The 72089-nt window shown below is 41.0% G+C and overlaps 2 protein-coding genes across 2 annotated transcripts; both read right to left on the reverse strand.

Annotated features, from left to right (window-relative positions):
- Positions 1-32730: 32730 nt before the first annotated feature.
- Positions 32731-39078, reverse strand: LOC133799798 (uncharacterized). Its single transcript, XM_062237792.1, has 10 exons — positions 39071-39078; positions 38179-38322; positions 37841-38054; positions 37643-37759; positions 37117-37209; positions 36858-37040; positions 35293-35481; positions 35032-35051; positions 33123-33510; positions 32731-32991 (listed from the first exon to the last, which is right to left on the reverse strand). Exons 1-10 carry the CDS (start codon positions 39076-39078, stop codon positions 32731-32733), a joined length of 1617 nt encoding a protein of 538 aa, XP_062093776.1.
- Positions 39079-39100: 22 nt separating this feature from the next.
- LOC133799799 (meiotic nuclear division protein 1 homolog) lies at positions 39101-48882 on the reverse strand. The gene is made up of 6 exons (XM_062237794.1): positions 48721-48882; positions 48560-48574; positions 39707-39745; positions 39532-39639; positions 39367-39429; positions 39101-39279 (listed from the first exon to the last, which is right to left on the reverse strand). The coding sequence occupies exons 1-6, from the start codon at positions 48880-48882 to the stop codon at positions 39196-39198; spliced, it is 471 nt and encodes a 156-aa protein (XP_062093778.1). The 3' UTR covers positions 39101-39195.
- Between the last annotated feature and the right edge of the window lie 23207 nt (positions 48883-72089).

Here is a 72089-nt window from a genome sequence, read left to right on the forward strand (position 1 = left end):
TATAGAGATCGGGCAAGCCTAGTGCCTAAGGCCTAAATGCTCACATGAGGATAGGCCACATTGCGCAAAATGACCTTTGTGGAAGCCAAAAGAAAACAAACCCAAGGTAGTCGCAAGAGGCGCCGGGTCAAATGATGGAACCTTCGATCCCTATAATATTGGCTACATCCTAGACATGCCCATCTCTTGCAAATGCACCACGCCTCGCGAAGCTGCCCACAGACCAAATGGCCTCGCGCGGGTACCATCTCACACAGGCACAACCACGGCCTCGCGCCCCACACAGCTGCGGCCCCTGCCTCGCCCAATCACCATCTCGCGCGCCTAGGGGCCTCGCGTGGGTGACGTCTCGCACAGGCGCTCCAACAGGCTTAGCACCTCGCGCCTCATGCAGCCACGACCCCTGCCTCGCCCAGGTACCGCCATGCGCACCTGCCACGACAAGGGCCTCGTGGCCTCGCCTCTCGCATCAGCCATGCTAAGGGCCTAGTGGCCTCGCCTCGCGCACCTGCCACGATAAGGGCCTCGTGGACTTGCCTAACGCATCTGCCACGACATGGGCCTCGTGGCCTCGCCTCACGCACCTGCCATGACAAGGGCCTCGTGGACTTACCTCACGCACATGCCACGACAAGGGCCTCATGGCCTCGCCTCGTGCACAAGTCATGCTAAGGGACTAGTGACCTTGCCTCGTGCACCAGCCACACCAAGAGCCTCGTGGCCTCGCCTCACGCACCAGCCATGCTAAGGGCCTGGTGGCCTCGCCTCGCACACCAGTCACGCCAAGAGCCTTGAGGCTTCACCTCTCGCACCAGTCGCATCCTTAAGGGCCTCGCAAGACATAGCCTCCACTAAACACCCTCGGCCACATACCAAGGGCCTCGCGATGTGGGGACTGCAAAGTGATGGTCTCGCAAGATGAGATCCTAATCTCATTCATAGGCGTCATGTCTCTTCACACACGCAGTAGGCCACGTTGAAGAGGCCTTACCTCTCTTCCTGAGGTAAGTGCCACCAACGGGGCACCACTCCCCCTACGAGTCACATGTGATGAGGAGTCAAGGTTCCCTCGGACATGCAGTCGAGGAAGGTCAGAAGAGGCCTCACAATGATTTGACATGAAGTCAAGAGAGATACGAAATGGGCCAATAGACCAAGAAGAGTTAGAGTACGGATACAGTGTCCATGCCAAATGGGTAGTGGCAGCACAAGAATAGTACATGGTCAGGACTCCCTCTGCACGCTTATGAAGTCAGTACCCGACAAGTGGTTGAGGCATAATATGGTACCAAGACAAGAGCACTTTTGCAGGCCCTTGACACGTACTAGAGCAGACCACTACTCTTCCAACACCACTACCACTTGTACTGTTATCCTGACAGTGTACTCATGTACTATTTTGTCCTGAGGGACCACTATGTACAAAGGAGCCATTAGAGCTCCAATATAAATAGATGATCACCCCTCCAGAAAAGGGGTTGGAAAATTCATTGTATGCAGAGGCTATTAACCAATATACATTTTTTACTCCATTATTGATCTGTGTTTATCCTTCCATAAGTCCATTCTAAGTTCTTATCTAAACATCGCCACACTTACCTTTGAGTTTTCTGATCTAATTTCGTTGACGAGATTTCACCGTCAACAGAATCCTAGTGCATGAGCCACACGACTCATGCGCTGCCTGAAGAATCGGTGATGATACCCACGCGTTGGTGAATGCACAAGCATGAGCCTCCTTTTTACGACCGTTTTTCTGTCTGTTGCCTTTTTCGGTGTTTCTGATTCAGCGCTGCATTTGTTTCTACCATCACTTTCTTGTTTTGTGATTGTTGAGGTTTGTTTGTCATCCTTTGTTGTGGTTCTTCCCTTTTTGTGCTCATTGTCCTTGTGTCATTATTTCAGCATCGTGGCAGAAAATAAATCTTCTACTGTGACGGATGTGGTGCCGATAATGTCTAAAATCATGTACCATATACTCAATGGTTCAAACTATTTGGATTGGAGCAAGACTATTCATATTTATCTATGGAGTATTGACAAAGATGATCACCTAACTACTGATCCTCCAAAAGCAGATTCGAAGGAGAAAGTTGATCTCCCATGGCTTAGGCAAGATGCTCACTTATTCCTTCAGATTTGAAATTCTATTGATAATGTGATAATTGGCTTGATCAATCACTGTGATTTTGTTAAAGAACTAATGGGTTATTTGCAATTTTTGTTCTCTGGAAAAGGAAATATCTCCCGTATGTATGAGGTGTGAAAAGCATTTTATCTTGTGAAAAAACAAGATCAATCCCTCATAAACTATTTCATGGAGTTCGAAAAACATATGGGAAACTTAATACGTTTTTTCCCTTTATTCCTTATGTGAAGTAGATGGTTATCATGAGCTTTCTAGCGGGGCTTTCCCCTGAATTTTATTATGCTAAAGCACAAGTTATTTCTAGGTCCGATATCTCATCTTTGCAAGATGTCTTTAGTCGTGTTCTCTACACTGAAATTACTCCATTTGTTCCACTTACTAGAGCTTTGGTAAGTCGCAATAATAGTAATGCACCTAGGAGATCTTCTATGTAAAGTGGACACAAAGGGGGATATTCACGAGGATTTGACCATTGAACATCGGATTCAGGGGGCATTTTTTGCAACTATTGTAAAAAGCCTGATCACACCAAATCAGAGTGTAGAAAGTTGCAGTTTAAAAATCTAGAAAGTCTGTTCGCTAATGTTGCAAGCACTAGTGATGCATCTGAAAAATCGATCATTATTTCTGCTGATGTATTTGCCAAGTTCTCACGATACCAGGAATCACTTAAGTCATCATCTCTTTCTATCGCTACTATTTCTGATTCAGGTAAAACTAATGCATGCGTTCTTTCCACATCTTCAAAATGGGTCATTGATTCTGGTGCCACATATCACATGATAGGTAATTCTAGACTCTTTTCTACTCTTTAGTCTCATAGTTCCACTTCTACTGTTACCTTAGTTGATGGGTCACCATCTTCTGTTCTTAGATCTGGTACTATTACTCCTACACCTCTGCTCACTTTGTCATTAGTCTCACACTTACCTAATTTATCATTTAATTTGCTTTCTGTTAGTCAACTCACTCGTAATCTTAATTGCTGCTTCTCATTCTTTCCTGATCATTGTTAATTTAAGGATCTTATGATGAAGAAGATTATTGGTAAAGGACATGAATCTGGCAGCTTGTATGTTCTTGATCCATTTCCACCAAGTCCTATTGCTTGTTTGAGTGTCACTTCCGCTTGTGAGGATCATTGTCGGTTGGGCCATCCATCCCTTCCTTTGCTCAAGAAACTTTGTCCCCAATATAGTAAGCTGTCTTAATTTTATTGTGAGTCGTGTCAGTTTTCCAAACATCATCGTCTTAGTTCGAGTCCTCGAGTCAATAAACGTGCTAATGTTCCTTTTGAATTAGTTCATTATGATGTTTGGGGCCCTTCACCTATTTTGTCTAAACCTGGATTCAAGTATGTTGTTACTTTTGTAGATGATTATTCTCGTATAACTTGATTATATTTAATGAAAAAAAATTCTGAGTTGTTTTCTATATTTTGTGCTGAGATTAAAAATCAATTTAATGTTTCTGTTCGTACTTTGCGAAGTGATATCACCAAAGAATATACATCTGCTTTATTTCACTTGTATATGGTTCAATATGGCATACTTAGTGAAACTTCTTGTGTTGATACTGCATCCTAAAATGGTGTAGCAGAATGTAAAAACAGACATCTTCTTGAGACTGCACGTGCCCTGTTGTTTCAAATGCATGTTCCAAAACCTTTAGGCTGAAGCAGTTTCTACAACATGTTTTCTCATTATTCGCATGCCATCTTCCATTCTTAATAGCGAGATTCCTGATAAAGCACTTTTTCCCGAAAAGTCATTATTTCCAATTGATCCGAGGATATTGGTAGTACATGTTTTGTACGGGATGTTCATCCACATGTCACTAAGTTAGATCCCAAATCATTGAAGTGTGCTTTTCTTGGTTATTCTCATTTCCAGAAAGGTTACAGATGTTATTATCCTAGTCTTAATAAATATCTTGTCTCAATTGATGTTACCTTCATGGAAGATACACCATACTTTTGGTCCTTACCTGTTATTCCTAGTCATGGGAGGATGATGAGTTTTTGGTCTATTCTATCACATCCGCTGCACCTATCCTAGAACTAGCTCCTGCAATACCTCTTATCATTCAATTCTACTCCAGACATCCACCTCCTGATTCATATCCTATACCTGCTCCTTCATCATCTGATCCAGACCCGAAAGATGATATTGCTATTGCATTGCGCAAATATAAACGCCAATGTACTTATCCCATTTCTTCTTTTGTGTCGTATAATGACTTGTCTTCTTCTTACTTTTCTTTTATTGCTTCCCTTGATTCTATATCTATCCCTCAGACTGTTCGTGAAGCCATCTCTCATCCTAGTTGACACAATGTAATGATAGAAGAGATGAATGCTTTAGATGATAATGATACTTGGGACTTGGTAGATTTACCCTCTAGGAAACAGGCTATAGGATGCAAAAGGGTGTTCGCAGTTGAGGTCAATCTGGATGGATCAGTGGTTCAATCGAAGGCTCTTCTTGTCACTAAAGGCTATCTCAAACCTATTGTGTGGACTATTTAGATAATTTTTCTCCTGTTGCAAAATTGTCATTTGTTCAATTATTTATTTCGATGGCAACTACTCATAATTGACTTTTGCATCAACTTGAGATTAACAATTCTTTTCTTCATGTTGATCTTCAGAAGGAATTATCTATGGAGCAACCTCTTGGTTTTGTTGCTCAGGGGGAGTATGGATGGGTTTGTCATCATCAAAAATCTTTATATGGTTTGAAATAGAGCCTCATGCTTGGTTTGGAAAATTTAATCAAGTTGTTGAGAAATTTGGTATGATGAAAAATAAGTCTGACCATTTAATGTTCTACAAATAATCAGAGGCCAGTATTATTATATTAGTTGTGTATCTGGATAACATTGTTATTACTAGAGGTGATGATACATGAATCTAATCTCTCATGTCTTTCATTCATACTCAGTTTCACACGAAGGATTTGGGGGTACTGAAGTATTTCTTGGGTGTTGAAGTTACGAGAAATAAAAAATGTATCTTTCTATCTCAGAGACAATGTCGTTGATTTGTTAACTAAGATAGGAAAACTGGGAGCAAAGCCTTGTAGTACTCCAATGACTCCAAACATGCACCTTACAAGAGATGGGGAACTATTTGAGGATCCTGAAAGATATCAAAGATTGGTTGGGAAGTTGAAATACCTTATTGTGACTTGTCCATATATTGCATATTCAGTTAGTGGTGTGAATCAGTTTATGTTATCTCAAACAGTTCATCATTAGGCAACGCTAGAAAAAATTTGGTGTTACTTGAAAGGAGCAACTGGATGTGGTATTATGTATACAAATCACGGGCACACTCATATTGATTTTTTTTCAGATGCAGATTGGGCAGGTTCCAAAATGGATTGAAGATCCACTTCTGGTTATTGTGTCTTTGTTGGAGGGAATTCGGTCTCATGGAAGAGTAAGAAGCAAAACCTTGTGTCATGATCCAGTGCAGAGTCAGAATATCGAGCTATGGCACAGTCAATGTGTGAGATAATGTGGATATATCAGCTCTTGACTGAAGTAGGACATAAAACTCGAGTACCAGCTAAATTGTTGTGTGATTATCAAGCTGCTCTTCACATTGCATCTAATACTATATTTCATAAGCGAACTAAACACATTTAAATTGATTGTCATTTTGTTCGCAGAAAAATTCAGCAAGGTTTAATTACCACAGGATATGAGAAGACTGTAGAACAACTAGGGGACATCTTCACAAAAGCTTTAAATGGGGTCCATGTTGATTATTTTTGTAACAAGCTGGGCATGATTAACATATATGCTCCAACTTGAGGGAGAATGTTAGATAAATATTAGTTGTATAATTAGTTATATATTAGGACTAATTAGTTTCTTTTATTCTGATAGTTTCCTAGAATAACTTCCCAACTTTGTGTATTAATACATGTTATTTTCTCAAGGAAATATACAAGAATACAATTCTCTCCACCATTGTTTACAGTCAAAAACCACACCACCTCTAGTTTCAATGGATAATCAATAATCTTACAACCATTGAAGAAGCAATAAATATACCAGAAGATGTTAGGATTATTAATCACTCAAGAAAAATGCATAAATATCAATATCTCAATACATAATCCCATATCCTAATCATGTTTCTAAAAGTTGTTCAATATAAAATCCTAAATCACATTTCTATAGATCCTTTGCTAAATCAATGAAGAAGATGAACATGAGAGTGGAAGCACTAACCTGAGGCCATTGTTGGAGATTGCACAGAGGGTTTATATCTTCCTATATAATATGTATCTCTATGAGAGAAGAGTCTTTCTTTTCTTCTCTATTAATGGGATTGCATAAAGAATACAATGATACATATATATAGGGGACCACAACCCTAATTTATAATTAGTGATTTCAAATTTTCCCGAGTATAAAATTAAAAATCCACTTTCTTGTGTCCACACATTAAATCCATGACACTTTGATATCCTATGATACTTATAACATAATTGGTCACTTTATTTTGTATTACACTTTATAATAGCATTATACATTATACATATGTGCCCATAAAATAGGATTTAATCCAACAATCTCTCACTTGGGCATCATATGTTTCCTTATAAATATATAACCTTATGAACTCAAAATTTTCTATCATATAAAGGTATTCTTTAAAATTATTGCCCAACAACCATATCCATATAGGATCAAAGCGGTCTTTGTCATATTAATCATGACTAAACCCATCAATGGTCATATATACAAATACAGTCAAATGACATAGATCAATCATGGATGCATAGCATGGAAATTCCATGCAATGTGAACCAAACAAGTCTATTTCCAACTGGTCCTCCTTAAATTTTAGTGAGGTCAAAATCAAACATAACAACAAAATAGAGTTAATGAACTGAAGAAAATTCATTTCTGATCAAAAAATAATCAAATACATAAATGTCTGAAATAAAAATAAAGCAAATAAAACGCAAACTCCCACTAAATCATGATGTCCTCAAACAATACAACACCCATATGAGCAATGTGCTCATGGAAGACCTTGGGTGGTAATCCCTTTCTGAGTGGATCCGCTATCATGGATTGTGTCCCAATGTGCTTTATGGATATTTGTCCACTCTATACTCTTTCTTTCACAACTAGGAACATTATGTCAATATGCTTTGATTCGGATGAGCTAATGTTGTTGTTGGAATACAATACTATTGAATTATTGTCACAAAATAACATGAGTGGTCTTTCTACAATCTCCAAAATGTGCAGCCCAGTGACAAAGTTTCGCAGCCATATTCTGTGATTCGATCACTCATAGCATGCTACAAATTCTGATGCCATAGTGGAAGAAGCCACAAGCGTCTGTTTGTCACTTTTCCAAGACATAGCTCCTCAAGCTAACAGGTAAATATAGCCTGATGTAGACTTTTTGCTATCCTGGACCCCAACGAAATCAGAATTAGAATACCCTACAACCTCCAAACAATTTGATTTCTTTAGTTGGTACTGTAACGTCCCAAATTTGCTAATAAGGCTTAGTGCCTTTATTATGTCGAGAGGGAAATAATTGATTTAAGTATGTTTTTATGTGGATTAAATGATTATGTGAGTAGAAATGCATGTTTAGGTGAATTAAATATGCATGTCGGCCCATTTTTGTTAATAGGGGCATATTTGTAATTTTGGCCCGTTGAGGGTATAAATGTGAATACAGTCGACCTAAGCGACATTACAGCAAATTCCACAAAATAACCCTACCCGTGATAGCTAGGTAGGCCAAAAATGTACGCATCGCCCCATGCCCTCCAAATCATGCTTGACCGACCTTTTTCTTACCCTTACCCGCACCACCGAGCACCCGTGAGCCAAGGCCCAACAAGAAAACTTTACAACAGAGCATACAATAATTTATCTCAATAAATACATACTTAATTAAAGACATCAAACAATTACAAGTTTCTATTTGAATACAACAATACATTAGTATAACAACACAATAGCACAATGGCATAACAGAATAACAATACAGCAGCCGAACAACAACCTTCGTCGATCTGGTTGCGCTATCAGACACTAAGTTTGTGGTCTTAATCGAGTGGGTGTGTACAGCACCGTTACAGGGTCTTGCCCTGGCATCTTGCATTCAGCATGCTTAACGCCGATCTCGACCCTTTGCCACTTCCGGCTCTTGCCGCTCCCAGCTCTTACCGCTCCCGGCTCTTGTTCTCTCGACTCTTGTCGATCGGGTCACAATCACATGTATGACATAATAACTATAAACAATACACACCACATAGCTCTACGCTTGTGGTCAAAGCCTAGGGTGCAGGTGTAGAGTCCAAGAACTTTACTTAGCTAGTTAATAGTAGTTGTATTTTTATGACTGTGGATAATGGTTCAGACCGGGATTTATTTGGACACTCATAGTAACACTTGTAGATTTTCTAAGTTGAACCTATAGTTTAAGAATATTAATTTTAACCTAAGGTTTGATTAATATGACTGATATTGAGGGTGATATTTATTATATTATAAGGTTTATATAATACCCAATAAGATAATAGCACATGTCATGTGTATGTTTAATAATGATTAAGTATTTTTGAGGAATAAGTTTATTAAGTTTGAAATTTTAATATCCTAGGGTTAGTTAGCAGCTTTGAAAACGTTAGAGGGATTAGTCAAGGCTGTTTACTCAATTCAAATTAAGCTAAAAACATGTAATTTCGTGTTTAAATATTCAACGTATGCCGATATATCGCAGCTATAGGGGGCGATATGTCGCAACACGAGGATACGAAAAACATGAAACGTTGCACGATTGCCTCGGGCATACTGGCCCAGGCGATATATCGCCTCCTTCAAGGCATTTTGAAACATTTTGAAAATGTTCTCCATTCAAATTTTCAACCTCTTGATAAGTCCAGCATCTTTCTGAACGAGTCTTCAGCCTCTGCTGAACGATAATTCAAATGTTTTTCACATAAAAAGACATTATTTTTATTCAAGTTAAATGAAGATCTTTTAATTCCTAAACTCTATAAATAGGACCTAGTACCCAGCCATTTATTCATTCTTCAAGCTAAGTTCAGAGGCTGCAAGTTGCTAGGTTACTGTGAGAGTGTAAACACTTAGGTTGGGGATCATAAGCTTGATCACTATAAGCTTACCAAACACTTGGGGAAGTAAGGTTTATTAACATTTCAGTTCAAGGTTTAGATTGGTCATATAAGTCTTCAAGGTATCTCCAAACTCTAGTTCAATTGGTATTATTTTCTTTAATTTCTCATAGTCTTCTACTCAGCATTCTAACCTTACTCATTATTCTTGATTAGGAAATCTAAGAACTTGCACATAAGTTTTTGGTAAGTATATTCTCAATGGTATAGTTCTTCCATTCTTTTCATCCCTTTTCTTCAATATACTCACCCTGTTATAAATGGTTTTTAGGAGTGTTCCAAAGTCCCAACTCTGTCCACATATCCTGGAAATTTTGGTAAGGAAAATAGGATAGGATTTATGTGTTATATGATTTTATATGTTATCTTATGATTTTATGTTATGTAATATGCTATGTTAAGTATGTTTGTAGACTTGGGCATATGACCTATACAACTAACAAGCCCCAAATAGATTATGGGCATATGACTTGCTTAGCTAGCAAGCCCCACTAATTTAATGGGCATATGACTTGTTTAGTTTATGGGACCCCAAGTAATAATGGCCATTATAGTATGTATGTGACATAAGTGTTATGATATGTTTTATGTTTCTTTATGAAATTTATGTATATGGTCTATGTGTTAGATTTTCTTTGCTGGGCATTAGGCTCACTCCTTTTATGTTTATATGTGCAGGAAAATAGCTTTAGTGGCGGGAAAGGTTCTTGGAAGCTTGGGGAAGGTGTATTGAGGCGGAATGGATTCAAAGAGCCGAGAGTTTCGATTCGAGGATGAAGTCTTTACTTATGGTTTTATGTGTATTTTTCCGCACTTATTTATGTAATCTCTTTTAATTACAATTATGTTATGTTTTCCTTTTAAAACAATGGGATCCCATATCCTACTTTAAATTTTTTGTAAGTTTAACATTTATTTTTACAAGTTTTTAATAAAGTTATGATCATTTCACGTGTAAGTTTTATTAAGGATTAGTGTCGATGTATAGTTTTTGTTAATGGTCCAAAGTCTAGAGTAGTTGGGTCATTACAACGGGGCAAAGGGGTGCTTGGTGCGAGACCCATGCCGCAAGGCTTTTTGTGCGTTGGCACGAGACAAAGCTCTTGGACCCTTGGCATGAGAGGCTTGTGGGCGAGGGGTGAGACCCTTCTTGGCATGAGGCGCCTCCTTGCATGGGGCTCCTCCTGGCAAGCGCCTCTCCATGCGCGAGGTTTCTTAGGCGCGAGGCATCTCCTGGCACGAGATGCTTGTGAGTGAGGAGCATGGCGGAGCGTGGTGAGGCATGAGTCCCTTCTAGGTGTGAGGTGCCTCCTTGCGTGGGGCTCCTCCAAGCGTGAGCCCCTCCATGCGCGAGGCATCTCGTGGTGCAAGATGCTTGTGGGCCTGGTATGGTATGGCGCGAGACGCTTCTAGGTGCGAGGTGCCTCATTGCGTGGGGCTCCTCCTGGCGCGAGCCCTTCCTTGTGTAAAGCTCCCTAGGCACGAGGCATCTCCTGGCGGGAGACCCTTCCAGGTGTGAGGCCCTCCTGGCAGCACATGAGGCCCTCCTGGCCGAGATGTTAGCACGTGGGGCTCCTTGGATGAATATGAGGCTGGATGGTCTCGTTGGGCACGCGAGTCTCGCGAAGTTCCAACATGGTGGCACTTGGGCATAGGGTGACTTAGTCTCTAGAAGGGCAGAGACCTACGAGGCTTTTAGAGTTTTGGCCAGAACGTGATCTCGTGAGACCTATTGGCTAGACCCGTTAACACGACTAAGTGACCCTTAACCATGTGTTCCATGTAGGGACTAGAGATTTTGTTTTGGTGGATTTTTGGCATCCACACATATCAACCCATACGATCAACAAAAGAGACTGGTACGAGGACCAGTCGCCATTATTTGATCACGTTCGATCCTTGTTTTTGAGGAACCTATCGACCCATACAATCAAAAAAGACACTAGTCTAAAGACCAGTCGCCATAATCAGATCATAATCGAATCTAGTCCTTGACGGACCAATGGATAATTTGATCTAAGACTTGTTACAGGCTCGATTAGCCCGTCTAGCCCTGGTTGGTCCAACTTAGACACTTCTGTCTACAATCATTATAACAAGTACATGAGAGATTAAGTAGATCGTGATCGTCACATGCTGGACAATCTGCATCTGTGAATAGGTTTCATTACTACTGAGTATGAAACCATCATCCGATTACCAATGAGGGACAAGCATTTACTGCTTGCATCATTGGATAAAAATGAAAGTATTATGTGCCTAAATTCTCGAAGCATGGCATGGTAAAGTAGTGAGTGACCAAGGCTTTTTAACCCGTGATCACTTGGGGGCATATAGTATATACCGATAAGGGTATACACGAGCAATGAGGGCGTGAGCTTAAGTACTAAGCATGCTAAAGTTTTTCTAGGACATTTGTTCAACATATGTTTCGAAAGTGCAAAAAACAAAAACAAAAAAGGCATTGGTGAGGAGACTCCTAGCCATGTCCCTTATAGGGTGGTCGACCAATCCATCAACCCTATAGGTTGGTCTGCCTATCACCCATGGGGTGGTCGACCTGACCTTTTTTTTCATGGTACTTGGTGAAGTATCATACTACTCACATTACCATGGCTGTTAGCATGAAAAAAAAACAAGAGTAAGGTTAGTATGGCACGTGAAATACATGAGTTCAGAGTATACTGATACCTAAACCAATGAGGGTTGTGAGTTGATATAGTTAGTAAGCACTGGAAATAAAATTATTCAATCCATACACTGGGTACTCATAACAAAATAGCATAAAGGCATAAAATTTCATATGTAAAAACTATCAAGTACAAGGTTGCCCACCAATGGCATGAAAGGAAAGATAGAATAAAGGACCAAAAGAAGACTATCTAGGGCGAAGAGTTCATTAGAAAGAACACCCTGAGCCTTGGTAGCTTCACGAGCCAGACACTTCCTAAGCTCCTTCACTCACGTCTTCTCGGGAAGGAAATCCAAGTTCAAATCTTTGTTGGACTTCAAAACAAAGTAGAAGCAAGATAGAGTTGTCTCTGAATACTCCTCTCGAGCCTTGTCCCGGGCAGCCTTGACCTCTTGCTCCTTCTCGACAAGAGCATCCTTCTGAAATTGGTCCATGTCAGCAATTAACTTCTCTTTCACAGCTTCAGACTGTTGCAGCTAATCGACAAGTTTCCCCTCCATCTGGGTTATCCTGAGAGTCAACTCGGTCACTTCCTGCTGTTTAAGCTCCACGGTACTAGGAGAGTACTAATTTCTTCATCTTGCAAAGCTATAGCCGCATCCCTAGAGCCAAGAACGCGCCTAAGGTCTAGTACCTCATGGCGGACAACTTCAAGCTTAGAACAAAGCTCCCTACCATGGATCAGATAGGCCAGTAGCTGGGGGCATGTCTATTACTAAGGAGAAAAAATGAAGAAATCAGGGGAAGAAATCTTTATAGAGGGTTGGCCCAGTGAGACTAAGCTCAGGCCGACCATCATAGGACTCCCCTAGATTTGGAAAAATTGATCGAAGTCTTAAAGGGGGGGTTGGCCTAGTGGAACTAAGCATGGGCCAACTACCCTAAGTCCCTAAGCTTGCAAAATGTGAAATAAGAAGCATAGGCGGTTGACCTACCACCTTAGGCTGACCACCCTAGGGATGCAAACCTCAAAAAAAAGCCAGAGGACTAAGGTTCAAGTCTCCAATAAATTATACAGTACAAGGAAGACCTTAAAGAGAGATAAAAAAAATTTTAGGGTCCCAGGTGGTCGGCCTATCCTTGGCCCAACCACCCTAGACCCTGGATCCCTGGAAATTTCCCAAGGAGTGTAGTGGTCAGCCCATTATGTAAACCCTAAGGTGCTCGACCCATGATAAGGTATGTGAGCCTAAAAGGCGCATAAAGCAAGGGAAATGCAAGGGAAGTCCTAGAGGTGGTCGGCCCATGATGGAAACCCTAGGGGTGGTAGGCCTATGAAGGAATTTACATCCCAGGAAATCGGCCAGCTAAGAAAACCCTAGGGGTAGTCAGCCTAAACCTTAATCCTTTATCCCTGGAAATCGCACAGGCTAAGGAAAACCTAGGATGGTCAGCCTATCAGTGAATTTTAAAACCTGGAAATCGCCTAAGGCTAGTTGGGGAACCCTAGAAATCGCCCAACTCTAATTTCCTAAGCTTGGGCCAATGATTCTAAAGGGTGGTCAGCCTATAGGGATCTAAACCCTAAGCATCACACAAAAAGGGGCAAAGAACCAACAACTTTTTGATTAAAGAACAGTCTTTGATTCAAGCAAGTCAATTATTTTGGATGAAAATAAAAAAAAAAAAACAAAGAGATTCAGATAGATTCATCAAAAAAGTAGAAATTGGGAAAGAATACTTACCATAGAGGAGATACACAGAATTGATGAAGAATTGGAGAATTCCACAGCTTAGAACTTCCTGAAGGAGGCGCATGGGTCAAGAGTCAGATGAGTGAGGCTCTACTAATAACCTCTCAAGCTAACCATATTTTTAGGAATTCAAAATCCTTGAAAAATATTTGGTATGGTTAAAAATTCAAATTCCTTGAAATATATTTTATATTTTTAGGAATTCTAATTCCTTGAAAAATATCTTATACTTTTAGGAATTCAAATTCCTTGAAAAATATTTTGTATTTTTAGGAGTTAATATCCTTTAAAAAAATATTATATTTTTAGGACTTCAAAACTCCTTGAAAAATATATTATATTTTCAGGACTTCAAATTTCCTTGAAAAATATACTAGATTTTTGGGAAATTATTTTTCCTTGATAAATCTAATTATTTTTAGGAATTACCAATTATCCTTGAAAAATTATTGTTTAGCAAATTATCGTAGTTGATAAAAGTACTACATAATCTCCCGAGGGACTTTGATGTTAAAGTACTGCTATGATATGTTTCTCGAGCCAAGATCAAGTTTACCGTAATGTTGAACACGTTACTATAAACTTGGGCGAAAATGTTATGCCTCAAAAATCCAGAGATGACGTTGCGCATAAGAAAGGGACACGTGGCATCATAAATCAGGGAAAAATGACAAAGTATTGAAAAAAGACCGATGAGTAAAAAAGATAGGTCTAGGACCTATAGAAAGTCAACCAGGCCTAAACACCCTAGGGGTGGTCGACCCGGCATTGGCTCCCTAAGGGTGGTCGGCCTGACCCCAACCCCTAGGGGTGGTCGGCCAAAGCATGCCCAAGAACCCCTAGGGGTGGTCGACCCACCCTATCCTCCATAGGGTGGTCGGCCTACACTCCCAAAGACACTTCACTGGGTAAAAACTCACACTCGTTCAAACTGAGATCAACAGTCCTAGCACCTAGAAGATCAACAGGCCTAGCACCCAAATGATCACAAGCCTAGCACCCAAAGGAGCAAAGGGCCTAGCATCCAAGCTCTAAAGGGTCGTCGAGCCTAGCACCTAAGTCTTGTAGACCAATCAAGACTTAGTGTTTTCTCAAAGGTCTCAATCGTGCATTATCAACCATGATTCAAAGAAAACAACAGGAAGGACCTAATCATGGGAAGGTGGACACGTATCTCCACTCCCAATGATCGTGTACGAAACCACGATCCCACTCTTACTGATCATGTAACAGCCCCTGGGTACTATAAATTTAGGACCCAAGGCTTCGTTTAAAAGGAGCTCTTTTTCTGGACTTTTTGGGTGAACTTGTGACGAGTGAAATTCGAGTTTATCTTTGTAATTTTTTATCGAGCGATTCAATACTAAATACTAAGTGGATTAGGTTATTATTGTTTAGAAGACCATGGCTGAACCACTATAAACTCCTTTGTGTTTATTTAAGATATTTGTACTCTCTCATATATTAGATTCATTTTGTTCAAAATGTGTCGTATATTGTACATACAACTGTTGGCCAATTTCACAGGTCAACATATTAACATAATCATTTAATCCACATAATAACATACTTAAATCAATTATTTCCCTCCCGACATGCTAATCAAGGCACTAAGCCTTATTAGCAAATTTGGGACATTACAACTATCCCCTCACCAAAATTTCTTCCTCGAACTTTATTCAAACATCTCGGGATACCGATTTCGCAAACCTTACTATAACCCCAGAATCAGGTCCTTTACTTTTCTACTACTTGCAACACCTTCATAAGAAGGATATTATGAAACTGTATGTCTTTATCTTTTTTACTTAGAGTTCCACTAGCTTTTCCTTGCACGATAAATTCCCTTGAAATTCCAGGACCTCCTTGCCCGATCAGGGGTAGTACTCACACTTCTTCCCTTAACATTGGCACCAGTAACATCTCATGAGCCTCTACCCATGCGGGGGTAAGGCTAAACTGTAGGCTCCAGGCCTAGCCCTTTTCAGGATCTTTCAGATCTATCCAAATCTAAGGTCAAACTTCCTTCTTAGTCCATAATATTTGGAGAAGCACAAAGTCTCCAATCCTAGAACCCTACGCTCCCATACTCAAATTTGCGAAATTTCATAATCTTCAGTAAAGTAAAAACTCCTCCCTAACAATCCCTAATAATTTTTACTGGTCCTTCAAACCCACTCTGAACCAAAATACTTCCTATTCATGGTTTCATTTTTCATGGAAAAAGTATTTCTTGTTCCCAATCTCATAATATCTTACGCAGAGCCACTCTAGTCATCTATCGACATCTATAATCGTAACAATCCATTCAAGGGATTGTATTTACCTCAAGGTCTCAAAATTCACATATTCGAAGTAGAACACTCAAGGTCTGAGTTATTCCTTTAGGTTATCCATTGTCTAAAGGTAACCATTAATTCCTAATCCAAACCTTATACTCATCACCCTCTATGACCCTTTTCCCCAACCTGGGAACCTAAGGGTCCCGATCTAACACTGTAGACTTTGGTTTCTAGTGGGGACATACGGTCTCCTTTCATACACACTCCCTCTTTTGATGTGTCACTCACACTAATCAGAGTGTGTTAATCCAATAGGTCAAGTCATAAATTTTCACATCCACTCACCTCATCTACAATCTGAGGTGATCCATCTTTTGGGTCCATAATTGTATCGACCCAAATTTCCTAATAAGGCTTAGGGCCTTGATTAGGTGGCTAGGATGGAAAATCGTGGAGTTATATGATTATGTGATATTTATGTGTATCATTATGTGATTATGTGAGTTATATTATAATATGACTTGATATGCATGTATTAAATATGCATGTGAGCCCATTTCTAATTAATTGGGCAAGTATTCATATTTTGGCCCATTTTGGGTATATTTGGCAAATATGTGGTATGTGTGTGGTGCTTCATGATTATTTGGTTTTGCTTGGGTTTCACAGCTCGAGATGATCCTAGGAGGCAAGCTTGTGGAATAGTCACAATGGGATTTATACTTGACTCGGAGTGAGTCAAGGGGTATTTAGCACATTATCAAGATATTGGGTAATGGGAATAAATATTTGATGATAAATTGGGAGTTAGTGAGATCAGGGGGAAATTTTGGGAATTTTTACTATTTTATCCTGGGCGGCGTTTTTGGGACCCCGAGCATTAGGATTTGCTTGAGGTTACTTAAGCTTGAAGTAACCTATTAGAATTATAAAAGAACGATCAGAATGTTCTCTCTCCCTCCTATTCCCTTTTCGACACCTGATCACATTTTCAAAGGAAACTCGAGTTTTAGGACTTCGATTCAAGCAAGGATTGAGGCGTAGCAATTCTAGGGAAGATTAGAAGATTATTAGCTGGAGAATTTAGTTTGGAAATGACTCAATCGGAGGTAATCCGAGTTTTAAGTTTTCGAGTTTTTAAGCTTCGATTGGATTTTATGTTTTAACGGGATTTTGGATGAGTTGAAGCTTGAGTTTTATTGGTGTTGGATAATTAGGATGTTTGGGAACTTTGATTTTGGGGTTTGGAGATGTTTGGATAGGTTTTCGGAAGGTTTTTAAATGGAGAAAACAGGTTTTCAGCTAGGTTTGTGGTTGAGCTGCGACCCTGTTCTTGGGAGCCGCGGCCCAGGCTTGACGAAGAAGCTGAAGTTGCCTGATGGGCAGTTAGGGCCGCGACGCAAGGTGGCATGGCGCGGCACTAAGCGTAAGAAGAAATGGGTTCAGCCTCTATTTGGTGGCAGGCCGCGGCGCAAGGTTGGCAGAGGGTCGCGACGCTTAAGGGAAGTTTTGCCCAAATTTGGTTTTTAGTTGTTGGAACTTATCTCTAAGGGCCTGGGATCGATCCTACTACCCATTTGAGTAGGATTCAATGTCCTAGAGGCTTGGGTTGGGTCTAGAAGTATTCATTTACTCATTTTTATGAGGTTTTATATCATGATTGTGACTAGGTTATCGCTAGGGGCATGGAATCAGAATCGTGCTTCAGGATTTTTTATTGGTAACGTGTGCTTGGACCAAAGGTAAGAAAACTGCACCCAGTATGTGACATGCATGGTTATTGACGAGGCATGTTGAGTGCTCTATATATGGACATTGATTGCATTGAAAATACATAGGAACACATGTGATTAGGACATGACATGAATATTGAATATGGAATTGATCAGAGCTTAAGTCTCTGTAAATGTGCATGATCATAATTATGCTAGTGATTGTTGATTAAGCATGTTGAATGCCCTGTATTTGGATATTTGACATATGATATATGCCTTCTTACATGGCTTACTTGTGAATGGTACCGACTTATTGGTGAGCAATGGTAATGGTGTCAGTATTGATTGTGAAGTCACTTATTAGTCAAGTTCGGCACTGGTAGTATGGTATTGGCTTATGAGTCAAGAATGGTATTAGCGTGTTTAATGCAAGCCGAAAAGATTAGATCTAAACGACATAAGCATTAACTACATAAGCATGAAATGCTTGACCGACCCCAATTTTGATGAAAACAATAGTGCTTGTCTAGTCTAATGGCTTGTTACATAGAGCCAGGGCCAAAAGGCTCAGGTGACTGTAATGTCACATGGCTTAGGGTGGGAAGCCCAAGTTCATGACTTATTAGTTACTTATTTGGTTCAAGTCCGTGACTTATTAGTTACTTATCTGGTTCAAGTTCGTGACTTATTAGTTACTTATCCGGTTCAAGTTCCTGACTTATTAGTTACTTATTTGGTTCAAGTTCGTGACTTATCAGTTACTTATCTAGTTCAAGTTCGTGACTTATTAGTTATTCTATTGGTAATGTGATACATGTTGTGATGAGAATGTGATACTCTATTGGTAATGTGATACTCTATAGGGTTGGTTATGACTAACTTTGATATGATCTTGGATATATATTGGTTAACCAAGTATGGGGCAATGATAGATTAAAAGTAAAGGATGGTAACTCTTGGGCTTAAGAGTGAGAAACTTTTGTAATAGTTGGCACCATGCATATGAGATATGTATTTAGATCTAGAGATTTAGTGCAAGAGGATGCGTAGAACTCTTAGCTAGTGTAGTGGATACCACTTAAGTTGTGCTAGTGAAACCAACACAGACTGGATTAGTCTGTGAGTTTCTGGATGTATCTCCAAGGGATTTGTCAGTATTACCTTTACATAGAGAGATAGAATGGTTATTAGGTTGGTCCCATGATCAGAACTAGGTCTAGGGTACTGTATTTTATGATTTCAGTAGAATTGTAAGAACTAAAGGCTCATTTATTGAGTAAGATGGTATTCTACAAAGTGTATCTTTGATATGGTTATTACCAGCTGAATATCAGAGAGAAGGATATGCAAAAGATTGCTTTTATATCAGATAGAGGCACTTGGAGTGCTGAGTTGTGTTTTGGAGAATTTGATTAATGTTGAGTTATTTTGATGGATTAGATGAACAGCGTATTCAAAGATTATCTGAATTGGATTTGTGATAGTCTTAATCGATGGTATTGTGGTATATTCTCTGTTGGAGATTTTCCGGGGTCAAGGAACGCCTTAGAGGTCAGGAGTTTCTTTTGACAGCCAAGATATTACATGTTGACGATGAGAACTCGTCAACTAAGTTAGGTTAGAAAAATTGTAAAGTAGAGATTATCAAGAGAAAAGCTTTAGAAATCTAAGTATAAACTCCAAGAACAATGGTGAAATCATTTTGTATTCACTATGGTGCACTGCTATAGTAATTTTTCCAACCCCCTTCCACGTGGAATTGGGGTTCATTATATAGTGGGCTCTAATGGCCCTAGATATACTGTGGTCCAGGGGACCAGGCAGTACATAAGTACACTGTCAGGAGAGTGGTTTCAGAGGTAGTGGTCTTGCAACCAATACAGGGATAGGTGCTGGGAGGATGTCTCCACTACTTGACCGTACGAATGTCAGAGGAATGGCTCCAGGCGTAGTAGCGTTGGTGGTCCTGATGCATGGTCAGAGACGTGCAGTGAGTGCCTCCACTAGCGGTACTACCTTGTACCATCACGACCTATCTAGTACAGATGTTCTGAGTTACGCCCCTAAGCTCTTCACCCTTACATAACTAGTTTCCGTACGCGTGCCTTGTCTCTAAAGGTGGCTCTCGTGTAGTCATGAGCGAGATAAGGGCGTGGGAGTCGGGCCCCGCTGATGGCACCCTCCTTATAAAATAGAGAGGGGCTTCATAAGCGGGGCCTATGCTTATGCCCTTAAGGCGCGCCTTGCGAGACGACGTGTGAGTCCTAGGCACGGCCAAGACATGGCCTCGTAGATCATAAGGGCGCCTTGTGAGATGGGGCCATGTACCTGGACCTGGTGGCGGTGTGACCTTGCGGGGCCTGACGGCACCAAGAGGGGGCCAGATGCTAGCCCTCGCGAGACGCCTCCAACGAGGCGCGGTGGTTGGCACGAGGCCCTCGCGAGGTGAAGCACTTAGTTGTTATGCCCTTCGCGAGGCGCTCCTACGAGCCGTGGGCGAGGCGCTCCTGCGAGCCGTGGGCGAGGCATTACCTACGAGCTGTGGGTGAGGTGCTACATGCGGGCCACCTCCAGCGAGGCCAGTGTTGGGCACTACGCGAGGCGCTCCTGCGAGCCGTGGGCGAGTTGCCACATGCGGGCCACCTCCAACAAGGCGAGTGTTGGGCACCATGCGAGGCGCTTTTGCAAGCCATGGGCGAGGCACCACATGCGGGCCACCTCCAGCGAGGCGAGTGCTGGGCACCACGCGAGGCTCTCCTGCGAGTCGTGGGCGAGGCGCTGCATGCGAGCCGCTTCAAGCGAGGCCATGGTGGTCCAAGGGCGTTGCGGCTCAATCACTTAATTAGGCGCTTATGGGACCTCGACACTTGTTTTGGGTCTTCTCCAAGCATGATATTTTGAGCATCCACACTTGCCCCCCAGTCTAGGAGAGGACCTTTAAGTGCTCTTGTAGACTATTCTCCTTGATTCTTATAAATAGGCCCTCATGCAAGGGTTATTATTTTCACCTTACTTCATTGGCTTAGTGGTTTTGAGAATACTTCCTCTTTCAAGAGGTAAGGGGTTCAATCCCCCACATCCTCATTTTTGCCATAGTTTTCTTCATTTTATTTTTTCATTTCATTTCATTTTTTTTTTTACAGATGAGATAATTTCTGGTATGTCTATTTGGAGGCTAACACATCCTTTTTGTTTATTTCTGCAGACACGTGCTTTGGACCACTTAGCTCTTTTTTGACCCTACCGGCGCGTTTGGCCCTCCACCTCCTATAGACCACGACTGCACTCTATTTTTCCTGCTTGAGGTATATTTTCTTTTTCCCTCATATTCATTGGGTCCAAACTAGCGTTACCACGGATGGGGTATTTTGGCCTAAGCTTGCCGTGAGTTAGCTCAGTTGCATGCCCCCCTGTTTTTACCAAGTAGTGGATCATTTAGGGCGCTTGCACCTAGAGGTTTTAAGCCCATTCCTTTGTGTTTTGTAGCAATTCTCTCATTTACACGTGAGCCCCTTTTTGCTTTCGGGACGAGGCCTCATGGCTAGTGACAGTCCATTCGACACACCTCCGGGGGTTGTGTTTATTGACCTGTCCTCAAACTCAGAGTCCCCTGAGGAAAACCCTTTCTAGGAGTATGTCTCCTTAAGGCAGGCCCGTATCCACCATCTTGAGCACATGGCTGAACATAGGCGTAAAATTTGGGTGGTGGAGAGTGAAATCGACTCGGCGCTGAGAGGAGACAGGGCACCTTTCTCCCCTGTCCTTAGTGACCATGTAGCGAGCCTTAGGGTGACCCTTTTAGAGTTGCAGAGGGAGTTGGAGTTTATGGAGGGACTACTTCCGCCTGAGCCCTCCAGCCCATCCTCACCTGATGATTGTCATGGAGCCGCTCCCGCTTCTCCTCAGCCCTTAGTCTCGATTTTCCCTAGCTTAGCGCTTCCGCAGTCGGTCCCCCGATGGAAGACTCTTGCTAGGAAGAAAAAATGGAGGGTCAAATGTTCCGTCTCTTTCTCACCATTTTCTTTTAGTTTTGCCGATACCGAGGGCACGACGACAGGTAGCTTCCAATGAACCGGACGATGCTCCTTTACTGGCATCTGAACTGGTGTCGCATGTGTCCGAAAACAAACTGAGGGAAATTGTGAATCACTATCGCGTTCCTCCGGAGTACGCTTTATACACTCCTTTGGAGACATGCCGGGCTGATTGCCCTAGGACCGGCTTTGTGGCCCTTAGTGAGCACATCCTGAAAGCGGGTGGTACCATCCCGTTACACCCGTTCTTTGTTGCAGTCCTCAACTACTTTGACCTGGCACCGCTTCAGCTGGCACCCAATGGCTGGCTGCCTTTGAGCTGCCTTTTCGTTGCGTTTATGAAACTGGTGAAGCGCGCTCCTACAACGCTAGAGGTGCATTTCCTCTAGAACCTCATGCCCACTCCCAAGTCAAAGGGCTTCTATTATTTATAGAAAGCCAACAGCGAGGCCTCTTTGATAGAGGGCTCGGTGTCCAACCCGGGGTCCTGGAAGCAAGACTTTTTCTTCATGCAAGGCCCCCTATCTGTCCGCGAGCACTTCCGAGCCACTCCCAGTAAGTACCCTAAGCATCACTTTCTCTCTTTTACTTTTTTGCAACTTATTGTTTCATGACTTACATTCATATCGACCATGGCGTGTATTATGCAGAGCAATTTGCCGAACCCACAGTCGTCGGGCAGGAAGCGAGAGACATGAAGAAGTTCCTCAACGCTGACCCCGCTATTCACCGTGAAAAATCTGAACCTCCATAAAATGTCCCCTGTCTCGGACCCCAATTAGCTATGGACCATCTCTGGGTCCAAGATGATGAAGGGAGTATCGGCCGAGCCTTGCCCAGACAACAATGAGGCTGAGGAAGAGCCGGAGGAAGCCCCCCTTGAACGCGGGGGACCTCACCAGCTATCTTCATCTCCTGGGGGTGCCCTCCATGTGCCTCTTATGATCCGGACATAGCCCCTCATTCTCAAGACCAGCAGGTCATTCTGGGGTGTTTTGTTTGCCCCGACCCTGAGGACTATGATGCTTTCACTCAAGCTCCCCTCGACCCTGGTCCATCGGGGCCTTACTTCGCCGATCTTCCAGAACCCCCCTCTGATCCACCGGAGCCTGACTTTTCCACTTTTTCTGCGCCCCCTCCCATCTCAGTGAGTGGGTCGTCTGTCCTTATCTAGCCAGGTGGCCCTGGCCTAGATGGCGCTCCCTGGGTGAATCATATGTCGACCACCTACGGGTGGCGGTTCACCCAACTCGCCTCGGACCTCCCTGAACCTGACTGGAACAGTCTTGGGAGTTGTGCTCTGTCAAACCTTGGGGAAACCTTAAGGCGCACCACTGCTTGGGTTAGTTCATGCATCTTGTGTCGGTCCTATTATATATAGATGTACATACATTTTTTTTTTGTTACTTATTATTTCTGTTGTTAACTTTCTTGTGCAGGCCCATATTGTGGCTCAGCGGTTTGCCGACTCGGCTAACATTCTCTCCGCGACAATTGCTGAGAGGGACAGTCTCACGGCCCGGGTCGGGGAGCTCGAGAAGGAGCTTGAGAACACCCAGAATGAACTAAAAAGGGTTCGGACCAAACTTGTTGCCTTGTTAGAAAGGAAGCTGAAGGTGGTTGCCAATGCCACGAAGCAACAGGGCCAAGTTACCAGCCTGGAGAGCGAACTCCAGGGGACCAAGGATATTGCGGCAGTGTCGCAGGAGAGAGTTACTTATTTAGAGGCCGAAGTCGAGGCTACCAGGGCCGAACTCCAGGCTACTAGGGCCGAATTCGAGGCTACCAGGGCCGAACTCCAGGCTGCTAGAGCCGATGTCGCCACGTCGCAGGGGAGAATTGTTTCCTTGGAGGCAGAGAAGACTGCCATTGAGTACAGGTCCATAGACCGCCCCCTTTACGGCGTGTGGAGGCAGGATCCCAATTTTGATTTTTCTTCTTTCAGTGAGAACGCTGTTGCTCGAGCGGCCGTGTGGAGAGCCCGTGGCAGGAAGCCCCGAAGCTGTTATTTCATAACTTTTGTCAGCTAGCCCGCTATGGGTGTATGCTCTTTTTTGAGCCTTTGTAATATCATTTTCATTACTATTTTTCTTTTGTAAATCTTGTCATGTCCTCAAGACTCCCTTTTCTAATGTATATATACATGTGTGGTTATTTATCTCTTATTCCACTGCATTTGAGGCCCTTTTGAGCTTGTATGATGGGGTTTGGCGGGTTCCCCCTCTTTTATTTACCAGGCTGGAGGTCCTTCGGAGCCCATGTGAAAGGGTTCAATGGGACCTCTTTTGGTGCCTCTTGATTACTTTCATAAGGATATTTTGACTCCTTGGGTCCTAGCTATCCTTTTATATATTCTTGCACGCGCTTATTATTTTTTGCGAGAAGCGTCCTTCTCGTCGTTATTCATAGTACTATTTTTGCAAGGGTCTCTTTTAGGACCCTTTTTGGCTAGATGGCTTGGTGGCCACTCTAGACTTATTATTGTTGTTACTATACTCTTTTTTTTTTTAAGTGCCTTTGGCCTCCTTGATGTTCACAAGGGTAGCTAATCCTTGCGAACCCAATGGATGCCTTGTGAGGTCCTCTCCCTGTTTTCTATATATAAGGACTTCGCTTAAGGACCTGATATAAGGGGTCCTTCTGGGATCCCCCGTTAAAGGGTCCTTTTTAGGGTCATGGTCCCTTTTGGGTCCTCCTGATGGAGGGTCTTTCTTAGGATCCTCCTGGTGCATAGGCTCCTTTTTAGGATCCTCCTGACAGAGGGTCCTTTTTAGGATCCTGGTGCAAGGGGTCCTTCTTTCGATTCTCCTGTTTGTTGTATGCTTTTTCTTCACGGGCCACTATTGCCCCCCCAAATGTCTGGTGAAGTTTACTTCGGCAGGCACTTTGATTGATGCCCATGTAAAGTAGAAAAAATAGCGTGCGAAGATGTGACCAGTTTCATTCATAGGATTTAGGTTACAACGATACATATAAGAATTTCATAAAAAAAAAAGAACTTACACCTACTTGGGAGATTATCTAAGTAACCTCTTTGATTTTTGTCTACCGAACTAAGATAACATGCAACACTTTGAAAACCTATCCTTCTAGCATTGGGTGTGGGTGCCTCACTGGTAGTATTTTCTAAGGTGCTCAGCAATCCATGCTCGAGGTATGACGATGTCGTCCATGCGCGCCAGCTTATAAGTGTTTGGAGGTATGCACTGAGCGACTTGGTAGGGCCCTTCCCAATTCGCCCCTAGCACCCCCGCCCCTGGGTCACGCGTGTTGGGGAGTACCTTTCTCAGCACCAGGTCGCCGACTCTGAAAGTTCTCTCTCTCACCCTCGAGTTTTAATACCTTGCTGCGCGCTGTTGGTATATTGCTATTCTCACTTGTGCCCTCTCCCTTTTTTCCTCTAGCTTGTCCAAGCTCTCAGCCAGAGCTACGCTATTGGCCTCGTCCCCATACGTCTGTATCCTGAGGGACTTAACCTGCATCTCAACCGGGAGTACAGCCTCGCATCTGTATGCCAAGGAGAAAGGATACTCCCCAGTGGTCGTGCGCGGGGTGGTTCTGTAGGCCCATAGCACATTTGGCAGCTCATCAACCCAGGCTCCCTTCATCTTCTCTAGCTTCGTCTTTAAGTTCTTTTTAAGAACCCTGTTAATGGCTTCCACTTATCCATTGGCCTGTGGCTGCACAACTGCAGAGAAGCTTCTCCTTATCCCTCTTCCCCTACAATATTCTTCGAAAGCTCCCCCCTCAAACTGGGTGCCGTTGTCAGAAACAATTTTGTAGGGTACTCCGTATCTACAGACAATGAATTTGTTGACGAAAGAGGTTATATGCTTGGACGTTATTTTTACGAGAGGTTCCGCTTCAACCCACTTGGTGAAGTAGTCCACAACTACCACCGCGTACTTTGCTCCACCCCTACCTGCGAGAAGAGCGCCGATCAAGTCTATCCCCCAGATAGCGAAGGGCCAGGGGCTGGTCATGCTAGTTAGCTCATTTGGGGGCTTCCGAGGGTAGATGGCGTGCCTCTGGCATTTTTCACATTTCTTGGGGAAGTCGTTTGCGTCTCTCTCCATGGAGGGCCAGTAGTACCCTTGTCTCATTGCCTTCCTTGCTGTGGAGGGTCCACTCTCATGGTTGCCACACTCACCCTCATGTATCTCATGCAGAACTTTCAACGCCTCCTCCTCTTCCACACATCGCAGGAGTGGCATTGAGAACCCTCTCTTGTACAGAACCTCGTCTACCAAGGTGTACCTAGTAGCCCTATACACCAACCTCCGGGACTCTTTTTTGTCCGCGGGCAAGGTTCCTTCCTCCAGGTATCTCTTAATCGGTTCAGTCCACGACTCCTTTGGGGCGCTAACCATGTGCATGTCTGTGCTGACGATGTTGGGCCTAGGTAAGTATTCCACGGGTATCGACTCCAGGATATCCCCATCCTTGGTGGAAGCCAGTTTTGAGAGGGCATCGGCATGGGTGTTCCTCTCTCTTAGGATTTGCTCTATGCTGTATTCCACCAATTGTCCCATATAGCCCTTTACTCTTTCCAAGTACGCAGCCATCTTTGGGCCTCCTGCCTGATACTCACCTTTCACCTGGTACACCACCAGCTGTGAGTCGCTAAAAATACGTAGGCATGTCACCTTTAGCTCTTGGGCTAACCGCAAACCTGACAAGAGCGCTTTGTACTCCGCCTCGTTGTTGGAGACCTCAAACCCAAACCGGATCGCACAGTACATCTTGTGTCCTTCGGGCCCCGTCATCTTGATACCTACTCCGGATCCTCCTTCATTGGACGCCCCATCCACATGCAGGCTCCATTCCTCTAGACCCCCTTGTTTCTTTTCCATGACTGTCCGTCCCCTTCTTCACTTCTTCCTTCACTCGGCTGATTGGTGAACTCCACTATGAAGTCAGCTAGCACTTTCCCATTGATGGAAACTCTCGGGTTATAAACAATATCGAATTGGCTCAACTAGATCGACCACTTCATCAGCCTTCCTGAGGTCTCAGGTTTATGCAGGACCTGTCTCAAAGGGCTATCAGTGAGAACTTTGATTGCATGAGCATGGAAGTAGGGTCTCAGCTTCCTCAAAGCCACAACTAATGCATATGCCAACTTTTCAATTTCAGGGTACTGGTTCTACGCATCCACCAATTGTTTGCGGATATAATAGACGGGTTGTTGATCCTTCTCCTCCCCTCTAACCAAGGCCGCGCTTATGGCATGTTCAGACACTGCCAAGTATAAGTATAACTTTTCCCCTTTTTCAGGTTTTGCCAAATGGGGTGGCTTCCCCAAGTGCTCCTTCAGCTTAATAAATGCCTCTTCACATTCCTCATCCCAAGCAAACTTTTTGCTCCTTTTTAGGATGTTAAAGAAGGGGAGGCACTTATCAGTTGACCTGGAAATGAATCTGTTAAGGGCAGCCACCCTTCTCGTTAGACATTGCACTTCCTTCTTGTTCTTCGGTGGGCTCATTTCTATCAAGGCTTTTATCTTATCAAGATTAGCCTCGATGCCCCTAGAGTTGACCATGAAGCCAAGGAATTTCCCAGAGGATACAACGAAAGTGCACTTGATGGGATTCAACTTCATTCTATACTTCCTGAGTGTGCCGAACATCTCATCTAGGTCCTTGGTGAGTTCTGCGGCATTCTTGGTTTTTACCAGCATATCATCAACATATACCTCCATGTTTCTCCCGATCTGGTTGGCGAACATCTTATTAACCAACCTTTGATAGGTGGCACCCGCGTTTTTCAACCCGAAGGGCATCACCTTATAGCAGTAGAGTCCTTTATCCATTATAAATGACGTGTGCTCTTCATTAGCTGGGTTCATGGGAATCTGGTTGTACCCAGAGTAGGCATCCATGAAGATAAGTAATTCATGCCCAGCCGTTGCATCCACCAACTGATTTATTCTCGGGAGCGGGAAACTATCCTTAGGACAAGCTTTATTCAGATTCGAAAAGTCGACGCAAGTCCTCCATTTTCCATTCGGTTTTGGGACTAGCACTGGATTCGACACCCACACGGGGTAAAATGACTCGCGGATAAACCCATTGGTCTTCAGCTTGTCAACCTCTTCCTTTAAGGCTGCGTACCTCTCTGGGTCCAATGCCCGCCTCTTCTGCTTAACAGGCCTCGCCTCAGGGGAGATATTCAAGTGGTGGCACATGACACTGGGATCTATACCCACCATATCTTCGTGACTCCATGCGAATACATCCAGATTACCTCTCAAAAACCTTATCAACTCCTCCTTCACGTCACCTTGCAAGCTTTTTCCTACCTTCAACTTTCTCAACGATTCCTCCACTACTACAACCTCTTCTACTTCTTCCACCGGTTCTGCTCCTGACTCCTCCATGGTTCGGGGGTCTAGCTCCTGTGGGCTTCCCATGGGCACCCATGGTGCCTCATGTATCACCATGGTCATTGGTTCCTGCAGTTTCACGGACGCGCGAAGGGAGGTGTTGTAGCACTCCCTCACCTCTCTCTGTTCTCCTTTCATACTAGCTACTCCTCCTGGAGTTGGGAACTTGATGAACAAGTGATATATAGAAGTTATGGCTTTCAATTCTCTTAGGGATGGTATCCCCAATACCACATTGAAAGCCAAGACACAATCTACTACGACGAAATTAGCCATGACTGTAGTCTGCCGGGGTTGCTCCCCCATGGTGAGTGCCAATTCAATCATCCATAGGGGTCGCACCGAGTCCCCCGTGAAACCATATAGGGAGGATTGGCATGGTTTCAGGTGACGGATACCCAATCCCATCTTTACCAAGGCAGGGCGATACAGGATATCCACTGAGCTTCCATTGTCCACCAGGACCCAATGCACATGGATATTGGTCAACTGAACTATTAGCACTAGTGGGTCATTGTGGGGGAAATGCACACCCCGTGCATCCTCCTCTGTAAACATGATCGATTCATTTTCCCCCTTGAAGCTTTTCGGGGGTCGCTTCTCCAAGCTCATGACACAAGGTGGCGGACTTCGCCTGGCTTCCCTTGCATACCTGTCTCGTCCCTTCCGAGAATCTCCCCCAAACCCTGGACCTCCGAAGATGGTTCGGACTTCCCCATGTATCTCTGGGGCTCGCCCTTGCGTCTGGGGTATCGCAGGCTCATCCTCCGGCTTTGGCCTTTCTCTCCTGACATAACGGCCTAGTGCCCCCTGCGGATGAGCTCCTCAATCTCTTCCTTCAAATGGATACACTCTACACTGGTGTGACCGATATCCTTGTGGTAATGGCAGTATCTACTGGGATCCCTTCTGGACCGGTCCTTTCTCATCGGTGGGGGCTTCTTGAAGGGAACTCGATCTTCGTTGGTGAGGTAAATATGCTCCCTGGTATCTGTAAGGTTCGTGTAGTAAGTGTAAGCCGCTTGCCTATGATCACTCCCCCTTTTAGTCTTTCTCTATTGATCATCCCTTGACCCATCATATGCCTTTTTCTTCTTTGCTCCATTTGACCTGTCGTTAGTTGGGGGCTTTGCGTTGGACTCCTCCTTTCTTGCCTTTAGGTTTGCGTGGCCATCCTCCACGCGAATGTACTTCTGCGCCCTCTCGTAGAAGTCATCTAGGTCGGTGACTTCCCTTTTCAGCATGTTGTCCCACAATTTGCTTCGTGGGCGCACTCTGGCTGTAATGACCATTTTCAACTCTTGTAGGGTCAGGCTCCCCACTTTTGCAGCCTCCATGTTGAACCTGTGAATGTAGCTCTTCAAGCTCTCCTTTTCTCCTTGCTTCACGTTGTCCAGGCTGGTGCCTGGCATCGTGTAGTCCCGTACGACATGGTGTTGTTGGAGGAATTCATCAGAAAAACTCTGCCAGGACCTGATGGACCCCGACCTTAATCTTTTGAACCATTTGTATGAGGGTCCTTTCAATGTGATGGCGAAGCAGTGACATCTGGCTCCGCTACCAATTCCCCTCAGTTTCATCAGGTCGTTAAATGCGTCCAGGTGGTACTTTGGATCTGTGCTTCCTTCGTAGGGGGTCATATTGGGTTCCTTAAAGTTGGCAGGGAGCCGGATGGTTTGGATCTCCCTCACGAAGGGTGACTCACTACAAGAAAAAATGCTTTTAATAACACCGAAAATGTGTTATCAAAACATACGATAACACTTTCTGATGTGTTAAGACCGACTATGTTATCGTAGGTCAGGGTACTTTACATAACACTTTATCAGTGTTATACAGATGTGTTATTGTACTGTCAACAATAACACAATTTCTGTGTTATTTTAATATATAGATAAGTGTTGAATTATGTTATTTATAGTTGATTATATAACACTTTTTTTATGTTATACTACACTTTAGCATAACCCTTTTTTTGTGTTATACTACACTTTAGTATAACACTTTTTTTGTGTTATACTACACTTTAGTATAACACTTTTTTTGTGTTATACTATACTTTATTATAACACTTTTTTTTGTATTATAGTAGACTTTAATATAACACATTATTTGTGTTATACTACACTTTAGTATAACACATGTGTTATATTAGCTTAGAGAAACATAATCTTTTTTTACTTACACAAAACTAGGAAAACAAATATGAAAGTTGAAGCCAAATAAGGTAACATAAATAGATTTTTATTAATTACTCAAAATGTAATTACAATATTTAGTCTACTAGTCTAGGCTTAAGAAATCATATTACAACATAATTTATGCTAAATTTAGATTCCTTTATCACTAAATACAAAACAAGAAATGTACACAAAAATTAGTGAAATACATTCTTCCATTCTAAAGGCCTCAACTACAAATGTTGTCAAGAATTACTCCAAAGAAATCATCTCAATATACCTGCACATTGTAGAAAAAAAGTCCTTTTATTATTAATATGAAGAAACAATTCATACATTTTGTACTAACTTCTATCCCCATTCTAGAGAAACTATATAATGAGAAGTAAAATCACGCAATACAACACTCAAATTTTATTAATCAAAATTATCCATCATAACATAACATACTCACAGCAAAAGAAAGGCCTTGTTTGAAGCACCATAAGGTGGGACCAAGCAAGACACCAAATATCAAAGGTGGGTCATGATTTTTCTTCTCAAGAAATGAAAAGTTGCATTTCTACATGCAGCTTTTCTTCCATGGAATTCAAACAAAGAAGTTGGACTAGAAAGTCCCCAAAGTGATTGACCTAACTGAATCTCAAGTCTTCTTCAAGCAGCTGTATGGGAAAACGAGTCTAGTCTACCTTTACCTAGTCTTCCAACAGGAAAAGAAACTCTATACCTAATAAACTTACAATAGAAACCTTAACAAAACTAAAAGAACAGCTCCCAACAGTAAAGAAACAGAGCCAAATGACTCTGTTTATTTAGTTAGCAAACTATAGAATTTATTTTTATTTTGTTTTTCTTTCTCATATCAGAAAAATAAAGTTACAATTATGTCTAGCATCTCTGATTTAACAAATAAGTAAAGCAAGAAAGAAGGAAATAAAAAAGAAAAGAATAGCTTGCCAGAATAAAGAACTATGCAAAAGGAGCACCCAACAGCATAAATAGAAAGTAATTATACAAAAGAGTTGCAGATGTGGTAACTTCTCTACAGGCTATTGTACAAATTTATAAAAAGAAAATAATACATGATGTGTAAATGTGACAAAATTACCATATTCATTTCATACACCAAGAAACACTACTTGTGGAAGGAAACGTCTAAGAGCCAGACCAATGACTAATGCTATTCCCAGAACAATATAAGAAAAGCTTCAGACAAGACATAGTATGGAACTAAAGAAGTTCTACATGTTAGCATTCAGAGTGAAGAAAAGAAAAAATCAAAGAGGGTATGAGTTAAAAGGATTGACTCACTCAAACCATTACTATCAGGAACTTAATAAATGCTTTCTCTTGTCAAACAACACTACGAAGTGAGATGAGATTAAAAAAAAGTTTAATCTTTATGCAATGAAAAATAGAAGAATTTCATAGCCATTAGCAAGATACGAGAATCACAAAAATAGCGCTAATAGACCTCAAGCCCCTCATCCTGCTCCCAAGCAATGCCATGTCCACTATACATATTCTTGATAAGCAAAGTGCAAGATTTATCAGGGTAGAAATGGACTCTACTACAACGCTGACCAAACCGACAAGCTCCAGTTTTTAAGTGGAAAGGACAATGAGCTCTATCCTGTCATACATACAAAAAAAAATACTTAGAGACCATGTTCCTCTTAATCATACCAGCAAACACAAAATTAGTTGAACACGTAGATAAACTAAAAAAATATAATAATAGTCTAAGTAGAATGATTATAATAATTTGATTTCTATAGCAATCCAATATAGAGAAACAACAAACTAAGTGGTTCATACCAGGATCCAAATTAATCAATGCCTTAACTAGTACATGAAATGCAATCTGAGAGAGAGACCAAAAGGGGGTTTAGTCTTATATGTGTTATTAACTTTTAAAAAGAACCATTAAACATAATAATTGTGAATCTGTTTTGACAGACAATTATTCAAACAAAATTATTCTGAACCCCATAACAACTGGTTCACCTTTTCTATTTAGCAAATCATTTTCAAACCTAAGTAGAAGCCAGAGATGGGGTATTTCAAAAATCAATAATTATTACTTTCACTGTTTCACAGACAGATTCTTTATCCCCCCAAACAAATAAATATTTATGAATATAAATAAATCACCCCCTAAAAATATCTTAACCACACAAAAAAGGCCAAAGGTTTAAACTTTAAAGATAGAAGGCATCTATTGTTTTTTGCTGTGTCTACTTCAAACTCTTCCCAAAAAAACTAAACTCAGATGAACCAAGTAATAGTCTTTATTTTTTATTTTTCCTTTCTAAACTTCAAATATTAAAGAATATCCTCACAACTCATTCCCCAAGATCAAGATGTGTGAGAAAGAGAGCTTACATTTTTGGTTTCATCCTAAATGTAAATGGGTCAATCATGGCTCCAATTTGTCATAGATTCTTGGACATACTTGTACATGTCTCTGGTGATTTGAGCCTTGAGCTGTGGAGATTTAAAGAAGCCACCCACTAGTCCATGGATTATCCTTTGCAAGCTTCCATTGATAAGCAAAATAGAAGACTTTCCCATCAACTCAGTCAGAGATTTTGGGTAAGAAGGCACAAAAACCTTTGCATCAAGTACCAACAGAAAGAAGTAGTTAAGAAACCCAATAGTTTTTATAATTTGACCCTGAATAATGAGAGAAAGAAGTTAAAGTTAAACCAAAGAGCTGCAAGTACCAACAGAAATTATGAACTAATAGCATCCTGGAAATCATTGAAACATGATGCAGACAACTGAAACAACACAATATAACAAACCTCAACAGCTCCTGCATTCTGAGGTTTATACACAATAAATTGTTGAAATTTGAGATCATTAGCGATATTTTGATGTTCCACAACTTCCCTCGAAGTATTATTCTGAAACTTGCTGGTAGAAATAGTTAAGAAATGCAAAAAAAGAGATGAGTGAGAGATAGAGAGAGAGAGGGAGCCGAGAGAGACAAAGAGAGCAGAAATAAAAATGTAGAAAAAAAATACAAACCTGAAAAATGGGACAGATTTTGAGCTGAAATGGTCCTGCTCACAACATTGTAAATATTTTCCTTTATGAGTTATTGAAAAAAAAATACCAAACTGAATTGACAATGTTTTGCACCAAGGGTACAATGTAGAAGAAGAATAAAATTTACCAGTCTTAGAATATCTCCATGTTTCTTATCCTCTGCTTCAACAGCTATGTCTAGAATACCCCCTGATGTGGCACTAAATGTGGAGAAAAAGAAAATTTTACAAAATTAATTAAGTGAAAATCTGTCAAAAGAACAACTGAATTGAAGAAAAGATAAATTTTGCATAGGAGTTTCATTAAATTGCAGAGTGGGAACTCAAAGGGCTGTCCACAAGGAAATAGAATAAATCCATATAAAGTCAGAACAGATCAAACTCATATGACTTTATTTGATTAGTTATTATAATACTTTTCTAATAGTCTAAACTTCTATGGTGTATAATTTTGATAAACTTCTTCATCAACAGAAGTTTAATGAAATTATACACCATAGAAGAATTCTACTATCATTACAACTAGTTCCTAAATAATCTGAATTAGAAATTTAGTACTATAGTTCTGAGAGATGGAAATTAAGAGCTAGAGAGACTAAAACCAAAATTCAGGAACAGGTTAAATTCAAAAAGTTATCAAATGTTTTCACTGCCATAATCATAGCTGCCACTAAAGCAGAATAACATATTGACATAAGTAAGTTCATACAACAGATATTTATGCTGAAAAATCTCCAACTCTCTCAAAGTTCAAGCATTACTTGGACATTGTAATTTTCAGCAGGAAGAATTAAATAAATCTTCTATTAATGGCATGATAAAGTAGCAACTGTGAAGATTGTTTAAAGAGAGTTCAAGAGTTAGTTATGTAAGCTAATTTAGTGAGTGACAAAGAACTAGTGCAATAACAAAGTTTTATCGTGACACACAAGTACTTATAACAAGACAGATGATAAGAATATTAGGCCTTCTTTGAGGTTTAATTATTCCATAAAAAATAAAAAGAACTAGTTACTAATTAGGCCTATTATTATTGGCTGAATATATGTCCAATAAGATTATAAGAAATGTACTAGGCATACTAAGTGATTTTTATATATATTGCCTAGTGTTCTAAGGGAAGAGAAATAAAAAAAAAAGTTGATTATAAACAAGAGATGCAAGAGAGTAACTTTAATAAAAAGAGAAAACTGTATACAAAGTAATAACAGGATATGCAAACTCCAACAAATAGTTATAAGAATCCAATATTTAGGTTTTCTCTAAGTGGATCAAAATTGAAAACAGCAGCTAAAAAATTCATCTTTTTTTTTTCCAAATAAATTTCATTAAAGTTACAGTTGAGAACTCTAAGTATTGATTTAATCCTGCATAAGACTCCCCATTTCGTATATAACAGTCAACATGACTAGAGTGCAAATACTTAATCAAATATACTTTGTACTTTTCACACTTGTGTTTATTTAGACATCACACGAACAAAGACAGCCAGAAATTTATAGAACATACCAGCAACATGAAAATAATGGGTTCAGCGAGGTTTTCCTGCTTTTCAATTTTTTCAAGTTTTGACCCATGACCTCTCCGTGAGACCGAGCCATCCACGACCCTCCACAAGCCCGAGCCCTCAAACCCCGTCCATAGCCCTATCCGTGAGCTGCACTTGGAGTCTTGATCAAGGTCCTAAAATATGCAAACATAGAAAAACAGTATATTCATGCACAATTTTCAATAGAAATGAAAGAATATATATTGTACAATTTTCAATAGAAAGGAAGGTCCAGAAATTTTCAATATATATTGTAAAAGCCTTAGATATGCAAGTCATATTTGCTAGTCACCATGAACATCATATGTAGACCACAATTCAACAAAACAGGTAGAAGTAAAGTTTAAAATTATAAAAATCTGACAAAAAACTTACCAAATCTTCTGCATAGACCCCCACAATAGCATATGGTACTCTAGCTGGGTTTAACATAGGGCCCAATATATTAAATACAGTTTTTACTTTCAGCTTTTTCCTGACTAAGCGGACAACCTTCATTGCTGGATGATATGTTGGAGGCATCATAAATCCAATGCCTGCTTCTTTCACACAGCTTGAAACTCCCTATTATCAGGAGATAGATTGACCATATGATAATTAGTTCAGTTACACTCTTACAAGATGAGAAGCTGTTGCTGACAATGACATTGACAAATTTGAAATTGGTTTAGCATGTTATTAATCTACCAACTTATTCATCTAAAACATAAATTTACAGCACCAACCTCAAGTTCCAGGTCGATAACTATTCCCAACTCTTCGAATACATCAACACTTCCACATCGGCCTCTATCTCATCTAGCCTCCTCTTTCGTTAGATTTAATTCACAAATCAATCAATACAGAAATAAATCAAAACATATACCCATCATAATCAAATATTGTTCAATATTGTACATTATTAAAAATATGTCTTAAACACATCATTTATTCCCCTAAAAAGGCTATACTTATCTGGATAAAATTATATAAAGCCCAAAAAATCTCTTTAAGCTTCACTGGCATAGTTAAAATATTTGAAATACATATGAGATACTCCAATAAATTATTCTATATACTTTCCTTCATAATGGCTAGGTGCCTCAATTTAACATTAAGGAGCAACAAAATAAAAATTAAGATTCATATCATCTTTAGGAATAAAATGTTTAAAAATATTATCTAAAAAATTCCTCTTCAAAGAATCAACTATTTAGGTCATTCCATAATATATACTTCCAAATTTAAAACTGAAATAAAAGAAAAAGGCCTAGAGAACAATAAGCAACAACTACATTAGCCTATAGAAGAATCATTCACTAAATTTCACAATCTTAGTCCATTGAGGCATTTTCACACACACTTGGTTTGCATCACAAAAAAGGAAAGAAAAATATAAAAATAAACACAAAATCCATAATCCAAAAACAAAAATCCAAAAGGAAAGAAAATACAGCTGGGTACATCAATCCTCTGGAAACTTCCATAACTAAAATTGGTCAAATTGCAGAGAAGGTACAAAATTTGTAGGCACTGAAGCCATCAACCACATGACAGCCTTTAAAGAGAGACATATATATATATAGATAGATAGATAGAGAAAGAGAGAGAGAAGAAGAAGCATGACTCACTTAAATTTGTGCTATTCCCATCAATCAGAAATACAAGTTTTATCAATTATTATTTCTTAAGATACAGTAGCAAGTTTGGGAGGTACTAAGATATTTCCCTTGGCATATTGATGTTGATAAATAATATGAAAGTTGTCGACTTCACCAGCAGATGTCATGATTAAAGTACAAATTTTCATACTTTATTCATAATATTTTTCATATACTGCATAAGGTCATTTACCATTTATGAGAACTTCCCTTTTCTTATTGCTTCAAAACAAAATAAATATGTGCATGCATGAACAGAGAGGTATGCATTAAAATATGGCCTTGACAACTAGAATAAACAAACTTGCCTGTATAAACAGCTACTCCACATGCCCATTCGGTATTACGCAAGTAACATGACTGAAGAATTGTGTTTTTAATGGTTAATGGGCACAGATCGTTATCAATAAAAGGACGAAACAATCGTAAATTTTCATCATATCTTCTAATGTCCTTGTCATGAACAGGGCACTCAATCACACCCTAAAGAGAGAGAGAAATGCATCATCACTTATTAAAGTGAAATAAAACCCGATAGAAATCTTCATGGAAAGCTTACCTTGATTTTGTGCAAGACTTCTAGATCAATGCCCATGCATGCTGAGGGAATAAACCTGGTCTTTAGATCAGTTTCACCATCTAGAGCAGAAGTCTAGAGGAAGTTACATTATCAAGTTCTTGACATGTTTAAGCAATTGTAAAGGTCAAAAGGAAAATAGTTACAGGATTACAGAAAAAGAAACACTGCCATTGCAATAATTCTACGATATAATCATGATTATGAATGGAAATTTAATGTACTATAAAGTTTTTGCTTCTTTAGAAATGAATAATCTTCTAAGCATGCAAGCAACACCAAACAATGTCAGAGAAAAGAAACCCCGAAAGTGCAGAGGTTTAGTTACCAATAACCTAGCTAAGGTCCTTTTTGCAAAAATAACTTTCTCAGGCTTACTAGAGACTTTGGTTGGATTCCAAATTTTATCGGTACACTTAAGCAGCCTCACTATCAATGACGAATAAAGGTTGGGTGTTGCTTATTGCACCAAACTTGGTCAGTTACTTGTCAAGGATTTTATATTTACCTCAACATAGCACATTCCTTGCGGATCAGATGTCCCAATCAAAACCAGATCACATGGCACTTCATCATTCTCTCGGAGCCATACTATATTACCCACATGAATATCCTGTGCTTGAACCTACAAGTGAATACGACCAGTCAGTTTGTCACAATAAAAGAAATGCAACCAAAGAGGAGTAAAGAAAAGAAATGTCTATACATGTTTCTTTATGCCCTGCCTCACAACCCAAACTTCTTTCTCATTCGCTTTCTTGTCTGAAAGAAATCTGTGGTAATCATGCCATGCCTCTTTTGTTGCAGAAACTTCAAAAATGAAAATAAGTGGACCCCATGTACTGGCAGGATTTACTGGAGTAATAAGAGACCATAACTGAAGGCATGCTATTAGCAAAAAGTACTGGTTCATGAAGCGGCTGAAAACATATTATTTGTTAGTGATACGCAGTACAAAAGAAAATAAGAATGTTTGTAGCAAAGTTATCACATAGTAAGGTTGTCACATAGAGAAATATAAATAAATTTCAACGAAATATGTACTTGAGCTTTGCCATTGTGTTCTCCACCAAAGCATTATTGAATATAAAGCCAACAATAGAGCATTTCCAGCCATTATTACAGCCACATAATATATTTAACTGTGGTCCATGCAAGATGTTCGGCCATTTTCTGGCAAAGATCCAACTGAAACACGTGCACACGTATGAGGAAAGAAAAGAGGACAAACATATTATTGTAACACAACTCTTAAAGAACACAAAGAAGGTTTTACAAGTCTTATTCTTTTCATCTACATAAATAGAAAGTACATAACCAGCATATATCATATCATCATATCTATACATATTACTTAGTTAAGAAAAGAAAAAACAACTTTCTTCAATTAAGGTGTCTATCAATTTAGTATATATCATTGTTAACACTTGACCAGGAAGAAATTTGAGCCAAAGAACCTTTCTAATTTAATGCATTTAAGCTAAACAGAGTTTTCATGGTATAACTGCCCATCAACTAAAGGGAATAGATTTAATGCATCTCTAAACAAGACAGGTTCTGTTATTTGAGCTTCTAAACATCATCATGGAAAATCAAAAGGTTTCAATTACATAATTCAAAAGAAGAATCTTTAAGATGCAAAAAGAGTAAAGATGGTGATAGAGGGTCATCAAGTTGCTTGCTAGTTCTAAATCAAAAACACTAATGCAAAATAAATCATAATGTCAATGTCCACCAACTCCAACCTTGCACTGACATAATCAAATCAAATCAAATCCAATGAACTCTTTGGCCTACGAAAATAAAGTAACTACAAAAGAAGAAGATTTAAGAAGAAAAGAGAATAAATATGGTTATACAGGGTCATCAACTTATTCTTAGTGGGAAAAACTGGGCTTAAAATTTGCTAAAAGGAAACAATGCATGAATTAAATACCTGTCCATCTGTTAGCTGCTGAATGAACAACTTCAATTGCACTTCCTGCCGGTGTAATAACCACAATTAGTATGCATAACAAAGAAGCTATCTAGTATCAAGCAGTTAATCTCAATTAACAGTATCTAGAGTTTAGGCCTAAGAAGAAAGTCTGAACTCATTGCTTCAAAGGCAGCTGGATCATTGTCCGCATATTGTTCCATTTCTTCCTAAAAATAATAACAAAATGCAATTAGAAACTCAAAGCAAAGTTAGAATCCTTGGCTGCAGTAAGGAATGCCAAATCATTTAACAACCTTCAGCTCAGTATGCTTTTGCTGAATGGATTTCAACTCATTTAAAGCCTCCTCTCTTTCATCCTGGAAAATGCTAACATGTCAGACAAATAATAACCTAAGAGTTCATTTCTATAAACTAGTTCAAACCCTGGTAAGACATATAAGATCTTTAAGGATGCTCACAGATGCCTCTCGCCCCTTCTTTAACGATTCACACTGCTCAGCAAGTTTTGCAAACCGCTTCTTACTGCTATGAAGATCAGATTCTAGTTTGCGAGTTACATTTCTCAGATGCCCAATGTTTCAATATCAGTACAAGATAAAGTAGTTACATGATTTATAAAGGCACCAAATTTACCTGATTTCCAGCACATCTAGGAAGACTCCAAAAATACACCTGGAATTTTTAAAAAAACTCACAATTAGAAAAAACTCCCAATATAAACAAGTTGTAAAATAGTTTCACATCAACACGCAATTGTTGCTATTTTTTTTCTCTGCAGTTTAAGAAAGCCAAAAGCATTTAATGAAAACAACACACGATACATTTCAAGCCTATACGATAAGCCAACATAATACGTCACGTAACAATCCCAACTAAACGAGTGCTCCTAATCTTCAAAATAGACTTCTCGCCAGACCCATTACTAAAAAAAACAAAAATCCTAAAACACCATTTTACTAAGGAAAACTAAAGAATGAAGAAACGAAGTTTGAAAACAAGAAGAGAAAAAAGAAACCTCCCCAAAAAACCTTAACGAGCTTACCTGGGCACCACGTTAAGTTCCAACTCTAACAATCTTCCAAGCTAGGCTCCAAGAAACACCTAAAAATCTAACACTAAATTAAAAGAAACAAAAAAGGTTGCTCCTTTAACAGTCGTCTACTCAATATCCAAAACCCAAACCCACTACCATTCTTTTCTATCTAAACCCCAGTAATGACTCCTAAACTTTCCAAGAAAACCCACAAGCAACAGTTCCTTACACAGCAAAACAAAGGCAAGCAAGAGTGATATTCTTTTTAAAGTAAAAATCGACATACACTAACCTCCGAAACAAATCCCTTTTCTCTTTCCGGGAAAAGAATCCGATAGAGTGAAAGTTCCGGAAACGAGTCGAATGCGGGAAGAAAAAGCGGGAGGAAAAACGTCAAGTGAAAACAAAGAGAAGCAAAAGGAAACGGGCTTCTTGGGAATTCGCATGTTGGGATTAAATAGGCATTTGGGGAGAAGATGAAGAGGCAAAAGGGGAGGTAGTGGAAGTGGGAGTAGTAGTAGTAGTAGTGAGAGGGAATCGGATTCCGGAATAATGGTAGTGCCAATGAGACCGATACAAGTTGGCAATGGAATTGGAAAGGAGAAGGACCGATGGTGGACATTTGGGAAAGTCGGGCCGATCGGGTGTCTTCATTCAAGCGACGATACAGAAGAAGAACGAAACGAAGTGAGAGGCCGGGGGGCAGGGAAAATAGTCGAGTCGATCAGGCTCGACGACCGGGAGAAGCAAAACGAAATTAGGATTTGGCCAAAGGGTCTCTCGGGTCTCACAAATTTTCTGGTCTCAGGAATGAAAAAAAAGGCTAAGTGGCGGGTCTCACAAATTTTCAGTTCTCAGGAATGAAAAAAAAAGGCTAAGTGGCGGGATGGTGTATATTACCGCCCTTTTTTCGTGCCCAATATAATACTCTAGCATAACACATTTTTATTAGTATTATATTCATGTGTTATGGAAATGGGTATTTGGTGTAGTGACTCATGGTCGAACTCTTCCTCAACAGCTTGACCTCTAGAGGCGATGACGATCTTGCTTCGCAGGCTCCTCATTTCTGTATCCAAGTCCTATCTCCTCTTGCTTAGGGAGTCGCTTAATGCAGACGGGTTAAGATCCCCCTTTCCTTTGCCCTCTCGAGATGCCATAGGGGGCGTGGTCCCTTTACCTGCCCTCTTCTTGTTGAGCTCCTCCCGTAAATCTGAGGGTGCTCTCTTAGAGGTGACCTCGTCCTCGTTGCGAGGGGCAGCGTTGGTCCCCGACTCTAGTTTCTGGGCCTGCTTCGATGGTTCAGGATATTCGCGTTGCTTCATTTGGGGGGTGTTACTGGTGGAGTGTCGAGTCCTCCCATCGTCTACCGGTACGGTGGTCTCTGCCCCCTCCCGACCTTTCTCTTTTCTCTTGGGCAAGGTCACGCTCGACTTACCTTGCAATAGGCCATTTAAAACCTCTTGCATGTTCTCTAGGGTGGCCTCCGACCTTTGGTTCTTACGGTGGAGCTCATGTATTTCTTCTTCATAGAATCGAGATTTAGAACTCGAGCTCACGGAATGGACCCAGGGATGCTTATCATGTTTACGCATCGAGGGGCCCGGGTCCTGTCGGCTGGAGTTCGGTACTTGTGGTGGTCTAGGGAGAGGGAATTCGTTGGCATTCCTCGGTGGTGCCCTTGGAGGACTCCCTCCGGGTGGGACAGCCGCTGACGAGGCCTCTCTATCACCCTCGTGAACCTCAGGGTCCCTTGGGGGCCCCACATCTCTAGGTGGAGGAGGATCCTTCATGGAAGCCTTTAGTTGGACTCCGTTAAGGTGGACCTCCACCTCTCGTGGTTCCCTGAGTCGCTTTGAATGTCTCAGCATTTCTTCTTGCCAGAAGTAATGGTAGAACAGTAGCTTGGTACTTAGTTTCCCACAGACGACGCCAAACTGTTGACTGTAAGAAATCGTCAACTAAGTTAAGTTAGAAAAATTGTAAAGTAGAGATTATCAAAAGAAAAGCTTTAGAAATCTAAGTATAAACTCCAAGAACAATTGCAGAAGAACAATGGTGAAATCATTTTGTATTCACTATGGTGCACTGCTACAGTAATTTTTCCAACCCCCTTCCATGTGGAATTGGGGTTCATTATATAGTGGGCTCTATTGGCCCTAGAAACACTGTGGTCCAGGGGACCAGGTAGTACATAAGTACACTGTCAGGAGAGTGGTTTCAGAGGTAGTGGTCTTGCAACCAGTACAGGGATAGGTGCCAGGAGGATGTCTCCACTACTTGACCGTATGAATGTCAGAGGAATGGCTCCAAGCATAGTGGCGCTGGTGGTCCTGATGCATGGTATGAGACATGCAGTGAGTGCCTCCACCATCGGTACTACCTTGTACCATCACAGCCTATCTAGTTCTGATGTTCTGAGTTACACCCCTAAGCTCCTCACCCTCACATAACCGGTTTCCGTACGCGTGCCTTGTCTCTAAAGGTGGCTCTCGTGTAGTCATGAGGGAGATAAGTGCGTGGGAGTCGGGCCCCTCTGGTGGCACCCTCCTTAGAAAATAGAGAGGGGCTTCATCAGCGGGGCCTATGCTTATGCCCTTGAGGCGCACCTTGCGAGACGACATGTGAGTCCTAGGCACGACCGAGACATGGCCTCGCAGATCATATGGGCGCCTTATGAGATGGGGCCCTGTACTTGGACCTGGTGGCGATGTGGCCTTGCAGGGCCTAACGGCACCAAGAGGGGGCCAGATGCTAGCCCACGCGAGACGCCTCCAACGAGGCGCGGCGGTTGGGCACGAGGCCCTTGCGAGATGCCCCTCGCAAGGCGAAGCACCTAGTTGTTATGCCCTTCGCAAGGCGCTCCTGCGAGCCGTGGGCGAGGCGCTACATGCGGGCCACCTCCAGCGAGGCCAGTGCTTGGCACTACGCGAGGCGCTCCTGCGAGCCGTGGGCGAGGTGCCACATGTGGGCCACCTCCAACGAGACGAGTTCTGGGCACCACGCGGGGCGCTCCTGCGAGCCATGGGCGAGTCGCCACATGTGGGCCACCTCCAGTGAGGCGAGGGCTGGGCACCAGGCGAGGCGCTCTTGCGAGCTGTTGGCGAGGCGCTACATGCGAGCCGCTTCCAGCGAGGCCATGGTGGTCCAAGGGCGTCGCGGCTTAATCACTTAATTAGGCGCTTATGGGACCTCGGCACTTATTTTGGGTCTTCTCCAAGCATGATATTTTGAGCATCCACATTACATATGCTTTGTGGAAGAGTTCTAAGTCTTCTTACAGATCAGAACTAGTTTGTTGGTTATTATGATACCTCATTGACAAAAAAGGGTGATTGCCCAAGCAACAAGTTAGTTGAAGGGTGTGACCAGAACTAGAGTATAGATACTAGTGGGCCAAGTGGCCAACATTATGTTTGAGTTACTCTTGTAGAGAGGATAAGAGGAAAAACAGTTAAGTGAACCCATAGATGGGAATAATTGAGGGGAATGTCTTAGCTCGATTAGCTAAGGATTATGTAGTGTCAGGTATGAATTTATTGTGGTATATGGATCAGACTTGGGATCCGATGGACACTAGGATTAAATGAGGGAATCTGGATGAATCTCATATTACCCCTTATTCTCTTCATCCAGGCATCATGAAGATATATCAAGATTTGAAAGTTTTATATTGGCGGCCTGGGATGGAGAGGGACATGAAAGAATATGTGGCAAAGTTCTTAACCTGTTAGCAGGTCAAGACAGAATATTAGAAAATCAGTAAAGCCAAAATAGCCTTTGTGTATCCCATAGTGGTAGTAAGGAAACATCGCGAGGGATTTCGTGGTGGGGCTGCCCAAGATAGTGGACCAGAGTAATTTGTTTGGGTCATTATGGACTAGTATACAAAGTCAGCTCACTTTTATCAGTAAGGACAAGTAATACAGTTGATCAGTATTCATAACTCTATGTGAGAGAGGTAGTACGCTTTCATGGAATTCTAGGTCTGTCTCATTAGATGAGGACCCTACTTTTACTTTCAAGTCTTGGGGAAGGTTGCAGAAGGCGATGAGAATACAGATGGAGTTTAGTACAATTTATTATCCTCAGACTGATGGAAAATTAGAGAGAGTTCTCCAGTTATTGGAAGGGCACCTTATGAGAAGTTGTATGGTAGGGAATGTATTGCCCATTCATTGGAATGAGATGGGTGAGATGTTATATTTGGATTCTGAGGTAGTTCAGAGAATCATTGAGGCTATTGAAAAGGTTAGAGCTTGGATGCTCGCTTCTCAAAGTAAATGAAAAGTTATATTAATTTGAAATGAAGGAATGTGGAGTTCCATGTGGAAGACTGTATCTTCCTTAGAGTTTCACCATGGAATGGAAAGGGTTGAGGAAATAAGGGCAAGTTGAGCCCTAGATTAGTAGGACTATTTGAAATCATGGATAGGATTAGTCAGGTTGCATTTGGATTGGCCTTAGCTTTGGCACGGTCAACAATATACAATGTATTTCATATTTCCATGTTGAGGAAACATGTGTTGGATGAGACTCATGTGTTGGTTGTAAGGATTCGGAATTAGAGGCTAAGTTATCCTGCAAAGGGTAGCTAGCTCAGATATGAGACAGAAAGAACAAGGTTCTAAGGAACAAAGTTGTACCTTGGGTTAAGGTATTATAAAGAAACAGTTGGGTCAAGGGAGCGACCTAGAAACTAGAGTCAGATATGCAGAATTGATATTTCGAGTTGTTCAGAAAAATTTTGAGGACAAAATTTTTGTAAGGAGGGGATAGTTGTAACAACCCAAATTTCCTAATAAGGCTTAGGGCCTTGATTAGTGGGCCACGATGACAAATCTTGGAGTTTTATGAATATGTGATATTTATGTGTATCATTATGTGAATATGTGAGTTATATTATAATGTGACTTGATATGCATGATTAGGAGTATGAAATATGTATGTGAGCTCATTTCTGATTAATTGGGAAAGTTTTATATTTTTGCCCATTTTGGGTAGATTTGGCATATATGTGGTATGTGTGTGGTGCTTCATTATTATTTGGTTATGCTTGGGTTACACAGCACGAGACGATCCTAGGAGGAAAGCTAGTGGGAAAGTCACAATGGGATTCATACTTGACTTAGAGTGAGTCAAGGGGTATTTAGCACATTACTGGGATATCGGGTAATGGGAATTAATATTTGATGATAAATTGGGAGTTATTGAGATCATGGGAAATTATGGGAATTTTGAAAATTTTACCCCGAGGGGCATTTTTGGGACACCGAGCATTAGGATTTGCTTAAGTTTACTTAAGCTTGAAGATGTTCAGAACGTTCTATCTCCCTCCCATTCCTTTTTGACACCCGATCACATTTTCAAAGGAAACTTGGGTTTTAGGACTCGGATTCAAGCAAGGATCGAGGCATAGCGATTCTAGGGAAGATTAGAAGTTTATTAGCTGAAGAATTCTGTTGGGAAATGACTCAATCGAAGGTAATCCTAGTTTTAAGTTTTAAGTTTTCGAGTTTTTAAGCTTCGATTGGATTTTATGTTTTGATGACTTTTTGGATGATTTGAAGCTTTGGTTTTATTGTTGTTGGATAACTAGGATGTTTGGGAACTTTGATTTTGGGATTTGGAGATGTTTGGATAGGTTTTTGGAAGGTTTTTAAATTGAGAAAATGAGGTTTTCAGCTGGGTTTGTGGTAGGGTCACAGCCCTGTTCTTGGGCGCCGCGACCCAGGCTTGACGAAAAAATTGACGTTGGCTGATGGGCAGTTAGGGCCGCGATGCAAGGTGGGGGAGGGCCGCAGTGCTTAAGGGCAGTTTTGACCAGATTTGGTTTTTAGTGGTGGGAACTTATCTCTAAGGTTCTGAGATCGATCATAATACCTAGCTGAGTAGGATTCGACGTTTCAGAGGCTTGCATTGGGTCTGCAATTATTTATTTACTCAATTTTTTATGAGGTTTTATATTATGATTGTTACTAGGTTATCGATAGGGGCTTGGAATCAGGATCGTGCTTAAGGAATGTTTATTGGTAACCTATACTTGGACCAATGGTAAGAAAACTGTACCCAGTATGTGACATGCATGGTTGTTGATGAGGCATGTTGAGTGCTCTATATATGGACATTGATTGCATTGAAAATGCATAGCAACACATGTGATTAGGACATGACATGAATATTGAATATGGAATTGATCAGAGCTTAAGTCTCTGTAAATTTGCATGATCATAATTATGCTAGTGATTGTTGAGTAAGCATGTTGAATGCCCTGTATTTGGATATTTGACATATGATATATGCCTGGTTGCATTGCTTACATGTGAATGGTACTGACTTATTAGTTAGCAACGGCAATGGTGTCAGTATTTATTGTGAAGTTGTCACTTATTAGTCAAGTCCGGCAGTGGTACTGTGCACTGGTGGTATGGTATTGGCTAATGAGTCAAGAATGGTATTAGCGTGTTTAACGCAAGCCGAAAAGATTAGATTTAATTGACTTAAGAATTAACAACATAAGCATGAAATGCTTGACCGACCCCAAGTTCGATGAAAACAAAAGCGCTTGTCTAGTCTAAAGGCTAGTTACATAGGGCCAAGGCCAAAAGGCTCAGGTGACTATAACGTCACATGGCTTAGGGTGCGAAGCCCAAGTTCGTGACTTATTAATTACTTATCTGGTTCAAGTTTGTGACTTATTAGTTATTTATCTGGTTAAAGTTCATGACTTATTAGATACTTATTTGGTTTAAGTTCATGATTTATCAGTTACTTATCTGGTTCAAGATCGTGACTTATTAGTTATTTATCTTGCCCAAGTTCGTGACTCAATAGTCACGTATTCGATTATGCCGAAAGCCCCAGCATGATTATAAAAATCATTATTGATATTCCCTTGTCTGATTGGGCTGCAAGCCCCAGCATGATTACCAGAATCATTATTGATATTCATTTATCTGATTGGTCTGCAAGCCCCGGCATGATTACCAGAATCATTATTGATATGCACTTAAGATTGACATGATAGTCATCCATACAGTATAGCAGGGTCCACAATCATTTATTTGGACTTGCTTACATGCATTAATATGGCTATTATTGCTAGGCATGCTTATTGTGATTTGGTGTCATGTTATTACTTGTTCATGATTATATTGAGTTTTCTTGCTAAGCCTCGGCTCACGGGTACTATGTGGTGTAGGTAAAGGAAAAAGAAAGATGGACCATCCGTGAGTTAGAGAGCTTAGGTGTTGATGTGTACATATGAAACTGCTTGACCGCCACAGCTGAGGGTTTAAAGAGGAACTAGGGTTAAACCCTATTTTTCCACTTAGGTCAGCTGGTTGTAAATCTTTTATTGTAATTAACCTTTAAAATATATTTTGGGATCCCAATGTATATAGTAAATGTTTTAGTGAAACGTTATATCTTTAACCAAAAAATTTTACCCTATACCGTTAATCACATTTAGTTACACGATTATTGCCAAATGGCTCGGTTAGCAAGTTTAGCACTGTTTAAAATGCACAACGTAATGATCCCTGGGTAGGAGGGCATTACAATAATTATATTCCTTCATACTAACTTCAGGATACCCTAAACCCATAATAGCCCTTCTGGCCTCTGATTATCATCTCTCACTTACCAAAACATTAGGTCGTGCGCCTCCCAGTATTCAACTTCATGGATAAAATAATCATAAAGGGGGTAACCTAAGGCTCACCCTGCATCTTCCCCTCAACGCTAGCATCCATCAGATCACTCCTCCAATTCGCATATCTTAACTTATCTATGCCAAAGTAGTAGGATTTTTAATTGTTTGTATAAGATCTTCTCTCAGTTTTTCACCGTTTATTCATAGAGGTACATCTGCTACTTATCAATCGCAGGTTCCGGACCAATCCCGGTCATTATTCCACCCTAACCGTGGCTAACCGGCATAACTGTCAACTTGACATCCCATGTAGAACACCTAAGTCCTTATCCCTTCATTAATTGTGACGTAGAAATGATCACTCTTCCAGTGTACATATGCACGCACCCTAATCCTTGACGCGCTGCACTAATATTCCATGTTCTAAGCAAGGGTAGGGTTCTCGGCACCGTCCTCCTGTACAAGTCCATCCCGTGCATATGCCAATATCATGGCGTGTGAATCAACCCTTTATTCCAATCTCTGAGAATTTGGCACACAACTATCCATTTAGACAAACTATAGATTCCTGTAATACTTTAGTCAAGGGTATAACAATCCCCGAAGATGCTTTAGTAAAAGTCAAGGTGTCTCACCATTCTCACCAGTCTCACCGTATTTCTAATCCCGTAAGGCATTCCTTTAACAATTTCCTTGCAGTCTCTATCTTAACTGAATCATATGCAATCCAATCACTTCCCATTAGGTGACCTTGAATATCATCTGGAAAAATTGGAGCTTATCCCTTCTGGATCCTTACCTGTGATCCCCGCTTCTGCAGCCACAATAGTATTAATACAGGTATTACTCATATTCTACTATTAACTAGAAGTAGTCCAAAACATTCCTGATCGAGCTAGATATGACTTATCCAAAAAAATCCTTCATTCTTGGCAGTGGATATCTATTCTTAACAATTACCTTATCCGGCTTCCCATGGATAGTATGTACTCTCGCAGACATGGCCTTGTCCCTAACCTTTTGCGTTAACATGTCCCATGGTAAGATGCTCCATCTGATCACTTTTAAATCAAGTAACTCCTTTGACTGAACCATAAATTCTGGCTGCTCAACTAGCATCATTCTTCACGATGTTTCTGGTACTTCTTCTATTCTCTCCTTATTACGTAGCACACTCCATTTCCTAGTCGCGACAGTAATCTTGAAAAATCCTTATATACTCATCTGAAATCCCACTGACTAACCCAGTTCCCTTCGGTCTAACTGAAATAACCCTAGTTGTACCTACCGCCACGGCTAGGCATCCCGCAATTGCAATCGAGTCCTCTTCTCTTACACTTGGAAGTCACCACTCTCTCTCATAGTCCATGGTCTCCCTTTAGGCAAAATAATCCATACATAGGAGCATACCGAGGTCATCATATAACAATCCCAACCAACTCTTATTGCTAATTTTCTACTCGTAATACTCTGTCCCTTGTTGGGAATTGTGCCCTGAGAGCATATGTAGTAGATTGTTTGAAGAAATAAATAAATAAATTGAATTTGTTATGCATATATTTTATGGACTATATTATTATGTGATAATATTATGTAAATTTCAGAAAAATTCCAAAGTTCATATATGTGATCTCAAACATGTATTGGGACGGGAGGATTGTGTTTAAGATAAATGAACTTGAATAGTTCGCAGTAAAATAAAGTTATGGAATCTTTAGATTAATTCATGCAAGTACAGTTCACTAGTATTATGAATACATGTGATCTAGATCCGGATCCCTAGTGTAGTAGGACACTTTAGTGGAGGTACTTTATATATTAGAGAATATATAGAACTGGACCAGATATATTTATTAATACTTAATTAAATACCGTTTTAAAGCATTAATTAAATATATCAACTAATGATCATTTACAAATAGATCTTAATCCTGAAGTCACTATGAACTCCAGTTTATGTTATATGAGTTCTTTGATTTACTTGTTAGGGTCTGTCAGAATAATCAGGCTAGAAACTCTGGTTTTGGGAACTCATTAATGTAAATGGCTGGAGACATAGTTTACATATATGGAATCTATACCTTCTCGCAAGAGATTGAATGATGGTTCTCTTAAGGGTGGAATTTTGGGACCGGAAGGTTATTGAGCTCAAATTCATAATTTAGTTATGAATTAACCTTCATTAGTAAAGTCAATGGTACTTAAGGAAACAAGATATAATTAACAGGGTAAAATGATAATTTTATTCCCGATTAATTATGAACCATTATTAGAGGGTTAATTTGTATGTAATGCTTATATCAATGGACACTTTATTTTATAAAGTACCCAGTAAATGAAATGTCTATAATTACAAGAGTTCAATCTCATATTTATAGTGGAGTAATCATGAGATTAATAAATTAAGATGATTTAATTAAAGAGTTTAATTAATAATCTCAAATTTATTGGAGCTTGGAATTATAGGTCCATAGGTCCCCACAACGCCTCTATCAACACTATTCAACGCAAGAATTGATATAAAGGGAAAAAATGTTGAAAGACATATTTAAGCATAAATTTGTTCTTCGGGCCAAATATGCAATTATGTGATAATAGTGATTAATTAATTACAAATTAGTTGTAATTAACAAAATTAATTATTATTTAATTATTATGTTATTTTCAAAATTATATTAAATAATTAAATTAATTTTCAAAATTATATTAAATAATTAATTAATTATAATTTTTGAAATTAGTATAAATTAAATATTTAATTTTGAAATTATTATTTAATTAATTCTAAATATCTTTATTTGAGTGGGAGATAATAATCTCATAAGTTCAAATTAGATTTGAATTTAAAAGATTGATAATTATTCAAATAATTAATTATGTTTGATAATTAAATTCAAATTTGAATTAATCATCAGGTTGTTGGATTTTCTTCTGATATGGTAGTTTGATTAAATATTTATGAAAAAAATTAAATATCCCTAAAATATAGAGTGGTACACGACACACACATTCCATGGACTATGTGTGGCGTGTACTAGATATTTTTCAGGATAGATTTTTCAATTTTATTTTTTTAATTGATATTTTTGGATATTTTCATTAATAAAATAATTAATTAATTAAAAGATAAATTGTAAATTGGTTACAGATTTATTTTTTAAATATTTTCTATTTAAGTTAGACTTATCAGAAAATAAGAAGAGACTCTGTTATTCGCTCTAAAATATAAGATCGATACCTTTCTATATCTCCCTGAAAAAGTTAAAGAACCAATCTCAGGCTTATTCTCTTGACCTCATGTGTTGAGTACATCAAGTAGAATCATAAATTAACTATCATTTATTCTCTAAGTGCCCACACACTTCTTCAGGTGTAGAGAACGTTGTGGAAGATCTTGGTGTGAGTACCTAGGAGAACCTTGAATAGGAAGTTCGTTCAAATTACGAAAAGATAGCAATGACACTTGATAGGCATCAAGATGTATGTTTCTATTCTTTTCTTGCTTACGATTAATGTATATATATTAATGGATCCGCATATTTAAAGGTAGTTTAAATATTTTTCAAAATTTTTGTTGTACACTTGGCCAACCCACCACCATTCTGCTGCGTATTAGGAAACTCGTTCTTAACATCCCATTCCCTGGAAATTACCAACTCTCCTAGTAAATGAAAAATCTCAAGCCCCATACCATAATATTCATCTGATAAGTATCTTATGTCTATATCTTTACTAAGAGGTACGTAGCACCAAAATTAATCAATAAAATATAAGGAGCGAGAACTAGAAGGCCAACCTATCATTTACAAGGAACCACCCTCAAGCTCGGGGTGCCTCTAGGCAGACTCTTGAGATGAAGTTGAGCTATCTGTACTTCTTGTTCCATCTTTCTTTGATTCTGGATAATGCTTCTTAATGTGCAAAACTACTCCACGTAGAAAACATACCTTCGCTTGACATTTTCCCACATTGCGTCTCCTGCACCTGACGCACACTAGATAACTTCTCCAGACCTCATTGCCGCCATAAATATTATGACCCCTCTTGTCAGGACCAAAAGTGGTAGAACTATCAGGGGTCCTTCTTTTTTCACTACTGGGGCCTCTACCCCTACCAGCTCCCACAAATGGGGGTACCATTGCTTGAGTTTCCTTCCCCACGACACCCTCGGTCCATATCGCACCCCATGCGCCCTCTATAGCAAGGGCCCTCCCTACCGTCTGAGCGTAGGTACAAATCTCGTGAACTGGAGTGACCCTAACTCTATGGGCCACCCCATGGTTCAGCCCTCGAATGAACTATTCCTTCCAGGCAACATTTGTCAGTACCAAAGAAAAAGCAAACTTGGCTAACCCATCAAATTCGTTGACATACTTCGTCACTGTCTTAGCACCTTGGACCAAATTCATTAACTCATTGGTCTTCGCAACTCAAACAGCGTCACAGTAATACCTCTCATTGAACAATTATCTGAATTCCTCCTAACACATCATAACAAAATTCTAGGTCTGGGATACCATTTCCCACCATGTTCAGGCATCCACCTCAGCATGAACATGGCACAAGCCACTCTATCATTGCCTTCTACCCCTATATAGTCGAGGATGGAGCTAACCATGCCCATCCACTGTTTAGCTATGAACAAATCTAAACCCGCTTTGAAAACTAGAGGATTATCCGTCTAGAATTATTCATAAAACAATTTCCACCTGTTTCCGTCCTTAGGTTGAACCAAAACTTATGCCATTGTCGTCGAAATACACAAAGCAGCGTTCCCTGATGGAATCCGCTATCTCAACCACCTAATCACTTCCTCTTGCTTTTGCAGTCTAGCTTGCATGTCAGCGAACACCTATTGCCAATCCCAGGGGACAAATGGAGGATTTTGGTCCCGACTACTATTCGCAACCCTAGCATTAACAATGCCTGCTCCACTTGACTTCCTTTGATGCATAACTTCTAAATCTTTCTGCAGTCAATGACTCAATCCATTAGATATGGTGATCCCAAACGCAAATATATATATATATTGCTCATGCTCTCTATATTAACAAGCAGATAAGACCATTCAAATAAGCAACTAGACAAATATTTCACTCAATACCAATCGACCCTGAGTCGAGCTTGGCTCTTGCAAAGAGCATACATGTTCAGTCAATTTCCAGGAACTATAAACCTTGGCACACTTTGATTCCAAGTTGTAATGCCCTACTACCTTAGAGTCAATACCATGTGTTTTATAAATGTGCCATTAGCTCACTAATCGAGGTTTTAGGTTAAAAAGTGTGATTTAAATTGAAATAAAGACTCATTTGACAATATTGGTTATAAAATATTTGGACATTCATTAAAATCATAAAAGTTATACATTTAGGATCCCAAAATAATGTTTGAAAATGTATTACAACTCAAAATGTCAATACAGTCGACCTAAGCGACAAAATCTGCCATTTACAGCAAATTCCTCAAAATAACCCTGGTCGTGGCAGCTACGTAGGCTAAACATGTACGCACCACCCCATGCCCTAGAACTCATGGTTGACCAACCTTTTTCTTGCCCTTACCTGCACTAGAGAACACGTATGAGCTGAGACCCAGTGAGAGAACTTCATAGCAGAGCATACAATAATTTATATCAACAAATACATACTTAATCAAAGACAGCAAAAAATTACAAGTTCCTATTGGAATATACAACAATACAATAGTATAATGGTACAATAGCACAATGGCATAACAACATAACAATACAGTAGCACAACAGTGACCTTCCTTGATCAGGTTGCGCTATCAGGCACCAAGTCTGTGGTCTTAATCGAGTGGGTGTGTACAACACCCTTAGAGGGTCTCACTCTGGCAGTCTGGATTCAGCATGCTTAACTCCGATCCCAGCTCTTTGTCATTCCCGGCTCTTGCTGCATTCGGCTCTTGCCGCTCTCAGTTCTTGCCGATCAGTCACCATTATAAGTATGACATAATAGCTATAAAAAATACACACCACATAGCTTTAGTAGCACAAAAGTTCTCTTACCTGTGTCCCGAGCTGATAAATTGACGCGACCTCGAGCACGATCCCCTAACGCGAGCTTTGACATAAGACCTAGTCACAACGCATCTATAATAACTAACCATTAATCTTTAAACCAAATAAGAAATTCAGAATATTATTCTAGCCTCCGGGACCTTGAATCCAACTAAACTGGGTAGTAGGATCCTTCCCAAGTCCTAAGATTTAGGTTCCCAAGCTTAAAACCCTATTTTGACCAAAAACCCCTGTTTGCGCCGCGACTCCCTCAATTAGAGCCGCGATGCCCCTACATTTAGATATACGACCCTCTACAAGTCAGAGAGCCCAACTATCAATTTCTCTCGACACGCACCGCAGCGCGCCAAACAAATCCCCAAGACCTCCTGAGTTCATGCTGGTCGCGGCGCTCAAGAACAGCGCCGTGGCGCGAACCCGTGAACCCAGAATTTCCAGCATTTTGTTTAGATTTCTAAAGCCCTGCAAATCAATCAAAACATTCTCTAATGCCATAATTAAGCCCTGAATCCCTTACACTATACTCAGAGCAGCACATAAACTCAAAAATCTGAACAAAAATATCATTACCACCTAAATTCAATCACTTGAGTTCCAAACCCCACAACTCCGAAAAGAACATTGAAATTAAGAACAAAATGTGCTCTAATCCTTACCTCTACAATGATCTCAACCCTGAGCCAAATCCCATCGCTTCTAGCTTCAATCCTCAACAAATCCTAGCCTTGATTCTGAACTTTACCTGTAACGACCCAAAATCACTAATATGGCTTAAGGGCCTTGATTAGTGTGTCGGGAGGGCATAATTGGTTTATGTGTGATTTAAATGATTTAATACATGATTATGTGATAAGCATGCTTATATGATTATATGGATCTGTGAAATGTATGCTTATGAGTATTAATGTGCATGTGGGCCCTGTTTAGCTTATAGGAGCATATTTGTAATTTTTTCCTCGTTGAGGGCATAAATGTGATAAATTGTTGAGACCACATTATTATGTGGATATATTTATATCATATGGTTCAAGATGGTCCTAGTGAGTGGTTTAGCGAAATAGTCACGGCGAGGATTTATACCTGACTCGGGGGAGCCTAGGGGTATTTTCGAGAATTTAGGAGATATATTGGAGATTATTAGACTTTGGGTAAATAATTGGTGATTAACTGGATGATGGGCTTTAAGTGGTAAATATTAGGAACATTTGAGGAATTAGTGGAATTGGGAATAAATGACCACTCTACCCCTAGAATACGCTAAAGGGTTATTTTGTTTGGGAGGGCATAATGGTCATTTCCTAAGTCAAGGATATGTTCAGCCTTCATGTTAGAATAAGGCAGAAGAGTATAGATGAATTAAGAAAAGGAAGGAGGAAAAACAGAAAGCTTGCTCTCTCTCTCTCTCCCTCACAAATTCTCTTCTCCCTTTCACCTTGGTGTTCATTCTCTTCACCGTTGAAGAGGCTTGAAGCTTGGGGGATTTAGACAGAAAGTTACGGAGTTTCAAGCTGGGTATTGGAGCTAGAAACTCAGATGGAGAATCAGCTAATTTGAGGTAAGAACTCCAGTTTCATCTCTGAATTGTTGCTGGATTTCTGGGTATGATTATGGTTAGCTATGTAGAGTTAAGTTGAGTATCTTGTGGCTTAAGAATAGGTTTGCTTCTGGGTTCTTCAATGTTGAATTAAAGTTATATCATTGAGGGAAATGCTATCGGGGTTTTTGAGTGGTTAAAATATGTAGATTAGCTCTGAGTTTGATGCTGATTGGTTTTGAATTGGGAAAAGATGATGGGTAAAATTCTGGGTAAGTTTGTGTGTTCACGGCTGGGAGGAGGAGGAGAAAACCCAGGTTTTCTCTTGGTTCGTAGGCGACCAAGCCTTGGGAGCTCTCTAACTTGCGGGTGTGCCGCGACTTTCTTGGCCAAGTCGGGAACTGCCTCCCCTTTGGCATGAGAGCTTGCTCTCTAACTTGGGGCAAGTCGTGACCCACCTAGGAGTTTTGACCTTAGAAGAGTTCTTAGTGTTGTTAGGGCTCGGGGGTTCGAACCTAGGGGCTCGGGACAATTTCTACTACCCGGTTTAGTAGAAATTGAGGTCCCGGAGGCTAGTTTTGTTCCCTAGGTATGTTATATCTAATTGGAAGTTGATAGATATCAATGACTCTTGTGACTAGGTTTGTCGCTGAGGCTCGAGGCTTGGAATTGTGCTCGGAACGAGTTCACCTTCTCCGCTCGGAATCTAAGGTAAGAAAATTGCACCAATTTATGTGGCTATGTTGGGACTAAGAATTCCCTATACTTGTATGCAATGTTGTGCCATGTGAGCATGAGATAAACGACCTAAGAGTGCTGGAACTAATATTTGCGCACAGGACGCGTCTCGGCCACTGGTAGCTGAGGTTAATTATATAATCATTGAGCTCGGCCTAAGTGAGCCGGAGTGAGTGGGATAAACAGAGGGTGCGGCCTAAGGGCGCTTACCTTAGATATTGTATGATATGTTTACTATTGTTAATTTGATGAATCTGGTATGTTAATTATCTTAATGATAGATTGTTGGTTTGTTGGCTGATATCACTGATTATGTGAACGTTGTGGTCTACTAAGTATTTGATTAATGATTTATGAATTGTTTGATTATTATTATTGGTTATGTTATGTATATGGTTTTCTTGTTGGGCCTTGGCTCACGAGTGCTACGTGGTGCAGGTAAAGGCAAGGGTAAGTTGGACAAACCCTGATTTGGAGAGCTCTAGGGGCAGAAAGTACATAGTCAGCTGCTCAGTTGCCACGGCCGAGGGATGATACAGGGACAAGAGACCCTAAAATTCCTATTTTGCCAATAGAGTGGCTAGTGGTTGTACATAATCTTTGGAAATTTTGTAAAATGTTATTTAACCATATGTTTGGGATCCCGTGTATCAAACGCTTATTTAAATGAAATTGATCTTTTATGACCAAAATCTTTTAACCCTAGTTCAATAATGGTTTTAGTGACACATTTTCAACTAAACGACTTGATTAGGAAGTCTTGAACCTTTATAGACACACAGTGTAACGGTCTTGGTTATCCATGACGTTGCATTACCTCCAGAATTTTCCCAAGCATCTCAAAAGACCAAGAGAGAGAGAGAAAGCGTTAAGGGAGAAAGAGAGAGAGAGATAGCTGAATTTAAGGTTTATGTTTCTGTTGTTTTTTTTTTCCTTTGTTTCCCCATGGTTCTAGAGTCCTATTTTGACTGAGTCTATGCTCAACTGCGAAAGTCCAAATATTCCTAAGTATAAACTTAATCCTTTAATGCCACCAAGGGCAATCTTGTCATCTGCCACATCCCGCTAATTCCTCGAGTGTTCCTATAATTCTCCATTAAATCTTGACATACCCAAATGATAACTAAATAATCACCTGTCACCCGGTAACCCTGAACACGTGCTATATTCCCAAAATACGCCTAGGCTTCCCCGAACCGAGTATTCAACCCCGTTGTGACTATTTCGCTATTTTGATCCCTAGGACCATCTCGGATACACATCACAAATATATCACCACAACCTCGTGGTCTCAAGCACAACACACATATAATTCACATTTGTTCCCTCATCAGACCAAAATTTCAAATACACCCCTATTAACTAGAATGGGCCCACATGCATATTTAATTCACCTAAACATGCATTTTTACTCACATAATCATCTAATCAACATAATATCATAATTAAATCAATTATTGCCCTCCTGGCACACTAATCAAGGCACTAAGCCTTATTTGCAAATTTGGGACATTGTAGGTACTTTATTTAGAATGTAAGATGTTGTCTTTAATGCTTCTCCCTGGAGAAACTCAAGTAAGGTAGAATGAGAAATCATGCTCCTTACCATATCCTTAAGAGTCCTATTTTTTCTTTCAGCGACACCATTCATGCTAGGTGATCCTGGCATGGTGCACTGTGGGACAATACCACATTACTCAAGGAATTTAGCAAATGGTCATGGACATTGTTCGCCTGAGCCATCATATCTACTTTAGTACTCACTAACTCGATCAAATCTCACATTTTTAATACTTTTGTTGAGTTGATTCTCAACTTCAGCTTCATAAGCTTTGAAAACATTTAAAGACTGAGATTTTTCATGAATGAGATTTAGGTACCCATAATGTGAGTTATAGTCTATGAATGATATAAAATATTATTGACCATTCCAAGATGTCGTAGGGAATGGCCCCGAAATATCTATATGAATAAATTCGAAGACACTTGAAGCTCTATTGGCACCTAATCTCTTGGTTTTTGTCTGTTTTCCCTTGATACAATCTAGACAGACATCAAAATATATGAAGTGAAGAGACTCTAAAATGTCATCAGGCACAAGACACTGAATTGTACCTTTTGAAATATGACTTAAGCGTTTATGCCATAGTGACATTGAATTTTCTTTATTTAATTTGTGTTTAGTACCTCGTGATTCCACATGTAAAGATTCGTTATAGGATGCAATTTTTTCAAGCAAATAAAGATTGTCATAAGCAGTCAAGTAACCAAATCCAATGACATTTGAATTTAAAGACAAACTAAACTGATTGTTTCCAAATGAAAAAAAATTCCAAATTTGTCCAACAATAAAATAGAAACTAAATTTCATCTAAAAGATGATACAACAAAAGTGTCTTTCAAATCCAAATAAAAACCAGTCCTTAATAACAATCTAAAATGCCTGATTTCTTCCACTTCCATCGATTTTCCATCGCCCACAAAGATGTGTCTTTCACCATCACTTGGCTTTCGCAAGTTCAGGCAGCCCTGCATAGAAACACTTAGTGAGTAGTACACCAGAATCTATCTACCAATGTTCCTACCTAATGAAACTAAATTAACCTTAAAACAGACCAAAGTAAGAATCATACCTATCTTTACACACCATGCGTGATACTTGGCACAATCTTTCTTCACATGTCCAAGCTTGTTGCAAAAGAAACAACCCTCTGAATCCTTCTATTGTTTCTTTTGGGTTGGACCCTTAGCAACTTCATTCTCATATTTCATTTTCTTGCCTTTATCCTTAGAGGCAGTGGCCAAGTGAGCACTTTTAGTCTTGTCATTTTTTCACCTTTCTTCATCTTGCACTTATTATGAAATGAGCTCATTGAGAGTCCAATTATGCTTTTGAGAGTTGTAACTAATTTTAAATTGGTTAAACTGTGCAGGAAGCGTTAACAAAAACATAAGCACAAGCACATCATCAGAAAGCTCAATCTTAAGTGTCCTATGTCTTGAGACAATATAATGCATTTCCATAATGTACTCCCTTAAATTTCATTGACCCTTATACTTCATGGTCATCAAAGAACCTAGAAGTGTTGTCATTTCAACCTTATCATTTTAAGCAAAATGTTCATCAATTTGTTCAAGAAATTTTTTGGCCTTAGTAATCCCTTCAGATTCTGTGTCCCAAACGACTTTTGGGATGCTGTGTTTCATAATCATTAAACTCATGCGATTTGAATGAACCCACCTCTCAAAACCTGTTTTCTCATCACGGATGCTTTCCTTAGTGAGAGGTGGAGGATGTTCATCCCTTAATGCATGGTCTAAATCCATACATCCCAGAACTATAAGTAAGTTTCTTTTCCAATCCTTGAAATTAGTCTCATTAAGCATATGAATAGAATTAATATTAGCAGCTTTTGAGGCAGCAGAAGATGAACTAGCTGAATATAGAACAAAACAAACAAAACAAGCTCGCATCAATATGCATAATCAAACAATAAATTCAAAAATTGGTTGATCCCATCTCGAGATACCAAGCACAAAATTAATATTAAGTCTTTGGATAGTAATATTAATTGTAAGAGATACTCTTCTTGTACAAATAAAACATTGAAAATAAATAATGTCAAACAATAAATCAATCTTTGGACTAACATATTGCTCACACAAAATACCATATAATTGTTATACATTTATCACCGCATGTGTGCATGAAATTCAGACACACAATCATCTTGATATTTTAAATATATTAATCTACATATAAGATATCAATTTGGTGACATACTGTTTCAATTAATCTATTTAAAATATTACACATTCTTAAAAAACCAATCTATATATATATATATATACCATAATCGTATCTATATAAACAAAAGTAAAAGTTAAAGAAATGATTATATAAAACAAAAAATCTAACCAAACCATTTATAGTTGTTTATATATAACATGATACTATCACAAAGAGCGAACAGTAATCCAAAAATCATTAAAAATAAAAAGTCCATATATCATACATAAAATATGTACTGAAGCCAAAACCATATGAGATGTTAAAAGCAAGTGATTTATAAATCATTAAAATCCACAACAAAAATGTATATGGTAGTAAAGAAAAATATCAACACATCATAGCAAGAGATAAGAATCACTTTTGATCCACAAACAAAACCAACAGCTACAACATTATATACAAAACATAGATGTGCATCCAGAAAATAAAATATCAGGGTCAGGCTTTTTAATTTTAACTCTTACAAAAACCATATAATAAATATATATCCATATTTTTTATTTGAAAAAATAAAAACGAACCGAGAAATTAATTCCAGTGACAATAATATTCAGAAAAATCAAAACCCTAATTGTAGAAAATCTCAAATTTTTTATGAATAAAATAATCAAATCTTCAACTAATCCAGCAAACCTAGATCTGATGCAACTTGTTAGGATTATTAATCACTCAAGCAACATGCATAAATATCAATATTTCAATACATAATCCCAGATCCTAATCATGTTACTAAAATTGGTTCAATATAAAATCCTAAATCATAATTCTATAGATCATTTGCTAAATCAAAGAAGTAGATGAACATGAGAGTGGAAGCACAAACCTGAGGCCATTATTGGAGATTGCACAAAGAGTTTAGATCTTCCTATATAATATGTATCACTATGAGAGAAGAGTCTCTATTTTCTTCTCTGTTAATGGGGTTGCAGACATAATAGAATCATACATATATATAAGGGACCACAACCCTAATTTATAATTAGTCAATTTTGCCCATTATAACATTAAAAATCCACTTTCCTATTTCTACACATCAAATTCATGACCACCACATGGTAATACAGGGCATGGCAACCACTTGCTAATACATCTCGTGGACGCTCCACATCCACTAGTATTTCTCTTTCCTCCAAGCTATGCATTATCATGATTACCCTTACCTATAAGAAGATGAGCAACTAGGTTAGGAAGTCCATCCTTTCTTTCTAAGTCTGCCTGATTAGTCTAAGGATGTTCATGTCGAGGATTCTGCTTTCTAGATGCCACTGGTGTATTAAGAGTTGCACTCCTGACAGAGCGACAGATATTAGTACATAGGCGCTCTTAATATCTAGTTTACTAGGAGCCACTTGCCCAAGCACTACCCTATGTTAAGCATTTTCTAGCTATACTTGTCCGACATAACATGATAAAACATTAGCGTCTCTTTGTGGGTGTGTTGATGAACTCCTTATGCTCTGGTTGTTTTCTATGTTGAATTGGGAACATTTATTAGCACGTCGAAAGGTTCCCTCTTTTGTTGGAATAAGAGTTATGTACTCCCTTTGATCCGCTAGTAGGATCGATTCTTCTTCATGTGCTAACCTTCTAGTAACCATAATCATTATTATAACAAAGATTTTCCATAAAATTATAATTGACTTAGAAAATTTAGTTCAGATATGAAGCCTATAACTCTCAATAAAAACATCAAACTGTTGACGTAGTTTTTCGTGAATTTAGAATTACGAATAAAATTATGAGTTTAGGCTTGAATAAACTGAATAAAAGAAAATAATGAAATCATACTGTATATTTTACGTGGTTTAGTGATTAAAATTCACCTAGTCCACAAGTCATTATTATTTCTGAGTGTTTTTCATAGAGACAATTATCTGGGATAATTTCTTCAGTGATTTGGTACATTTAAAATACGTCATTTTTCCTATTCATTCCCTCTCTCTTTATATATTAGAAGATGATTAGTTTTAGGCAATACCTCTTTGTGAGCAACTACCCAAAATTACAATATATCATTGTGAATTGATTACAATTGATACATAAATCGATCCTCTCCTTATTGAAGGGTAAATCCCCTATCTTGAGGGATTTGCATGCATGTCAATTACACCATGATTACTCAAGCATATTTATTATATTAAGCAAGCTAACATCATGAGCCAAACTGAAAATAAGGTTCTACATTTAAACACTTGTAGTAATATGTTTATGCATAAGAAGAAATGTTTATTTTACATGTTGCTTGAGTGTAAAAGAATTCTAACAATTGATACCAGAGTCACCTTTAATTGATACTTTTAAGATTTAAGGTTTATGTTCAAGAAATCTGAAGATTTTCTAAAAGTTTATAAAGTTAAGATTTTAATCTTCCATTTATGATTTTGGTTGTTGTTCTTTGATATTTGTTTTCGCAAATTATGATTTCAGAATAGTTTCTAATAATTAATTTAATTTAGATTTGTTAAAGATCAATAATATATTACTTAATAGGTTTATTGAGCAATGTATATAAATTTATAAATATATATTATCCATTAAGTTATATATATTGTTCTAAAAGTTCATGTTTATCTTTTATTTTATTTTCTGGGTTTGTCGTCTTATTTGATCAAGCATCATTTTCATTTTTTTCAAGGACTATTGTGGTTTTGGTTTCAAATGAATATTGTAAATCAATTAATTCAGTAATTATATTATAAAGTGATAGTCAATTCTTTTATCTTTTGTTATGTAAAGAAATAACGGAATATTATATTCTGCATTACATTTATATTTAGAAATACTATAATAATACCTTAAATTCATATTACAATAAAATATACATTGTATACCCATTTTGAAAAATATATATATTATTGCACCAATTAATAAACTTTTCTTTTTTACATTTTTTTTCTTATATAAATACTTTTCATATATTTTCTAGTTAATATATATATATATTTCTTAATAAATGATTGTTAAATCATACTCCTTTTAATATGAAAATACATCATTACACCAAGCACTACCCTCCCAATTTGTGTTTTGAAATAGTATTTAGGAAAGTAATTTCATCACCACCATTATATAAAAATTTATATTGAATGCAATTGAAATAAACAAAATTGTTTATTATGTGTTGACGCGGTTCTTCGGCAACAGATAATTAAGAGAAGAAGAGAAAGAGATTAGTACTAAAAGTAGAACCGTCACAGATATGAAATCTTTGTGGAAAGAACTAGGTGACTCCAGACACGTTTTTAAGTGGTTCGAAGGTTAAAATCCTTCTACTCCACTAGTCAATATTATTGATATTCTCTGGGTAATTGGTTTACAAAGTATATAGTTCTTAAAAGACTATTTTTCCAACCCCTATCAACTCCCAGGGTCTCCATATTTATAGGAGAAGGCACCTGGAAGTTGGTAGGGAGGTCATCCCGTGACCTTACCATTTGTCATATCAAGTCTGTGATATTCATGATTAATTCCTAAACCTGACACACAAGTGTGGTCTAATCAGTATGGAAGGAGATAATGGGCCGCACGGCCCAACTCGTCCGTGGGTGTCTGAATACGCACGTTCCTGCTGCGTGTCCGAGAAGTCAGGGGAATATCGGACACGTGATGGCAGGAATATGCACGTTTATCTTGCGTGTTGACTTCCCATAAGGTCAGAGCTTCCTGAGAAGCTCGCTACCGGAGCAATCCATAACCCGAGCTTATCCGTCCGTGGTCGCCGGATGTTATTCCCAGCTCCTGGTGCAACAAGTGCGAGCTGGAAACAGGACCCCCTCGAGCTAGAAAGGGCCCGTCCTGGAAATAGAGCCTCTGGCCTGTGGGAACCTCGGACTAAATCATGTTTAGTCCGAGGCTCGTCCTGCTAAACAGCCCGTGGGAAAACCAGGGCGTACATCTGCCCCCCAAGCTCCTGCTCGTGGTCCATGACGTCAGATATGGGAGACCATAGTAGGGGCTTTTAGACTTCTCCCACAACCCTTCGCATTCCATGCTTTTCGCAGGCGTCTGATACGTGGAACGCCGTGGGTGGCGACGGTACACTCTACGAGAACCGCATTAAATGGCCTAGCCTACTGTCCAGCCGTCGTTTCACATTTCGAGTGGAGGGTCTCCCAAGGGCCTTTTACACGTGATCCTTCCCGTGTATAAAAAGGGGTGGTCATCCCACGCACGGGCCACCTTACCATTCAAAACCTCTCAAATTTCCTTCTTTTCTCTGACCTTCCGAAGAACAAAACCCTCATTTCCATTGCTCTCATCTTCTTCGTTCACGAAGCTTAAGCGTATGAGTTCCTTCAAAACCTTGGAGACCACTGTGCCAACGAAGCTCCTACCAGCGCAGCAACCTCGCTCACCATCTAACCATATACTGTAAGTCTTCTGTCCTTGTTTATTTTTGAAAGCATGCCACTGTAGCTTAGGTAAAAAATTTTTTACTGTAGCCACATGCAGAGGTTTTCTGGGTCGCGCGGATATGGAGGGTGACAGCCCTTCTTAGATTAGGGCACACTTGCCATGGGACATCGTCTTAGAATATGGGTTCCATGGTTCTTTCATAGGAACAATTTCTGGGTAGGATCCTTAGGAATTTTGGGTGCAAAAACCGGGTATCTTAGGGAATACGCCTTAAAAGCGGTTTTTCCACGCATTGCCTGTTGAAACTTTCCCCCCAAGGCAATTTTTTACTCTGAGTCCTCTGACACACGAATTCCGAGTAATCTGGGATCTGTTGAGGGCATAGGCGCGTGTTCCTTGGAACGCGTGGCACCACTCTCCACGGGCTGGGCTTACCCCAGCTCGTGTACTTAATACTTGCTTCACTCTCCTGCTTGGGTCGCCTTTTCTAAAGTGTTTTCTTTTGTTCGATAGGCGACCAGATGGCTCCAAAGAGAAATCTGCCACAGAAGAATGTGGGAAGTTCGTCCTCCCAGCAGGATAAAGGAAAGGCGGTGGTGACCAGCTCGCCAATTCCTCACTTTGGGCCGGCGGTGGAGAAGCAAGCCGAGGTGGCCCCTGACGCGTTTTTCGAGGCAGAGAGAATCGTCTCGAAGATAACCAGCCAGGCAAAGATCACCAAAATCTTCCTCAACCACAACATTCCTCTGGGGATGACCTCCGTGATCGCCTGACCTGCTGCGGATGGGGAGCGGAGCTGCACGCCGCTCGACGAGTCGTTCGCGGCCTGGAGCGGGGAACACTTCAAGGCAGGGGCCTTCCTCCCCCTGGATCAGTATTTTGCTGATTTTCTGAACTATGTGGGGTTGGCCCCATTTCAGCTCCCCCCTAACTCATACCGCCTGCTGGCGGGATTGAGGTATTTGTTCCAAAAGCATGAGTGGGAGGTCCCCACTCCTGCTGATATTCTATATTTCTTTTGCCTCAAAGCCAGCCCGGACCAGCGGGGGCAAGGTGACGGGTTCTATTACTTAACCCGCTTCCCTAACACAGCAGCAGTGATCGAGCTGCCGAGCCATCCAAACGACTTCAAAGACCAGTTTTTTATGTCAACTGGGTTCTGAAACTGCGATCATCACTATTTCAACCGTCCTCGTAAGTGATCCTTGATTTAGCTCGCCTTTTAACGGTTATCTTATTTTAGCTCGTCCCTTATTCCACTTCTGATTTCAACCAACCTTGCAGCCGTCTACGCGAGGACCGAAAAGTCTGTGACCCTCGGGGGTCAATACGATACACTGGCGAACTTGCCCCCCAGTGAGAAAGACTACCGCGCGCTCGTAACGGACGAGACGATTGTATTCTACAAGCTGATTTTCCCAAATCAGACTTTGAATTTGAAAAGGCCCCGGGGGCCTCCCCCAGCTCGCGACAACAGACCGATCGTCGCGGAGGAGGTCGCAGACGACGAAGGCGAGGAAGAAGGTGAGGAAGTTCCTCTGGTGATGAACAGGAAGAGGACCTTGGAAGTCGCCCAGGAGATGAGCGAGGAGAGGGCCCACTCCGGAGCAGCCGCGGGTCCTTCCGGTCAAGGTAACTCTTACTTATTTACGAACGTAGATAGGGCCACTGCAGACCCCCGGCTGGTTAGGTTCAACCCTAGGCAGCTCGTCCATCGTCACTCAAGGAATCCGGACCTGGACACACTCTTGCTCCATTGCGTTGACCAGCTCGTGCTGGACAACCAAGAGAGTCGGCCTAAGGGTACCGTAGTAGTAGATAATACCCTAGCCTTTAGGTCGGTCATTTTTGAGGAGTACGGGACCAACTTACGCACGTGGCCTGCGCTCCAGAGGGGCATCTATGCTCCGGGGATTAGGCAGTACGTAGAAGAGTCCAGCCCCGAGTCAGAACCAGACCTAGAACCTTCGCCAGTTCACGAGATAATCGTCCTAGGCTCTTCCAGCTCGGGGGGTAGGGTTCCCTTAGTATTTGCTTTCTTATTGCCTTTGGACCTTTTGTCTTTATTTCTGCATGATTGCTACCTTGTAATAACCATGTTTTTTGTTCTTGGCAGAAGAGATGTCTCAGCCCGGGAATAGTCTGCGAGGCGTTGTGTTCGTTGGGAATGCTCCAGCAGGGCCGATGTTAAAGAGGCTTCGCGAGTCCAAGGGGTCGGCTGGGGCCTCCACCAAATCCCCGGCTAAGGAGAAGGAGAAAGCCCCGCCATCCCAGGTCGCGGGGTCGAACCTCCCTGTCGCCAGGACAGGGCTCATGCACCCGCCACCCCAACGATCTCCGCTAGCCGCCCAGGATGGGGTAATAGAGGTCGGGAATCTGGCCGCGGCAGCCCCGGACGTGCGTATCCCGGTCGACCCCCGGGCTCTGGAGAAGATGCCCGAAGCATTCCGGGGTACGGTGTATGAGTCGGCTAGCTACGCCGTCAGCCATTTCTACAATATCAGGGAGAAGGAGCTCCGGGCCATCGAAACAACGAGCCCGGTCCGAGTTATAGAGTCTGCGATGGACATGACCTTAATGGTAAAGTGCCCCCTTCTTTTAAGGCTTTAACACTCACACGCCGCCTTTTTCCTTCCAGTTTGTTAATTTATCATTCTTTTTTTGCAGGGCATTGCTGCCGCCTACAGAGGCATTGTTAGGACCAAGGCCCAGCTCGAGGGTTTCGAAGCTGATCGCCAGACCGCCCTCCAGGAGTCTCAGGAGGCGAGAGACGCTCTGGCGGCCTCTAAAGCCGAGCTAGAGAAGATCCGCTCCGAGAACCAAGAGCTTAAAAACTCCCTGGTAGCATCCGAGCTAGAGAAGATCCGCTCCGAGAACCAAGAGCTTAAAAACTCCCTGGCCGCATCGCGGACAGATCTTGAGGCGGCGAAGGCCGAAGCCCAGGCCGCCCTGAAAGACGAGCGGGTCGTATCGGAGCAGTCTTTACTAGACCTGTTCTATCACTGCTGGTCCCACAATCCGGACGCGGACTTTTCTTTCATGCCACCGGACCTCTGGGCATTCTTGTTGCCGCAGCTTCAAGCCCGCCTGAATAAGGAGGTTCCTCCATCGGAGACTGGAGAGGCCTCTGCCGCGGCGGAGCAGGATGAGACCGCGACCTCCAAAGGGCCAACTGATGGTGCTTAGGACACTTCTCGTTTAAGTATTTTGAACTCTTTCTATTGTAATTCTCTTTTTTATGTGAGGCGTTTCCGCCTCGAGACAATTTGCTCAGCCAGTTTTACATATATATTTTTATGCATTTGGTCACAATTCATCTCTTTATTTTTATGAACTTAGTTCGAGTTAACTTTATCCGTATCCCGGGCTCTTTAAAGAAGATCCGCGTTCAACAAATTTTAGTTCACTTCTAAGTTTTCTGACCTGGTTAAGACCAGGAACTTATTTTGAAAAAACTTAGTTCGCGTCAACTTTTATCCGTATCCCGGGCTCTTTAAAGAAGAACCACGGTCAACAAATTTTAGTTAACTTCCAAGTTTTGTGACCTGGTTAAGACCTTGAACTTATTTTGAAAAAACTTAGTTCGCGTCAACTTTTATCCGTATCCCGGGCTCTTTAAAGAAGAACCACGGTCAACAAATTTTAGTTAACTTCTAAGTTTTGTGACCTGGTTAAGACCAGGAACTTATTTTGAAAAAACTTAGTTTGCGTCAACTTTTATCCGTATCCCGGGCTCTTTAAAGAAGAACCACGGTCAACAAATTTTAGTTAACTTCTAAGTTTTCTGACCTGGTTAAGACCAGGAACTTATTTTGAAAAAACTTAGTTCGCGTCAACTTTTATCCGTATCCCGGGCTCTTTAAAGAAGAACCACGGTCAACAAATTTTAGTTAACTTCTAAGTTTTATGACCTGGTTAAGACCAGGAACTTATTTTGAAAAAACTTAGTTCGCGTCAACTTTTATCCGTATCCCGGGCTCTTTAAAGAAGAACCACGGTCAACAAATTTTAGTTAACTTCTAATTTTTCTGACCTGGTTAAGACCAGGAACTTATTTTGAAAAAACTTAGTTCGCGTCAACTTTTATCCGTATCCCGGGCTCTTTAAAGTAGAACCACGGTCAACAAATTTTAGTTAACTTCTAAGTTTTATGACCTGGTTAACACCAGGATAGGACTTAGTTTGTGATAACTCTTATCCGTAGATAAAAATTAACACCTAAGTCGTTAAGGAGACCTAGATATATCCAGGTACCATTTGCCCCCCAAGTTACTGGGAAAGGGTCTTTCGTTGTTACTTTAAAATTACACTTGCAAATAACGAGAAACATTTGATTTTTATTTATACATGGAAGGTGACCTTCTAGGCCTTACAAATGGCTCATTGATAATATTTCTTTAGGTGGATAGCATTCCAAGTCCGCGGGACCGCCCCTCCACCAAGTCGAGCTAACTTATAAGTTCCCTCTTTGATGACTTCGATGACCTGGTATGGTCCTTCCCAGCTTGGTCCAAAAACCCCATCTTTGGGATCTTTCCCGGCCAAGAAAACTCTCCTCAAGACCAAATCACCGACGCTAAAGGCACGTCTTTTGACCTTAGTGTTGAAGTAGCGAGTGATTTTCTGTTGATAACAGGCGAGCTGGAGCTGTGAATCCTCTCGCCTTTCATCCACTAAGTCTAAGGAGTGGCATAGGAGCTCGTGGTTCCCGTCTTGGTCGTAGGACCAGACCCTGTGCGACAGGACCTTCACCTCCACGGGGAGGACTGCTTCACTTCCAAAGGTTAGGGAGAAAGGAGTGTGACCCGTGGGAGTCCGATGTGAGGTCCTATAGGCCCACAGAACTTGGGGGAGCTGTTCTGGACAGATCCCCTTTGCCTCATCTAGCCTCTTCTTGAGGCTTGCCTTCAGAGTTTTATTGACAGCCTCGACCTGGCCGTTCGCCTGGGGATAGGCCACGGACGAGAAGCTTTTCACAATTCCGTGCCTTTCGCAAAATTCGGTGAACAGGTCGCTGTCAAATTGAGTGCCATTGTCAGAGACGATCTTTTTGGGTAGGCCAAATCGACATATGATGCTTTTAACCACGAAGTCTAGCACCTTTTTCGATGTTATTGTCGCCAACGGCTCTGCTTCGGCCCACTCGGTGAAGTAGTCAATGGCTACCACGGCGTAACGGACCCCGCCTTTTTCGGTGGGCAGGGCGCCTATTAGATCTATCCCCCAAATGGCGAAGGGCCAGGGAGACGAAATCATTTTTAGCTCAGTCGGAGGAGCTCGTGCAACTGCGGCGAACCGCTGACACTTGTCGCACTTTTTTACATATGAGATCGAGTCTTTGGATAGAGTCGGCCAGTAATAACCCTGCCGAAGGATCTTCAAGGCCAGGCTTTGTCCCCCAGTGTTATCTCCGCAGAATCCGTCATGATCTTCTTGCAGGATGGCCTTCGCTTCACCTGGACGAACTGCACCGGAGGAGAGGTAAGGAATGCCCACGTCGGTACAACACCCCCTCGACTAGCGTATACCTCGGAGCTTGATAAAGGACTCGTCGTGCGTCGTTACGCCCTTCGTGTAACTTGCCCTCGACGAGGTACTCAACAATGGGAGTCATCCAGGTCGGCCTGATGTCAATCATTTCAATATCTGCTCGATCTCCGTCTATGCTGGGTTTCTCCAAGAACTCAACTGGCACCAACCCCAGGGTTTCTGTCTCTCCCGAGGTGGCGAGCTTGGTGAGAGCATCTGCATTGGCGTTCTGCTCCCGAGGTATCTGTTCGATCGACCCTTGCCCAAACGTAGACAGTTCGGATTTTACCTTAGCCAAATAGGAGGCCATCTTGGGACCCCGCGCCTGATACTCGCCTAGAACCTGATCTCACCACGAGCTGGGAGTCGCTGAAGCATTGGACAGAGCTTGCCTTTAGCTCGCTAGCTATCCTAAGTCCAGCTAACAAGGCCTCGTATTCTGCCTCGTTGTTAGACGCCTTGAACCCGAACCTCAGCGCCGAGTGGAATCTATGCCCCTCTGGGGATATCAGAATGATTCCGGCCCCAGAGCCGTTCTCGTTAGATGAGCCATCAACGAAGATCTTCCACGATGAACTTGAGGAGGCGACCTGAGGTGAGTCTTTTGATGGGATCTCATGGAATCCCGCGCATTCTGCCACGAAGTCGGCCAAGGCTTGACTTTTTATGGTAGTTCGGGGAGTATAGAAAATCTCAAACTGAGTGAGTTCGACCGCCCACTTTAGCAAGCGTCCCGAGGCTTCAGGCTATTGCAAAACCTGCCTTAGAGGCTGATCGGTCATGACATGTACAGAGTGGGACTGGAAGTATGGCCTGAGTTTTCGCGAGGCCGTGATTAGGCAGAACGCCAGTTTTTCCATCAATGGGTACCTCGACTCAGCTCCGAGGAGTCTCTTGCTGATGTAATAAACCGGTTTCTGAGCCTGGTCCTCTTCTCGCACCAGAACAGCACTAGCTGCGTCCTCAGTGATGGCCATGTAGAGGAAAAGAGGTTCTCCTACCTTGGGCTTTGACAGCACAGGTGGCTCAGCCAGGTGCGTTTTTAGGTCGAGGAATGCGCTTTCACACTCTACTGTCCATTCGAACTTCTTGTTTCCCCGGAGCAGGTTGTAGAAGGGTAAACACTAGTCGGTCGATTTGGAAATGAATTGGTTCAGTGCTGCCACCCTTCCTGTGAGGCCTGGGGGAAGGAAGCTCGAGCAGTGACCTGATCTTGTCGGGGTTTGCCTCGATTCCTCGGGTATTGACTATGAAACCCAAGAATTTCCTCGATGCGACACCGAAAGTGCACTTCTGAGGATTGAGCCTCATGCCATATTCTCGCAGTATGTTAAAGCATTCTTCCAGATCGGCGACGTGGTTGCTGGCAATCTTTGACTTGACAAGCATATCATCGACGTACACTTCCATGTTTTTCCCGATCTGATCCACGAACATTCTATTTACCAACCTTTGGTAGGTAGCCCCGGCATTCTTAAGGCCGAACGGCATGACCTTATAGCAATAGACATTAGTCGGGGTCATGAATCTGGTATGATCCTGGTCTGCTGGATTCATCGCGATCTGATTGTAGCCCGAGTACGCGTCCATGAAGGACATGAGCTCGTGCCCCGCCGTGGCATCCACCAGTTGATCGATCCTCGGTAATGGAAAGCAATCCTTGGGGCAGGCTTTATTCAGGTCGGAAAAGTCGATACAGGTCCGCCACTTCCCATTGGGCTTTGGAACTAACACGGGATTGGCAACCCAAATGGGAAATCTGGCTTTGCGGATAAAGCCGCATTTTTTGAGCCGGGCCACTTCTTCTTCAAGGGCTTCGGCTCGGGTTGTCCCTAAACGCCTCTGCTTTTGAGACTTGGCAGGGACGCTTTTGTCTAGGTGGAGCGTGTGCATGATTATGCTCGGACTGATCCCTATCATGTCCTCGTGCGACCATGCGAATACGTCCAGGTTTTTCCGCAGAAACGCAGTCAGTTCCGCCTTTCTTCTATCGCAGAAGTTCTTTCCGAGCTTAACCGTCCGTGACGGGTTTTGTTCATCGATGCCTACCTCCTCGAGATCTTCAATAGCTTGGAGCTCGGACCTGTCCTCGCCTACTCGGGGGTCAATGTCCTCACTTAGGACGAGCTTTTCGTCTTCGGAAACCCGAGGTTTTTCAATCTCAGGAGCCGCCTTGGGTCCCTATGATTCCTCTTCATCATGAATGGCCATCGTCACCTGCCCGGGTTTAGATTTTCCCTTCATGGAAATGCTGTAGCATTCCCTGGCAGCGAGCTGATCGCCCTTGATAGTGCAGACCCCTGTTGAAGTAGGGAACTTCATGGCGAGGTGCCGGA

The sequence above is a fragment of the Humulus lupulus genome, chromosome 9 (assembly GCF_963169125.1).
Source record: "Humulus lupulus chromosome 9, drHumLupu1.1, whole genome shotgun sequence".
NCBI lineage: Eukaryota > Viridiplantae > Streptophyta > Magnoliopsida > Rosales > Cannabaceae > Humulus > Humulus lupulus.

Excerpts from the sequence above, each read along its gene's own strand:
- LOC133799799 (XM_062237794.1), bottom strand. The coding sequence starts at position 48,882 with ATGATGCTAGTTGAGCAGCCAGAATTTATGGTTCAGTCAAAGGAGTTA. Across the intron at positions 39,640-39,706 it reads CTAGATGTGCTGGAAATCAG|CTGAGAAATGTAACTCGCAA; the intron begins GTAAATTTGGTG and ends AACATTGGGCAT. Across the intron at positions 39,280-39,366 it reads AAAAGCATACTGAGCTGAAG|GAAGAAATGGAACAATATGC; the intron begins GTTGTTAAATGA and ends TATTATTTTTAG.
- LOC133799798 (XM_062237792.1), bottom strand. Across the intron at positions 38,055-38,178 it reads AACACAATGGCAAAGCTCAA|CCGCTTCATGAACCAGTACT; the intron begins GTACATATTTCG and ends ATATGTTTTCAG. Across the intron at positions 33,511-35,031 it reads GACCTTGATCAAGACTCCAA|ATATTCTAAGACTGGTAAAT; the intron begins GTGCAGCTCACG and ends AGAAACATGGAG.